General features: G+C 34.1%; 1 protein-coding gene and 4 pseudogenes across 3 annotated transcripts; 2 read left to right on the top strand and 3 right to left on the bottom strand.

The window, feature by feature from the left end:
• Positions 1-6,173: 6,173 nt before the first annotated feature.
• On the bottom strand, positions 6,174-8,113 carry LOC146908224 (soyasapogenol B glucuronide galactosyltransferase pseudogene; annotated as a pseudogene). The gene has a single exon (XR_015019702.1). The product of XR_015019702.1 is annotated as a soyasapogenol B glucuronide galactosyltransferase pseudogene (transcript).
• Positions 8,114-12,267: 4,154 nt separating this feature from the next.
• On the top strand, positions 12,268-39,593 carry LOC146908223 (uncharacterized; annotated as a pseudogene).
• Positions 39,594-40,901: 1,308 nt separating this feature from the next.
• On the top strand, positions 40,902-42,227 carry LOC146908222 (uncharacterized; annotated as a pseudogene).
• A 14,364-nt stretch (positions 42,228-56,591) lies between these two features.
• LOC146908221 (soyasapogenol B glucuronide galactosyltransferase pseudogene) lies at positions 56,592-58,541 on the bottom strand (annotated as a pseudogene). The gene has a single exon (XR_015019701.1). The product of XR_015019701.1 is annotated as a soyasapogenol B glucuronide galactosyltransferase pseudogene (transcript).
• A 1,313-nt stretch (positions 58,542-59,854) lies between these two features.
• On the bottom strand, positions 59,855-62,554 carry LOC146908220 (F-box/kelch-repeat protein At3g23880-like). The gene is made up of 3 exons (XM_085727526.1): positions 61,464-62,554; positions 60,742-61,111; positions 59,855-60,218 (listed from the first exon to the last, which is right to left on the bottom strand). The coding sequence occupies exons 1-2, from the start codon at positions 62,332-62,334 to the stop codon at positions 60,744-60,746; spliced, it is 1,239 nt and encodes a 412-aa protein (XP_085583652.1). The 5' UTR covers positions 62,335-62,554; the 3' UTR covers positions 59,855-60,218; positions 60,742-60,743.
• Between the last annotated feature and the right edge of the window lie 1,833 nt (positions 62,555-64,387).

The raw sequence follows: 64,387 nt of genomic DNA, 5'->3' as shown, positions 1-64,387 counted from the left end.
TCTCAGCCTTGCCGGAAATCATGGGGTGGTAGGTGTTATGTATTTTTTTTGTTATGAAACTTTAATAAATAAGATTGAAATCTAAGGGTGATTATTCTGCCATATCATTCTTGAATCTATAAAGAAAATCCATTCTTGATATCTAGCATTTTCCTTTCCTTTTTCCCAAGTGATTATCAAGTATTGTAAGAAGTACTACTTTTTTTTTGTCAAATGAAAGAATTATACAATTAGTTACATCCCATTTAATACCATTTGTAAGGTTGCCTTTTATAATTAGTGTCACATAAAATGGTGAAATAATTCTCAATTGCCAAGTGGCAAATTGTTCATGTGGAAAGCCATGAGAAGAGAAACATTTAATTTTGGTCATTGTAAAACATTCTCAATTGTATAGATATATAGATATAGATATAGATATAGATAGATATAGATATATATATATATATATATATATATATATATAGATATAGATATAGATAGATATAGATATAGATATAGATATAGATATAGATATAGATATATATATATATATATATATATATATATATATATATATAGATATAGATATAGATAGATATAGATATAGATATAGATAGATAGATTTATTATTCTTTTTTCAACCATTCCCCTTGTTAATATTATCATATGTCTTTGAATATGAAAAATTAACATTGAATACATTTACATACAGAGTTTGTCTAACATGTGCAATATTGCACATGTTAGAGCAACCGAATGATAATTTAGTACTAGTAATAGTTATTCATTTTTCAGATAAATTGATTACTCCAACAACTTTTCTTAATACCTTTGATTTTTGTAAAATACTCTTATATTAAGGGATGAGGGGTGTAATATTTAAAAAATAATACTCTCTCCGTCTTTAATTATAAGACTATTCACAAATGTTCGTCTCTAAATACAAAATATCTATAAATTTTTAGATGCATTCATTATTCTTTTTCCTGCTACACTCTATATTAACATTGGGGAAATGCTAACCGGTGCCCCGGGGCACTGATTAAGGATACTAAAAAAAAGAAATTATATAGTTGTTATTGCATTGAAAATTGTGTAATTAATCCATAAAAAGACAAACAATGTTCCTTTTTTAGTAATAATTTCGTTTTTTGGTATCCTTAACCAGTACTCAGGGGGCACCGGTTAGCATAACCCTTAACATTGTCAATTGTCTTGAAATATTAAAAATCAACCTTGAATGCATTTGTACATAAATGACAATTTAGTAACAGTCACATACTTTTTAGACCAATTTATTACTTTAATAATTTTTCTTAATATACAAATGATTTTCGTAAAATATGTTCTATACTAATGGACGGAGGGAATATTATTTTATTCTATGAGTCTATCTCCCTTAAAATAGAAGTGTCAATTAAATGCAGAGGATGTCAAATTGATTTTTGTGTTCGTATGTTTTTTTTTTTGCTACTAAATACAAATAAAAATGTGAAACAAAATTGATGTATCTAGTAAAAATTTGAACACAATATTTATTTTTTACTGCAAACAAGATATATCTACTTTTTTTTATTTATATTTGAGATGGAAGGAGTAACCTATATATATCAATATTATAAACAACTAATATGGATACTCGTGTCAAATACGGGTTAGAATTTGGTGATACTTAAAATATTAAGTAAAGATGTAATATCATTTTTATTTGTTTGGTTGCTCTCTGTTCAATGGGTTGATCCATATATATTAGTGTTGGCTTGCTCATAGGTCCAACGATGGTATCATGGTCTGGTTCGACTTTATGGGCAAGCATGATTGATTCATGGTGGTAGATCTCAGATGCGGATAATCTCATACTTGAGAGAAAAATGTTAATGTGTCAAATGTAAGTTAATGTTCCACGTTGGATGCAGGAGTAGATGTAAAACAACATATAAGTGATATAACACTTATTCCTCATTCCTTAAAGTTTATAGTGAAGATGTGATGTCCAATTTACTTATATGGATTCTCTTTATTTAATGTGATGATTAAAATCAGTGTAAAATCTCTCGAAAGTCACAAATGAATTGTTTATTTAGTTTTTTGAATGTTACTTGTTTGCATTTTTTGTCTTAAAAATTAGTTTTAAAATGTCATTTTCATTCATATAAACTTTTTCACTCACCCCCTTTTTATTGGTACAAATCATTCAACCCTTATTATTTCAAATTAATTATCTTTTGAACTTTGGTGGCAAGTGACAATAGAAATTCATAAATGTGTTATGTTGAGTAGACAAAATACATGTTTATTAGGCATTTAAAATTATGTGACGTTTTTTTAAGGGTTAATTATGTTTTAGGTCCCTATAAATAGGCGCGTTACCAACATTAGTCCCTACTTAAATTTTATTAAATTTTTGGTCCCCAACGTTTTTTTCCGTTAGCAAAATAGGTCCTCGCCGTTAATTGTTGCTGATTGAGCAAACGGTGAAGCACACGTGGATGCTACATCTGACTTTTTTTTGTTAGGTTAAATATGTTTTTAGTCCCTATAAAATCGAGGCATTTTAAGTTCAGTCCTTACTTAATTTTAATAGTTGTTTTAGTCCTTACAAAAATACTATGCACTTAGTATTAGTCGCTGCTCAATTCAAATTTGTTTAATTTATGCTTAAACTCTTAAGTTTTTTAACTATTTTTTGCAGACGTGTTAAGAACATTACTAAAAGTTCCTCCGCAAAAAATTATCGCAAAATTTGATTTATATGTCCAGATTTTATTACTTTTATCTTAACTTTTATCGTTTTCAAAAATTCATAATTAATTCGTTTCATGTTAAAAAATTCTAAATTTTAGTAATTGAACCTTTCATAGTGTTCTAAACTTGTCTCAAAAAATTCGTTCAAAAATTTAAGAGTTTAAGGATAATTAAACAAACTTTGTTTTAGCAGGGACTAAAATTAGAAGTAATTTTTTTTGTAGGACTAAAAAACCTTTTAAAATTAAGTAAGGACTAAACTATAACTTGAAAAGGTATTTATAAGTAGGAGGCATCCTTCACTAATCTGGTTTTGTAGAATTGAATTAAGCATTACTCTTTGGTTGATCTGTAGGCATCTTGTATACTGCCACTAGTTTTTCATGAAATGGGAGCATATGGGTTGGTTTGAATTAATATGGAATTATTTTCCCATGCTCATTTAATATTTTGCCCATGGTTAATGATATTAGGTTCTATTCAAATAATCTATACCGCTTCAACATCTTTTGGTCAACGTATTTTAAAAAAGGAATAGCTTATTCTTGGGTATCTCATATGAGTTTCATAATTCTAGGAATTGGTTCTATAAGTGATACTGGGCTCAACGGGGCCGTTTTACAAATAATGTCTCATGGATTTATTGGCACTGCCCTTTTTTTCTTGGCAGGAACTAGTTATGATAGACAAAGTCTTCTTTATCTTGACGAAATGGGCGGGATGACTATCCCAATGCCAAAAATATTCACGATTTTCACTATCTTATCGATGACTTCTCTTGCATTGTTGGGCATGAGTGGTTTTGTTGCCGAATTGATATTTTTTTATGGAATAATTACTAGTCAAAAATATCTTTTCATGATGAAAATACTATCATAACTAGTTTTAGTAGGTTTTTTAGTCCCTACAAAAAAAAATTACTTCTAATTTTTGAACGATTTTTTTGAGACAAGTTTAGAACACTATGAAAGGTTCAATTACTAAAATTTAGAATTTTTTAACATGAAACGAATTAAATATGAGTTTTTGAAAACGATAAAAGTTAAAGATAAAAGTAATAAAATATGGACATATAAATCAAATATTGCGATAATTTTTTGCGGATGAAATTTTAGTAATGTTCTTAACACGTCTACAAAAAATTGTTAAAAAACTTGAGAGTTTAAGCATAAATTAAACAAGTTTGAATTGAGCAGGGACTAATATTGAGTGCATAGTATTTTTGTAAGGACTAAAACAACTATTAAAATTAAGTAAGGACTAAACTTAAAATGGCTCGATTTTATAGGGACTAAAAACATATTTAACCCAACAAAAAAAGTCAGATGTGGCATCCACGTGTGCTTCACCGTTTGCTCAATCAGCAACAATTAACAGCGAGGACCTATTTTGCTAACGGAAAAAAAAGTTGGGGACCAAAAATTTAATAAAATTTAAGTGGTGACTAATGTTGGAAACACGCCTATTTATAGGGACCTAAAACATAATTAACCCTTTTTTTAATTGAATCAAATATTTTGGAAAAATAATTACCCAAAAATTTCAAACTCTTTCACAAACCCATAAAATTATCAGCAACTCACAATATTCTCTATTCTATCACGGACATAATACACAATAATTATTGTATTCCTTATCTTCCCACACCACCGGACTGCCATCATGGAAAACTGCGAAGAACTTTGAATTGCCATCATCAACCATCGTGAGTTTCCGAAGCGCGGTCGTGGCCAATGTCGGTGACCACCGATCAATATGGAGAACAACAATTAAACAGAATACCAATAAGAAGCCGAGCAATCAAACACAAGAACTAATTGGGAGATGATCAATGAAACAGAAGAATCAATAGAGAAGTAATCAAACAAACAGATGAATCAATAAAGAGAGAATCAATTAAACAGAAGAAGAATCAACCAAAGAGAGAAATCACACCAAACCAAACAATCAAGGGTTAATATATGTTTACCCCCCCTGTAATATTAGCAATTTCCGGTATACCCCCTGTAAAAAAATTATTTGGATTCCAACTCTGTAATTTGACGATTTTTGGTTTTGGACCTTCATGAATTTTGACTGTACAAAATCGATGATATGGCAGGGGGTAAACTGAAATATCTATGATAGTAAGGGGGTAAGCCGAAATTCTCTCATATTACAAGGGACGAAAGTATCTTAAATTTTGTAACTTGAAGCCATGAAGGTCGAAAATCAAAGAATCTTCAAATTACAAGTTTGAATGCAAACAAATTTTTTTTACAAGGGGGTAAGCCGAAAATCACTAATATTACATGAGGTAAACATATATTAACCCAACAATCAAACCAACAAACATATAAACCAATAGAGTAGAACAATGAAAAATAAAGTAACAACCAAAGAGAAGACGATCAAAAAGATGAACCAACATACCAACAAAGAGAGCTCAAAGAATAAAAATTCAAAGAGAAAAATCATCATATGCCAATAGAGAGAAAGTGAGAAGCCAAAAAAAAAAAAAAAAATTCAAATCCTCCTTCTTAACTCACAACATTGTGAGCATTTTCCAAATATAATGTGAACTTTTCAAAAATATTACTACGAACTTTTCAAATACATCAATTGAAATATACCTTTTATCTTCTTAAATTTAATTCATGAATGCGAACATTTCGAAAACTCATTGTGAACATTTTCTTAATTCATCAAATTATCCAAAAGAAACACCATATTAGAACACCAATTCAGCATAGAGAGGGGGACTAACTTTTCCAAATAATCAACCAAATTAGTCGGACAAATACAGCAACAAAGATTATACCAAATCAGCTGATGAGAGCAACACATCAACCGAAGAGCGGCAATGCAAAACACCATACAGAACAAATTGCTGCCATGAACATTTCTAATGATAAAAACTTGAGTCTTCAAATTTATGCAAGACAACTTTCCATTATGTTTTTGCACAATTTCAACATACTGGATTTGTATCATTACTCACACGATCCTCCAAAAGAAAAAGGTCCTGATAATCTGAAGTTCGGTCGGAAAGTAATCCGAAGTTCGGCCAGAAAGTAAATAAAGTCCGGCATAAAATTATATCACGATCGATCTAGGTTCTAACATGTTAGGTCGGCGCTAACCATGCTCTCGATGCTATGTTAACAATATAGAGTTTCAAAGAAGAGAAAACAAAATAACAAAAGCAGGTAAAGTTTCATTAATGACATAACTTATCAAAATAAGGATTACAAGAGAACGTATAAAAAAATTTATAAGGACTATACTAACTTAGAAAAATAAACGAACAAATAGCATAAACCCTTTGTCTAACATATACATCTTGAGATAAAAAGAGATAAAAAAGAGTGATGTGATATATATTACACAAAGAGAGAGAGAGATAGAGATAACATGAAGCGTTTAATGAATGTAGAGGAACACAAGGTGTAAAATTTTCACAATCGTCACCTCTGATAATATGACTTTCAACTCAATTTAAGATTGATCTCAATATCTATTCTTTTCTTAGACAGTAAATTGCTTCCAACTTTAACTATTTGTTTTCAAAAGAAAATGCTTTCTGAAAAGGTAAACAACAACATTTTCTACATTCAAAATCAAAATAAATTAACTCTTACAGTCTTATATGTTATACACTAGAATGATGAAAATTCATTTCAAATAGAAAATACTTGGATAATGTTCCTTCTTATTTGTAAAATCAATAAGTTCCACAACCTAAAAATCCACAATTCATTATTCCTCCATTTCATTCATTTAGTTTTGTTTACTCAACCTCTCTTGATATCTTCAATGATTTAAGCTCATCTATTAATTGCATCAAATTGTTGCAAGAGGTTCCACCCTCCTCTATACTCTTCTTAGCTGTATCACAAAGTTTTCTTGCTCTCCTCCTCATTTCTCCACTCTCTTCTCCTATTCCCATCAACACTGCCACAGCTTTTGCAATCTCTTCCCTTCTCACCAAAGCATCGTCATCGACACTAGCCCAAAACTTGTTCACTTTTGATCCAACTGAAACTCCTATCTTCAAAACATCAACAAGCAACTTCTCATTGTAAAATTGCTCAGCAAACATTGGCCATGCAATCATTGGCAAACCCGAGTTCAAGCTTTCGAGAATTGAGTTCCAACCACAATGAGTCACAATCCCTCCTGTTGCAGGGTGATCCAATATAAGGAGCTGGGGTGCCCAATTCCATATGATATAGCCCTTTTTGCTTTCTTTCAACCTTTGCTCAAAATCATGAAGAAAACTGTCTTTGACTTCGCCTCCGTCTTTTTTCCTAAGAATCCAGATGAAATTATGACCTGAATTTTCAAGTCCATGAGCTATTTCAACAACCTGAGCATAAGAAAGCCTAGTCAAGCTTCCAAAACTTACATACAACACAGAATCATTAGGCTTAGAGTTAAGCCAATTTAACAATTCTGGCTCTATTGCAATGTTTCCGTCATCCTTTTTAATCCATGCTGAAACTGGTCCCACACTCCATGCTTTAATCCTCATGGTGCTCTTGTAAAGTTGCTCATAATCACTTTCAAGCTCATGAAAGCTATTATACAGTGTTCCATAGCTTTTGCTTTCTGATTCGTATATTACATCCAAAAAATCTGAGAATTGACTTCTAGTCCTACACCATTCTTCTAGCTGCAAAGAAGTAATCTCAATGTTATGTGGAAGTTCCGGAATTGAAAAAAGTTGGCCATCGGAAACTAAATTCTCATGAGGCTTATACTTTCTGATAAAATGAGCACAACAGCTAGAAAAATAGCTTGAGCTGTAATAGTAGATCCTTGGAACGCCGAGTTTTGCAGCTGATTCGACTGTCCAAGGATAAAACATATCGGAGACTATGCAATCTGGTTGAAGATCTTGAAAAAGAATTTCAGTTTCATCACGAAGCATTGCAATTCCATGACTGATTTTAGCAAGCATTTCGATGGAAGTTCCATCTTTGATGTTTTCAACACCTTCTGGAAGACCAACTTGTGCTGAAGGGAATTGAAGCACACAAGTTCTGATGGAATAACCACAACACCTGTCGTTGTCGATGGCTTTCTTGAATAACAAAGCATTTGCTTGTGTAGTGATAATGGTAACATCAACACCATGTTTTGCAAATAATCTTGCTGTGTCAATCATAGGGTTCATATGGCCAGGAGTTACATGTGGTAGAAAAATAACATTGAGTTTTTGAGATTGAGATTCCATCTTTATGACAAGTTTTGATAAGATACTCTAGTGGCAAGTGCGTATTAATAATTTTAGAGGATGGTCATACGAATACAAAAGCTGTCGGTTTCACAGTACCTTTGTTTCAATCTTTCTCACGCACGCGCATCACATGCATCCTACCATGCTCGCATATCACGAGGTTATAAGTAACCAACTGTCGGTAGTAAATATGATGTCGTACGTTAATTGTCTCATTTGGTATAAAATAGGCTAAAACCCACTTTTTGCCCCCTAAGTTTGCAAAAGTTGCGATTTTGGCCCCCTATTAAAAAAAATGGCAATTGTGACCCCCTATGTCTGCCCCCTTTTGCAAAACGTCAATTTTGACTTGGTCAAGCCTATGTGTCACGCCACATCACTTAAAAAATCGCCAGCTGTCTATTTTTTGAATTTAAAATAAAGGTAAATGCCACAAATGTATTTGTAGAATTAAAATAATAAAAAATAATAATAAAAAAAAGGAAAGAATTATGGAAATAAAAAAAAATCAAAAAGGAAAGGAAAAAAATAGAGGGCACGTGATTCATTCCAAAACACCACCATGTTCATTATCCACCCAGCAAGTTCTTCTTTTCACCATCAATATTCATCATTTACCAAAAACACAAATCACCAAACACAAACTCATAAATTATCTTCTTAAAATCTTCTTAATCATAACCCAAAAAATCTAGAAAGTACAACAACAAAAATAAATAACATCCATCAAATTTCACAAGAGGGTTTGAAGAAACAAAAGCACGCAGCAGCTAGGCATAGTGCAGGAAAAAATACAGCAACAGGGAAGTGGCCAAAACAGAGCCAAAACACCAAAAAACAAGATATACAAGACCAACCCAAGTTACCGTACCAACTAAGCACAACCTGCACAGACAGCCTAAAACCAAACAGAGCAAACCCCCAAAGCCAATCCAATAAAGACAGCGTCACCGTCAACTTCATCAACTTTTCCTTCTTCTCCGCAGCCGTCACCTTCTTCTCTGCAAAACCAGAATTTCGATTTTTCCTTCTTCTCAATTTCTCATTCATTCATGCATGGCATCTGAAAATTAATGAAGGAAATAAAACATGTTCCAAACTTTTCCTTCTCAAGCATGACACGAAGGCTACTGATATGAACTTATAAAAAATGAAAGATGAAAGTGAAGAGGAACAACCAGAATTTATGTGCTTCGTGAATTGAATTTGGGTTGGATTTTAAGATTTGTTGGTATGAATTTTGTTTGGGTTGTGGTTGAAGATGATTTTTTGGGATTTTTCATGAAGATTGGTGTTGTTGTTGTAGTAGTGGAAATGGAAAAGGGTGTTGTTGTTGTTGGTATGAATTCACGTGCTCTTTCTTTTTTTTTTTTTTTTTTGCTTTTTGATTTTTTTAATTTCATTTATATATACATGGCATTTTTATTTAATTTTTAATTGAAAAAAACACATGTGGCGTGACACATAGGCTTGACCAAGTCAAAATTGACGTTTTGCAAAAGGGGGTAGACATAGGGGGTCACAATTGCCATTTTTTTTAATAGGGGGCCAAAATCGCAACTTTTGCAAACTTAGGGGGCAAAAAGTGGGTTTTAGCCTATAAAATATGATGTCCTTAATTGTCTCTTTTGGTATTAAATATGATGTACTTCGTCCGACTCACAATATTAGTCATTTAATGTTTTTGCACGATTATTAAGGAAACAAAACCAAAAAACAAACCAGTACAATCATTAATTAATCTAACTTTTTGGATATTTTTACTAATATACCTTCATAAAAAATTGTGAAACATTAAAAAACACCCGTTATCATTAAAAAGAGAACCATTAAACGAAGGATAAAAAAGTGTTTTAAGCAATAACTACACCTTAAAGTCGTGACATTTTCTTATAAATAGGACCAAATTTTTTTTTTTTTAAAATTTTCTTATACTCCCTCCATTTCAAAATGAGTGTTGCTTTAGCCAAAAAAATTTGTTTCAAAATGAATGTCACTTTCAGTTTCCAATGCAATAATAACTTTTTCTTTTCAATTGTACCCTCCAATTAATACTCTGCACACTAATTCCAAAGTATTACTTTTAAAACTAACCAATAGTTAATAAGGATAATTTGGTAAAATAACCATTCTTTTTCTTTTAATCATTGCATTTCTTAATATGTGTGTAAACACCTAAAACGACACTCATTTTGAAACGGAGGGAGTAATAAGGATCGGAGGGAGTACTACTAAAATACCTTCATTAATTGTAGTTAGTTAAGTTGAATGAAATTCAATAAATAAGGGTAATAATAGTGGAAAAAAATAATAAATGCTGCATTGGTATTGTAAAGTGACACTTATTTTGAGAAAAAGAAAAAAAATACTCCCTCCTGTCCTATTTACAGGAGAAAGTTAGGTCAACAAAAGTTAATGTATCTGGATTGAATTTTTAACCAGTTACTTTAACTTTTGTTGACCAAAATTTCTCTTGTAAATAGGACCGGAAGGAGTACTAAAAAGACAATAATTGTGAGACGTAGAAAGTATTTAATTGTCTCTTTTAATGGAATATTCCAGAATATTCCATTTGGAGAAACTCATCATGTAAAAAGTGTTTACAAAAAGGGTATGTTCTTAAATAAGAGATCACATACAAATATTTAGATGTACTAGTTTGAAACCCGTGCCTTTGCACGGGAAATTTTTTGTTGATTTTTTATTTATATATTTTAATCTATGTTGATAATATTTAAAATACATGTCGAAATGTCTCTCTCTCTCTCTCTCTCTCTCTCTCTCTATATATATATATATATATATACATCGCCTTTACTATTTTGCCGATTCAGGTACCCTCTTTTCTTTTCTCTAATTGTAATGGCAATTAGAGGCTAAACTCTTGTTATGGTTTAGTTAAATACTTAGTTAAAACTAAGTATCTGAAACATTCTCATGATCATATTACCTTTTAACTCAAACAAAAAGAATTTTGGGACGAATCTGGTGTTCTTGTTCTTGACCACAAACTCTTTTTTTCCGGGGAGGAAGTATTAGAGATAAGTCTTTTTGAACTTGAATTTGTGTCAGATTAAGTTCGAAGTCTAGTTGAGGGCCTTGCCCTTCTATCCCTTCGGGTTGATAGGTTTTAAGGACTTTTAGAAAGTTTTTGAAGTTTTATTTACCTGGTGATAAGATCATGAGAAAGTCTCACATACTCTATTTTTACTTTGTCATTTAACTAGCCATAACACTGTTTGCCTATCTTTTCTATGGAAGATAATAATCCTGATCAGAATCAGAATAGTCTGATTAAAAATTAAGAATTAGTCGAATATCCAAGAAATCTAGAAAAATTAAATAAATGGGTTATCCCATCTGTTCCTTCAAAACAAATTTACAAACAGGGAATGTTCGACATAATGTCTAGATTTGCTGTCAAAACTATTGAACAGACTATTCAAGTTTCTGATAATACTCAGACTATATATTTATTAAAGAAAAAGGATTTTGAATCCTTTAAAAGTTATAATTTTATTCATGTTGGGTTAATACAAATTGCTATTAAACCTTTAACTTTACTTGGATTAAATATCAGTCTTATGGCATATGTCAGAGATGGTAGATGTAATAATTTTCAACAATCTCTTGCTGCTGTAATTGAAACCAGCCTTTGTCATGGTCCGGTTTATTTTGAAATTGCTCCTAATTTGAGTCTATCTTTAACTGATAAGCATTTATTTAATGCTTTACAAATGAATATTCATACGAATGGTTATGATTTTAAAACTGGCAGTGAAATTATGGCGGTTTGTTACAGGGTCTATTATAAAGTTTTAAATACTTTAAACCCTAAAGCGAAACAAATAAGTTTTTCTGGTACTACTACGTTAGTTCAGACAAATTTGTTGACTTCTAATATTGCAACAAATATGTTAATAAGATGGAATGAAATAAACTTTCCTGAGACGTGGTCTTTGCCACAAGAAGTTGAACCTGAACCTATTATTAATAGAGAAATAGGTCAGATAAATCAAACTACTGAAGGAGATGTTGAGATTAGATTTAATCCTGAAAGAAGTTTTAAAATACCTAGAAGTATATCTTCTAGATATTCTTTAAATAATTTTTATTCTACTTCTAGTAATTTGCATAGATCTTCAATTTCTGAACCAATATCTAAAATCAGAGATGATTTAGAATCAGTTGAGCATATAATAATAAGTGAGAATAAAATTCCTCTTGGTATATATCAGACTAATGCCAGTCAGAATGAAAATAGGAAATCTCCTGCAAAATCAGAGATGAGTTTTCATCTCCATGAACAATAAGTTTTTATGGATCTATCCCCAGGAAGTGGTTGGAGACAACTCATCAGCGATGAGTTTATGACTAATAAGTATTCTGAATTTAGAAAATGGTATTTTAATAGGTTTGCTGAATGGGAGTTAACCCAATTCAAAGAAGATTACTATAATAATCTTGCTATTACTCAGAACTATATTCCTTTTGTTAAATGGTTTATAGAATATTTTCTAAATAAAACTAAAACCGAAATTATGGTTTTAAAGTCTAAACCTTGGAATGTTCCAGGAGAAAATATTATTAATGCTCCTTTTCCTCCCGAACAAATTGTTAGTCTAGGGAAAAATGTTGAAGCAGTTGCTTATACTAATACTTATTTAGGACAAAAGGCTGGAAATACCCAAATAACTCTTCAAGAGTTACATAATATTATTAAATCGCAAAATTTTACTAATGCATTTCTAACTTGTATAGGAGATCAATTTATATCTCTTGAAAAAGATTTAGCAGATCTAAAAATTTTGGTTGAAAAGCAGATTGCTAATCAAAACCTAATTTTAGAAAAAATTGAGAAAAATAATTCTCAAACTTGTGAAAATATTTCTACTTCTATTATTAGCGAAGCTCCTATTATTCAACCTCCCGCTAATATAGAAGGATTCAAAATTGATAATGAATCAACTGAATTTATTTCCATTCTAGAAGAAAAACTTAAGAAAATGAATCTTAATGTTCTTTCACATAAAGATGATTCTGATAGTTCTAATAATTCAGATAGCTCTAATAGCGATGATGAATCTAATGAGATTGATCAATTAGCGGCTATGTTTGCTAATCAAGACATTAATAAAGATAATGTTGAAATAAATCCAATTTATACTAAAAGGTCTGTAGATAAATATTATTATGAAAGACCTTCACCTCAAGATTTATTATATGAAGAAAATGACTTTTATCAAAACTCCTATTCTGGAAGATCTATTTATGAATGGAACATAGACGGCTTAAATGAAAAACAAATTGTTGATGTTACTCAGAAAATGCTTATGTATTCTACTATTTGTAAACAACAAGGCAATTCTGATAGCGCCATAGCTGTCTTTATAACGACAGGATTTGTCGGTCAACTTAGAGGATGGTGGGATTTCTATCTCACCGATGCTCAAAAGAAAGAAATTCTTTCTCATAAGAAACTTGTTAAAATTGAAACTACTAATACTAGTAGTTCTGTTGTTAGTACAGGAGAAGAAGACGCAGTTTATACACTGTGTCTTGCCATTTTACAAAACTTTGTTGGAACTAGTATTCCAGTGGGAGAAAGAATTGCTACTTTACTCCAAAACCTTAGATGTCCTTCATTGACACATTTTAGACGGTACAAAGATACCTTTTTATCTAGGATGTTTATGTTACAAAACTCCAATAATAACCATTGGAAAGCCAAATTTGTAGATGGTTTACCCCATCTCTTTGCCGAAAGAATGAGGCAAACTCTGAGAAATAAAAATGATGGTTTTAATATTAATTATGACAATTTAACCTATGGTCAGATAACAAATACCTGTTGTCATACCCTAATTTTGGACCTAAAAATACTTGCTCAAAATGATTTTCCTCTTCTCTGAGATGGGTCTTTGACTCTTGAGAGATTGTAATTGACTGTTGTTTTACTCTGATATTTTACTCTACTTTGTCTGAAATTTACCGCTGTTACTTGAAAATGTTTAATTGTGATTTTGTCTGTGGTTTTCTTGCATTTCAAGCCATCCAAAAGGTCTTTCTTGCATTTAAAGTCATTTGGAAATATCTTTGATTAACTGCACTTTATTTCAATGTTATCTGCAAAAATTCATGAAAAAGGGTATTTTAGTCATTTCCAGCATTCAAACTCCTTTTAATCCCTGAAAATTGTCTCTGAGTCTTTTCATTTAGTTTGTATAAATCCTTGTTTTAATCCTATGATAAAATTCATTTCAAAAATTGCATTTGAGTCATTTCGAGTCAATTTAGTCCTTAGGGGCATTTTGGTCATTTCACATAAAATTTTGACAGAGAGGTTACTTTAAAGTACCTCATTTGGTAATTGGTTCATTTTAGTCCTTTTTGTTGTTTTTAATTGTTTCAATTTACCAATTTTAAACCAAATTTTATTATTATTTTTATTTTAGTCCCTATTTTCTGTTATTTTCATTTTAGTCCTCCAAGTTGTTAAAATTGCATTTTTTAGTCCTTTTTCAATTTACAGTTTGGTCCTTGTATTTTCAAAAATTGCAGGAAAGTCCCAAGTCCAGAATTAGTCCAAGGCCGAGCCATTTCAGTCCAATCCAGGTGTCAACATCTCACTGGCTTACAAGTACACATGTCACCTATATAAAGGCCACATCACTGATTGCACAGTAACGAATTCCATTCACAACACGCCAACTCAACAAACACATAGCAACATTCTCTCTCTTTTCTGTTAGATCAAAATTCCATAAAACTCAAGAACAATGAAGAACATTTCCAAACCCTAGAATTTCCAGAAACCAAAATTAAACCAAATCGAGTTGAATTCTTCACGAGTCTCAGAGATTCAAACTCGAATCTTCATCATCGAACCGAAATCACTACAATTCCAGCACTAATTCATCACCAAAGCGACGAATTCATACGATCACAGATGAGAGAGTGAGAAGAGGAAAGATCGAAGCAAGGTTTTGAACCGGTGAAGAAGAAAAAGAAGAACACCGATTTATTTTCGGTTCAACAACTTACCAGAAAGCTCTCGTGGATCTTTTGTTCGAATCTCCAAAGTTCAAAGAGGTAAATCTTCAAACTCACCGTTCATTTTTCAGTTTTCAATCGCATGAGTAATATTCTTCACTAATCGGTGTAGATTGAACAAACAAGTGAGATTTCATTTCGAAAACTGTTGAAAACCTTGAAAGATTTTGAAACCGAAAGGTTCAAATGTAGATCTACACCGATCTAGTGCGTTCTAAGAAAAACGAGTTAGGTTTTCAAACTCAGAAGGAAAGAACGAACACACCGGTGTAAAAAGTTTTCAAAAACAATCAAGAATGGGATTCCGGCGCGGTGGTTCCGTCACCGGAAACCTAACCGTCGCCGGAATCTTCATCGGTGTTCTTGTTTTTTCCAGAAAATCATGAGGTTGAAGATGAAGGTTGTAGAGAGAGGCGAGAGCTTCTCTCACTAAACAACAACGTAGAGAGAGAAAGAAGAGAAGGAAATGGAACAGACCGGTGTTCTTGTGCTTTTATAAGCACTTGAACCGGTCCATTTCATGACCGGCTCAGCTTTCCTTCATCCCCGACTGTTGATTCTGATTCCTGTGTACGTGTACAGCTTAGATGCTATTTTCCTGTATGCCTGAATGTGTTATCATGCGCTTGTTGCTTCTGGACCCTTGGATCTAGGTTTAGATGGAGCTGGATCAATCCAACGCTCCTGATGCGTTTGGATAGTCCAAATCCATCAAGGATCTTGGGCTTGGGCCTTATTTTTCTGCAAACTTCGTTTTTCCTCTTGTTTTTACTATTTTCTACACTGTCTTTTGATAATTGCACCCCTGCGTATTTAAAAACTTTGATAAAAAATTCCTAAAAATTCCTTATGTGTTTTTGATGTGTTTCTTGATATTTTGGTGAATATTTTACATGTTAAAAAAATTGATAAAAATGTATGTGATGTCTCTTGTGATTTGTTTGCTTCCTTTGTTAAATTCTTGTGAATTCTTTCTAGGTTTTGCTATGATATTTGGTCAACTTGATATTGGTACTTGATATGCAATTTTGTGATGTGTTTTATCCCTGATTGGAGGCTATTTTTAATGTTTGTGATTGCATTTTTGTTAGTGTCTTGTGTTACAAGTTAGGTGAATATTGTTTGTGAAAATAGGTGCAAAATATGCTTAAAAATGCACCATAATTTCTTGGCTTGATACTTTCTTCTAATTCCCATGTTAAGACTGTAATAAAACTTTTGAAAAATCGGCTTGATGTGAGGATCAGAAGTCATGTAGTTTGCTTTGTTTTTGTGATGAATTTTTAGATGTATTTTACCACTTTTTTGTTATGGTTTGATACTTCTTTGTGTTGTTCTTTTTACCATTTGTTATGCCATTTTTACTTACCTATACTCCGTTTCTTTTATGCCTTATGCTACTAACCCTCTACTTCATGTTTCATACATCTCATAAGCATCTCATCCTTCATTTCCATTTCATTTCTTGCCATTTAAATTCATGCAAAAGTTAGGATGTAAAACCTAGGGTGGTGTATTTTACTTTATGCAATTTAATTTCTTGCAAGAAGTAGCATGTAAACTAGGGCCTATGTAACGGACAATGGACTATAATGATGTACACCGACACAAGCACCGACACGCACACACGTTGTATGATGATTTACCGTTTTAGATGTATGCTTAGGAATCGCGATACTTAGAATAAAATTTCATTTTCCAAAAAATATTAGCAATTCCATAACTTGAAAATTTTTCAAAACAAACTTTGGAGTCAAAACTCCATTGATTTTTTCCTTTATTTTCTTAAACAAAAATCAAATGAAAATTAATTCCAACTTTGACTAATATTTTCCAATAATTGAACCAACATCACATTTTTCCAATCTCATGTCTTGAGGCCTCTTTCTTTTCTTCAACTTCCATTTTCAAAACTTAAAATCAATTGAAACTCACAAAAACATTTTTTGGAAGAGAACTACATGGAGTTTGATCCCTTAAAAGGGTATGTAGGCAAGAAGTCAAAACTTCTCCAAGTCCAATAAAACAAAAATTCAAACACATTCTTCTCCCTCCAATTCTTAACCTAGCAAACCCTTAGGTGTAAATAACATTTCCAAATAGCATTTAAAAATAAAGCGCGTGTGTAGAAAGTAAAGACGGTTCCTATATGATACTATAGTCGTTATGGGTGCCTAACACCTTCCCACGACGAAAACAACTCCCGGACCTCGATTCTCAAGGGTTTTTCTTATTTTTCCCTTCCCAAGAAAAAATGAGATATCAAAGGTTAAAAAGGTTCAAACTTAATCAATGTTTGACACCCGAAAAACCAAGATAAAACAGCTGGCGACTTCACTAGGGAGATTTGAGAGTTACGCCTAGTCTTTATTTTCACGCTTACGCTTTTGTTTTTACTTGCTTCTTTTATTTGCTTTCTTATGTGAATAAATGTTTAAATTCTTGCAAACGTGTGGGGGTGAGAATATTAAAGTCCTACACCCGGGCTGAGTGAACTTAGGATTTAGGGGGGATATAATCGACAATTCAATCCGAGGGTTGCCTCATGTATTGGGTTATGCGATCAATCCCACATAGCTGAGGCTTTTTGGGGGTGATGTTGTCGGCGCGTGTTGTCGCGTTTAGGCACTTTGCTTCCAATTGTTCTATGACGCTATGGACCGTAGATAACCAAACCCATCCATGGCCATTTTCTAGGATGTAGTGCGGAGGCTAAACCGAGTGTTGTCTCGAGTTTTAGTCGTCACGCGATACTACACTCAAGTTAGACCTTCTTACGGATAATCATGGAGCGAGTGTTTGTCTCGTGACACCATGATATACGTGAGAGAGGTTGCGACTTGGGAACTTTTTAGAACCCGGTTACTATTACCCAAAACCCTAGTATCACCAGACACCGTGTCCACCCATGACTCCTTGACTTTAAATCTTAACCCACCATGTTCTCTCCGTACTTGAATGTGATCATGCATACATGCATACATGCATAAAATTTTTTCCATGCATTTATCGAAGGGCTTAGACAAATTGAATTTGTAAACATTGTAGGAATGGGGAAGACTAAGTCCTGCAAGTTCATGAAGGTTGATTTGGCTAGTTTGAGAGACTTGGCACTCAAGATTGAGGATCCGACCGGTTTCCGACATCATTACGGGGACTTACTTACTCTTCTCCGGACTAATGTGGAGGAGAAGCTTGTGCATACTCTAGTGCAATTCTATGATCGGGAATATCGGTGCTTCACTTTTCCTGACTTTCAGTTGGTACCTACTCTTGAGGCTTATTCTTCCTTGACAGGTTTACCCATAGCCAAAGGAACACCTTTCACGGGTCTTGAACATCCTCCTATTCCTTTGGTTATTGCCCGTGATCTCCATCTCAAGACCTCTGATGTCTCCAAGAATCTTGTCACTAAGGCTCACATCCGAGGGTTCACTTCGAAGTATCTACTTGAGAAAGCCAATCTCAAAACTACTTGTCAGGACACTCTCGAGGCTATCCTTGCACTACTCATCTATGGGCTTATCCTTTTTCCAAATCTTGATGACTTCGTGGATATGAATGCTATTGTGATCTTCCGCTCCAAGAATCTGGTTCCTACTTTGCTGGCTGACACATACCATGCTATTCACGATCGATCTGGCAAGGGTCGTGGATACATTCTTTTCTGTGTACCTCTCCTATACAGGTAGTTTATTTCGCACCTTCCGAAGTCTTTCCATGATAATTCAGAGAATTGGACTATTTCACAGCGGATTATGGCTCTCACCCCTAACGAAGTGGTTTGGCTCACTCCCGCTGCTAGGGTCAAAGAGATTATCTTCGTGGTGGAAAGTTTCTTAATGTACCTCTTCTTGGTACCCGAGGTGGAATCAACTATAACCCGGAGCTCGCCTTGCGACAATTTGGTTTCCCAATGAAAGAAAAGCCCATTTATCTTGCTACATCTCCTTATTTCTTCCATTACTCTAATGCTCCTACAGGGATAAGGGAAGATTTGATAGAGGCTTGGTCCAAGATTCGGAAGAAAGATGTGAAGCATATGGGTGTGAGATCCGGTATTGCTCATGAGGCCTATACTCAATGGGTAATAAACCAGGCTGAGAAGATTGGCATGCCTTACCCCGCTATGAGATATGTGTCCGCATCTATTTCAACCATGCCTTTACCTCTACCTCTGCCTACTCGGGAGATGTATCAAGAGCATCTAGCTATGGAGAGCCGAGAGAAGCATCAGTGGAAAACTAGATACTATGAGGCTGAGAATCTGATCATGACTTTGGATGGAAAAGATGAGCAGAAGACTCGTGAGGTTTTGACGTTGAAGAAGGAGTTGGCTAAGGCTAGAAGAGAAATTGAAGAAAAGGATAAGTTGCTTATGTGGGATTCCAAGAGGGCTAGGGGTGCCCGTGACTTCTATGCCCGATATTGCAGCTACGAGTCTGAGTCTGAGCCTGAGGATGATCCTTCTACTTCCTATGCTTGAGGATTCCTGTTTTCTTGTCGGTGTTTCCAGTTGTTTACATTTTAAAGTCTATCTCTTGCTTGGCATTTCAAAGGGGATCGTCCTGTAAAACTATATGTTGGTTGTTGGTTTCCCATTTATGTTAATTGTTGTGTAGTAATGTTTACAAAAGTCCTAATTTGTCTAAAAACCCTTCGATAACAACAAAAGAGTCTTTTTGCATATGCATTTACACATCTCATGCATCATATGCATTCATTGGTCACCAAAAAACAAGACTTCCCTTGTGCTCATTACCTCCTGGTTCTTCTGCCGCAGTCTGAAAGGTGGCTCGTGCTCGTAAGGTTTACCAACCGACCATAGTTCATCAAACCAGATTATATAGAAGGAGACACATGGCTAATTTCGAAGAAGAGAATGCTCAGCTCCGTGCCGAATTGGCTGCTATGAAAGAAGACTTGGCCAAGGCTCATGACGCTATGTCTACTCTGATGGCTGCACAAGAACAACCAGCCACGTCTGTCCCAGCTACTACTGAAATGATTCCATCCATCCCATCATCCACAGTGGCTTCTGATGCTCGGTTTGTTATGCCCAATGGACGCCCCTATGGACTCTCAGCTTTCTATGCTCCTAATAATGCTGCCGGTATTTCTGGTATTGCCTATCAAGGACATATTCCCGCAACAACCTTTGCTCCTACAAATACCTCTATGCCTCAAGTGACTACTGTTGTTACCGATCCTGTTGTACACACTGTGCAACAGGTAATTGATGTTGACACTCCGCGTGGACAGGACCCTGTAGTGGAGGCTATGAGAGAACAGTTGAGAGAGCTAGCTGGAGAGCTCCGTGAGGTCAAAGCTAGCCGTGGGAACGGTGTTTCTGCTAAGGCTCGTGATCTATGCCTGGTATCCCGATTTGAGGTTCCTCAGAAGTTCAAAGCGCCAGATTTTGACAAATACAATGGATCTTCTTGTCCACATTGCCATGTCATTCGGTACGTCTGGAAGATGGCCAACTACGCAGATAATGATGCGCTGATGATCCACTGCTTCCAGGATAGCCTGACGGAAGATGCGGCAGACTGGTACACTGGCTTGAGTAAAGACAATATCCACACTTTTGAGGAACTCGCTGCTGCTTTTAAAAATCATTATGAGTTTAACACCCGCTTGAAGCCGAATAGGAATTCTCTTAAGTCTTTGTCTCAGAAGACAGACGAAACTTTCCGTGAATATGCTCAGAGATGGAGTGGGGCAGCTGCCCGTATTTCTCCTCGGCTTGATGAGGAAGAACTGACACAGACATTCCTGAAAACTTTGAAGAAGGAATATGTCGAAAGAATGATAGTCTCTGCACCAAATAACTTCTCCGACATGGTTACTATGGGAACTCGTCTAGAGGATGCTGTCAGGGAAGGCATCATTATTCTTGAAAAAGGTGAGTCCTCAGCTAGTGCGCCAAAGAAGTACAGTAATGGCCACCATAAGAAGAAGGAATCCAAAGTAGGGATGGTATCCGGTAATCAGTCTAATCCTGTTGTCGCTCCTATTAATGCTGCTCAGTTACCTCTACCCTACCAATATATGCAGTACTCTCAACATCCTTTCTTCCCACCGTTCTACCAGCAATATCCGCTGCCACCGGGTCAACCACCAGTGCCCGTTAATGCCATTGCTCAGCAGGTACAACAGCAGCCTCCTGCTCCACAGCAACAACTGCCACAACAGGGCCCTCGGCCCAGGCCTTATTTTCCACCAATACCAATGCGGTATGCTGATCTGCTCCCAACTCTACTTGCTAAAGGACATTGCGTCACCAGACCAGGCAAGCCTCCGCCTACGCCATTGCATCCCAGGTTCCGACAGGATCTCCAATGTGAATTCCATCAGGGCGCTCAAGGCCACGATGTTGAAGGGTGCTATGCTTTGAAGTACGTTGTAAAGGATCTAATAGACAGATGACGATTGACTTTCGAAAATAGTGTCCCACACGTTCTTGACAATTCACTTCCAAACCATGAGGCTGTTAATATGATCGAGGCTTTCGAAGGAGTTTGTACTCTTGATAAGATTGAAACATCTCGGGTTCTTCGAGAAGTCCCCGCTTTAGATGTCCGTAATGTTGCTACTCCTTTGGTGCCGCTACATGTCAAGCTTTGCCAAGCTTCCTTGTTTAATCACGATCATGCTTCCTGTTCAGAGTGTCTTCAGAATCCCATGGGCTGTTATACCGTGCAGGGTGATATACAGAGTCTAATGGACAACAAGCACTTGGTCGCTAGTGACGTTTGTATGATTGTGCCAGTGTTTCATGATTTCCCTACCAAAAGTGTACCTCAGACAAGGAAAGTCGAACCCTTGGTGATCAGGCTACCTGGCCTGGTATCGTATGCCTCTACTAAAGCAATCCCTTACAAGTATGATGCGACTATGATTGAGAATGGGGTAGAAGTGCCTCTGGTTTCCTCAGTCGCGGTAGGTAACATTGCTGAAGAAGCTACAACTCTGAGAAGTGGAAGGGTCCGTCCACCCTTGTTCCAGAAGAAGGTTGTCACACTTGCTGTCGCAGTAACTCCACCGGTTGCTTCCACTGTCGACAAGAATGCCAGCCCATCGGGCCAGTCTATTGAAGAGTCTAACCTGGACGAGATTTTGGGACTCATTAAAAAGAGCGATTATAAGATTTTAGATCAGCTGCTGCAAACTCCGTCAAAAATATCCATCTTGTCTTTGCTCCTGAGCTCAGAAGCTCACAGGAAAATGTTGATGAAAGTGCTGGAACAGGCCTATGTTGATCTTGAAGTCTCCGTGGATCAGTTCGACGGAATAGTGGGTAACATTACTGCTTGTAATAACTTGTGGTTTGGTGACGATGAACTCCCCGAAGCAGGGAAATACCACAACTTAGCTTTGCACATCTCAGTGTGCTGTAAGTCTGACATGATATCCAATGTGTTGGTGGACACTGGATCGTCCTTAAATGTAATGCCTGAGTCTACACTGAGACAGTTGAGTCATCGTGGAATTTCTCTAAGGGGGAGCAGTTATTTGGTTAAGGCTTTTGACGGATCTCGTAAGGATGTTCTTGGAGAGGTAGATTTGCCAATTACCATTGGTCTGGAGACGTTCCAGGTCACTTTCCAGATCATGGACATCAACGCCTCTTACAGTTGCCTCCTCGGAAGACCGTGGATTCACGATGCTGGGGCAGTAACTTCCACTCTGCATCAAAAGCTCACGTTTGTGAGGAATGGTAAGCTTGTCACTGTACATGGCGAAGAAGCGTATCTGGTTAGCCAAGTGTCATCTTTCTCTTGTGTTGAAGCAGGGTCCACTGAAGGGACGTCATTTAAGGGCTTGACTGTTGAAGGAGCGGAGCCTCGGAGAGCTAGTGCTACTATGGCCTCATTAAAAGACGCCCAGAAAGCTGTTCAAGAAGGGCAAGCTGCCAGCTGGGGCAAAGTGATACAGATTCTGGAGAATAAGCGCAAAGAGGGCCTTGGGTTCTCCCCGACCTCAGGCGTTTCAACAGGAACTTTCTACAGTGCTGGGTTTATCAACGCTATTGCCGAAGAGGCTGCTGAGAGTAGTTATGTGCCTGTGTTTGTTGTACCAGGAGGCACCGTGAGAAATTGGGAGGCCATTGATATTCCTTTAGTCATGCATACCTCCATGTAATGTGTCTTGTTGCTCATGCTTTTCTTTGTTTTCAAAATAAAAATCCTTTCGCTCTGCCCAAGGCGAAAGTGATGTCTTTGTAAGGGCATGTTTGTTTCGGCATTGCCGTTATCAATAAAAGTTGTCGTCTTTTCCGCGACTCTTTTCTTTTTTACCTTTTAGTGCCTTTTTCTTGGAAATAATGGTAATGCCAGAAAAAACCAAAACGTCTTTATTTTCTTATTAATTTCAAAAATCTGCATGGAAAAAACCTTTTTCTAAAATCATCCCAATCATATTATGTAGATTGAACCATAATAAACCCGTTGAGCACAGTGACCCTACGTTTCCTTCAAATTTTGAATTCCCGGTATATGAAGCCAAAGATGAGGAAGGTGACGAAGAGATACCATATGAGACCACTCGACTGCTTGAGCAAGAAAGAAGAACCATTCAGCCTCACCAGGAAGAAATCGAGCTCGTCAATCTGGGTGTAACACCCCGTTTTCCCAACATAAAAATTTCATTTAAAATCAGAGTATTTTGATCACAACGGAATGTCACATACTTCATTTAAATCATAAAATGGATAATAATAATAATCCTTCAAATTCAACATCATGAAAAATCTTAAACTATTGCAGCGGAAATTAGTTCAACGTTTAAAAGTCTTGGCACGCAGGCCTTATTGAAAAATCTCATAAATTAGTTCATGAAAGAGACACGTAAGGAATAGAAGTAAATGCAAGCCCCCATCCCGTTACGTATCAGAGCACCTAGACACCAACTGAGAGTCCACTCATGAACGCCTCTAATCTTTATTACCTGCACATTACCCACGGTCGAGGCAACATATACGCAGAAGGGGTGAGATTTCATAATCAATACATTAAGCATATAATCCAATAAATTGCATTTAACAACTTAAACATTAATAACATGTCAACAATTAACAATCAGTATATTTTTCATGTCATAACAAATACAATCATCAAATATCATTACTAATTTTCATCACAAATCATAATCAACTTAACACTCAACTTGACGACACAACTCATCTTTGACCATGCAACTCTATCAACTCAACAACAACTTGACAACACAACTCATCTAGACCATGCAACTTTATCAACTTGACAACAACTTGACAACTTAAACATCATTAGACTTCTTGATATGCAAATGCATGTGGTACCAATCAACAACAAATGAGCATAATAGGCTCTTCAACGTGTGAGCGCAAAGGCTGCCGGGCCTAAAGCCCCCAACTTTAATGAGCACAAAGGCTGCCGGGCCTAAAGCCCCCAACTTTAATGAGCACAAAGGCTGCCGGGCCTAAAGCCCCCAACTTTAATGAGCACAAAGGCTGCCGGGCCTAAAGCCCCCAACTTTAATGAGCACAAAGGCTGCCGGGCCTAAAGCCCCCAACTTTTATGAGTATGCAATGAACTCAACTCCCAACAACTTAGACAACGACGTGTACAACTCATATGACTCATAATCTTGGACAACTTCTTAAATTCCAACAACATAGACCGACTCATGCAACCTCAAGACACTAACAGTCGATAACAGAAAACAGCAACAACATACAACAATTAACAACGCTTGAATGTGTTAACATTCACGTAAAGAATTATTTACATCAATATAAATATCATAAAACATCATTATAGCATTCATGCAGCAACACTTCTAATTTCAGTCACCATAACAGACTTCCGGAGCTTATGAAAGCATCCTAAACAGCTCTCTAACTTACTTCTAAGGTCATCTCAAGACTACACGTGCGAAAGGATCGCATCGGGACAATTTTGGGCAACTAACAGCCTAACTCGCAGTGGCGAGTAACTTCACTCGCAATGGCGAGCAAAGTGTGCATTCTGGGTGCCTACGTATTTACTCGCAGTGGCGAACGAGCTCACAGGTCACTCGCAGTTGCGAGTTGTGTTGCTCGCAGTTGCGAGTTCTGGGTTCTAGCTCGCAGAGGCGAGTGTTCTTGCTCGCAGGTGCGAGCGATGAATGTCAGTACGGCCAGAAACCTAAAAATTCCAACTTTTCACTTAATCTCCTAATTCTAACCTCAATTTAACATCTAATTATCATCTTATGGTATAACTAAGTTTTGTACACTAATTTAGCATCAACCTAACATCTTTTCATGATTCAATCATCAAATTCGGTCTTAAACCTAATTCCCAATTCTCACCAAAACTTAACCTAATCATGCTAAATTCATCCTATAGAATCATACCCTTAATAGTAATGAAAATTAGTCTCACCCTTACCTTGTAATTGCAGAATCGATAGCCTCTCCCTCTGGTTCTCCTATTCTGACTTTTCTCCCTTTTCTCCAAAAGCGTTTCACGTAAAAACGTTTCCCACTTATGTCTGTATTATTTATTTACTCTTATTACTCATCTCACCTATAAACTTACTCTTTCCACCTCACAGCCTAACTTCTAATATTTTTATTTTATTTCTAATATCTTATTTTATTTAATAATAAAATAAGTCACACCAACATAACAACTTCACAACATCCTATACTCCACATAATTTCTTCATAAATCGTATAACTTACTCAAATCATAAATCACATAAATTACTCAAATTATAAATCATATAAGCATATATTTATAAATATATTCTAAACTTCATTGAATTAATTAAATAGTTAAGACGGGCGTTACACTGGGCACCAATGAAAACAAGCGGGAGATCAAAATTGGTGCTGCACTTGAGCCAGAAGTAAAAAAGAAGATTGTTCAGCTTCTCCGGGATTATCCAGATGTCTTTGCATGGTCCTATGAAGATATGCCGGGTCTAGGTCCCAAGATTGTGGAGCATCGGATACCAACAAGACCTGAATGCCCTCCCGTCAAGCAGAAATTGAGAAGGTCTCATCCAGACATGGCTCTTAAGATCAAAGCTGAGGTGCAAAAGCAAATTGACGCAGGTTTCCTCATGACAGCTGAATATCCTGAGTGGATCGCCAACATTGTACCAGTGCCAAAGAAAGATGGGAAAGTTCGGATGTGTGTTGATTACAGAGATTTGAATAAAGCCAGTCCAAAAGATAACTTCCCATTGCCTCATATTGATGTACTCGTTGACAGTACTGCTCAATCCAAAATGTTCTCCTTTATGGATGGTTTCTCTGGCTATAACCAGATACGGATGTCGCCTGAAGATAGAGAAAATACGTCCTTCATCACTCCATGGGGAACGTTCTGTTATAAGGTAATGCCTTTCGGCTTGATAAATGTTGGTGCTACCTATCAAAGGGGTATGACTACTTTGTTTCATGATATGATTCACAAAGAGATTGAAGTATATGTAAATGATATGATTGTGAAATCAAGTGACGAAGAGCAGCATGTTGTATACTTAAAAAAGATGTTTGAAAGATTGAGAAAGTACAAACTGCGGTTGAATCCTAACAAATGTACATTCGGTGTAAGATCTGGAAAGCTGCTAGGCTTCATTGTCAGCCATTGAGGCATCGAAGTGGATCCTGACAAAGTCCGGGCCATCAGAGAGATGTCGGCTCCTCAAACTGAAAAGCAGGTCAGAGGTTTCCTTGGGCGCCTGAATTATATATCTAGATTCATATCTCACATGACTGCTACCTGTGGACCAATTTTCAAATTGCTTAGAAAGAATCAGCCTGTTGTATGGAATGATGAATGCTAGGAAGCTTTTGATAGCATTAAAGAATACTTGTTAAAACCTCCCATCCTTGTCCCGCCAGTGGAAGGAAGGCCCTTGATTATGTACTTGTCAGTATTAGATGAATCCATGGGATGTGTTCTCGGTCAACAAGACGAGACTGGAAAGAAAGAACATGCTATCTATTATTTGAGCAAGAAATTCACCAACTGTGAGACTCGATATACAATGCTCGAAAAGACATGTTGCGCTCTAGTTTGGGCTGCCAAACGCCTGCGTCATTATATGGTGAATCATACAACTTGGTTGATATCCCGAATGGATCCAATTAAGTACATCTTTGAAAAGCCTGCTGTTACGGGAAAGATTGCGCGTTGGCAAATGTTGTTGTCTGAATATGATATTGTGTATAAAGCTCAAAAAGCCATCAAAGGAAGTATCCTTGCTGAGCATCTTGCTTGTCAACCTCTGGATGATTACCAGTCAATTAAGTTTGAATTCCCTGATGAAGAGATTATGTATCTGAAAGCTAAAGACTGTGAAGATCCACTGATTGATGAAGGGCCGGATCCCAATAGCAAATGGGGATTGGTATTTGATGGTGCTGTCAATGCTTATGGTAAAGGGATTGGGGCAGTTATTGTAGCTCCGCAGGGGCACCACATTCCTTTCACCGCTCGAATAAAGTTTGAATGTACAAACAACGTGGCTGAATATGAAGCATGCATCTTGGGTATTGAAGAAGCAATTGACATGAGAATTAAGCACCTTGACATTTATGGTGATTCTGCACTTGTTATTAACCAGATAAAAGGTGAATGGGAGACTCATCATGAGAAGTTGATTCCCTACCGTGACTATGCAAAACGTCTGTTGACATACTTTACGAAGGTTGAGCTACACCACATCCCTCAGGATGAAATTCATATGGCTGATGCCCTTGCTACTTTGTCTTCCATGTTTCGGGTGAACCACTGGAATGATGTGCCCATAATCAAAGTGCAACGTCTCGATAGACCCGCTAATGTGTTTACCATTGAAAAAGTACCTGGTCAGACTGATGAAGATGTGAATGATGGAAAGCCTTGGTATTATGACATCAAACAGTTCTTGCAGAATCATGAATATCCACCTGGTGCTTCCAACAAAGATAAAAAGACCCTGAGGAGATTGGCTAGTAGATTCCTTCTGGACGGAGAAACCCTATACAAGGGGAATTATGACATGGTCCTGTTGAGATGCGTTGATAAACAAGAAGCTGAGAAATTAATGCATGATGTACATGACGGTACCTTCGGAACCCATGCTACAGGTCACACTATGTCAAGAAAACTGTTAAGAGCCGGCTATTACTGGATGACAATGGAGCACGACTGCTACAAATATGCCAAGAGATGCCACAAGTGTCAAATCTATGCCGACAAGATTCATGTGCCTCCACATGCTCTTAATGTTATCTCTTCCCCATGGCCTTTCTCTATGTGGGGCATCGATATGATCGGAAGAATTGAACCAAAAGCTTCCAATGGACATCGTTTCATTCTAGTGGCAATTGACTATTTCACCAAATGGGTTGAAGCTGCTTCCTATGCGAATGTGACCAAGCAAGTGGTAGTGAAGTTTATCAAGAACAACATCATCTGCCGATACGGTGTTCCCAGCAAGATTATCACTGACAATGGTTCCAATCTGAACAATAACATGATGCAAGCTTTATGTGAAGAATTCAAGATTGAACATCACAACTCTTCTCCTTATAGACCTCAGATGAATGGTACAGTTTAGGCCGCTAATAAGAACATCAAGAAGATTGTTCAAAAAATGGTCACTACCTACAAAGACTGGCATGAGATGCTGCCATTTGCCCTGCATGGTTACCGTACCACGGTGCGCAGTTTAACCGGGGCAACTCATTTCTCTCTGGTGTATGGTATGGAAGCAGTTCTCCCTCTAGAGGTGGAGATTCCATCTCTTCGTGTGATCATGGAGGCAAAATTAACTGAGGCTGAATGGTGTCAAAGTCGGTATGATCAGTTGAATTTGGTTGAAGAAAAACGCATGGATGCTATGGCGCATGGACAGTTGTATCAAGTACGAATGAAGAGTGCTTTTGACAAGAAGGTCCAACCTCGGGAATTCACGGGAGGCGAACTTGTATTGAAAAGGAGGATAAGCCAGCAACCCGACCCAAGGGGCAAGTGGACACCTAACTATGAAGGTCCTTATGTTGTCAAGAAGGTTTTCTCTGGTGGTGCTTTGATCCTTACACACATGGATGGTGTTGAGCTTCCAAACCCTGTAAATGCCGATATAGTCAAGAAATACTTTGTCTAAAAATGAAAAGAACAGCGTGGTAGGTCGAAAACCCGAAAGGGCGGCCTAGGCAAAAATGCGCTTCCCGGTGGGTCGAAAACCCGAAAGGGCGATCCAGGCAAAAGTTAGAGACAAAAAATGAATATGAAAAAGCTCGTTGAGATTGTACGCAACTCAGGCAAAAATGAGCGTCTCGATGAGCCAAAAACCCGAAAGGGGGGTTCATGCAAAAATGAGATTGATAATGAAAGACAAGTAACTATATCTGGCAAATCACCATCACCCCTTGGGGCATCTGCAGCTGTCAATGATCGTCTTCATCAGAAGCTTCTGTACTTGTGAATTCAAAATTTTTATGAAATGTAGTGGTCATCGTGTTCAATGTACCGCCAACCAATAAAATTACCATTTTCCAAGCTTTGTAAATCCGTGAAGTTATGCATTTTGCTGACTTTCACTCTTCTACATCAATTTGAGCCTGTGTTTTTGTTTGAAATTCTATTTTCTTTCTATTTTCAATGCTATATACAAAATATTTTCTTTCTATTTGATGATGTCAATGTCTGAAACAAACATCTTTGAAAATTGAAAAACCTTTTTCTGTCTATTTTGAAAGCAAACCTGAGCAATAGGGTACATTCCAGTGAAACATCCATGAATAAATGTGTGTCAATGTCTATTTCAATACATGTTACGAGTAGGTTGTTCCCCAGGATGATCTGTGGTCAATGGCAAGAATGAAAAAACAGAATGAAAAATGAAAAATGAAAAATGGAAAAATGCAAATGAAAAGCTCGCTAAATCGAAAACCCGAAAGGGCGGCTTATGCAAAAATGAGCACCCCGCTGATTGACAACCTATGAAGGCAATTCAGGGAAAAATGGGGCAATGAAAAGAATGTATTCCCGGTGGATCGAAAACCCGAAAGGGCGGTTCAGGCAAAAATGGGATTGAAAAATGAAAGAATGAAAAATGAAAGAATGAAAAATGATATGAAAAGCATTGACCACAGATGCGAACATCCAATGTTTACCCAGCACTGACACGCCTAGCAACGGCGATCTGTATCAAAGAATCTTCCAAGGTTCCCTCTTCTGCAAGTTTTGTATATGTGATGTGATATATTGCCCCCAGCCATGGTTTCGATACGTTTCAACGACGTCTCTCCAAAGAGGATTTCCAGGTGTATATGTTGTAGCACGAGCCACTGCGTGCCCAATGTTTTGTCTGTCTCTGTGAAATTTTCTTGCCAAATTGAAAACCAATCATGCATTTTAAGCATTCATACATGCATAATCATGCATTCTATATGCTCATACATTTGATAATGTTGTTATACCATACATACATGTTGCATTCCCAATCTCAACTTCCAATTCAATTCAATTTTAACTCTCAATTCAATGTCTATGTCTAGGTCTATGTCTATGTCTATGCCTATGTCTATGTCTCTGTTAAACTCTCAATTCAATTCCATGTCTATGTCTATGTTTGTGTCTCTGATTATTTTCAACTTTCAATATCTCTTTCAATGTCAACTTTCAATTCAATTCAACGTCTCCGTCAATGTTAATCCACTCTCAATTTGCTTTTGGGCCAATGATAATGATCATGTCTCTTCAAATCAAGCCAATGTCGATTTACCCTCAATTTGTATCTTGTTGAATCAAACCCCCAATGTATCTTGCTATATGTTTTGTTATTGGACAAGTGGCTAGTTCGATCCAAAGAACAGCTTGTACCTGCTTATATGCCTGTGTTTCCGATCAAACGACAAGTTCGATCCAAAGAACAGTTTGTACCCGGCTTAGGTTTTGTTATCAGTCAAACAACAAGTTCGATCCAAAGAACAGTTTGCACCTGCTTATCTGCCTATGTTTCCGGTCAAGCAGCAAGTTCGATCCAAAGAACAGCTTGTACCGGCCTATCTGTGTGTGTTTTCAATCAAGTAGCAAGTTCGATCCAAAGAACAGCTTGTACCTGTCTTGTACTTCTATTCCCAGTCAAGTGACGAGTTCGATCCAAAGAACAACTTGTATCTGCCTATGTATCTGTGTTTCCGGTCAAGTGGCTAGTTCGCTCCAAAGAACAGCTTGTACCTACCTTTTGTCCCCTGACTTATCTACCCTGTTGATGTCTACCTAGATCCCCAGTGATATGACATATCTTGTGGACTCCAGTTTTGTTTATCTTGCATTCATAATCAAAATGTTGCATGGCATTCATGTTTTTTTGAAAATGTGAGAGCGTATTTTTACGTCCAAAAACAGTGCAATGTTAATATTTAAGTATCTTCGTCCCGTCAAATCAAAGACTTCGTCTCTTGACCCTCCGGACAAAGAAACTCAAATAGGGGCAGCTGTCATACCCTAATTTTGGACCTAAAAGTACTTGCTCAAAATGATTTTCCTCTTCTCTGAGATGGGTCTTTGACTCTTGAGAGATTGTAATTGACTGTTATTTTACTCTGATATTTTACTCTACTTTGTCTGAAATTTACCGCTGTTACTTGAAAATGTTTAATTGTGATTTTGTCTGTGGTTTTCTTGCATTTCAAGCCATCCAAAAGGTCTTTCTTGCATTCCAAGTCATTTGGAAATATCTTTGATTAACTGCACTTTATTTCAATGTTATCTGCAAAAATTCATGAAAAAGGGTATTTTAGTCATTTTCAGCATTCAAACTCCTTTTAATCCCTGAAAATTGTCTCTGAGTCTTTTCATTTAGTTTGTATAAATCCTTGCTTTAATCCTATGATAAAATTCATTTCAAAAATTGCATTTGAGTCATTTCGAGTCAATTTAGTCCCTAGGGGCATTTTGGTCATTTCACATAAAATTTTGACAGAGAGGTTACTTTAAAGTACCTCATTTGGTAATTGGTTCATTTTAGTCCTTTTTGTTGTTTTTAATTGTTTCAATTTACGTTAGTTTCAATTTACCAATTTTAAACCAAATTTTATTATTATTTTCATTTTAGTCCCTATTTTCTGTTATTTTCATTTTAGTCCTCCAAGTTGTTAAAATTGCATTTTTTTAGTCCTTTTTCAATTTGCAGTTTGGTCCTTGTATTTTCAAAAATTGCAGGAAAGTCCCAAGTCCAGAATTAGTCCAAGGCCGAGCCATTTTAGTCCAATCCAGGTGTCAACATCTCACTGGCTTACAAGTACACATGTCACCTATATAAAGGCCACATCACTGATTGCACAGTAACGAATTCCATTCACAACACGCCAACTCAACAAACACATAGCAACATTCTCTCTCTTTTCTGTTAGATCAAAATTCCAGAAAACTCAAGAACAATGAAGAACATTTCCAAACCCTAGAATTTCCAGAAACCAAAATTAAACCAAATCGAGTTGAATTCTTCACGATTCTCAGAGATTCAAACTCGAATCTTCATCATCGAACCGAAATCACTGCAATTCCAGCACAAATTCGTCACCAAAGCGACGAATTCGTACGATCACAGTTGAGAGAGTGAGAAGAGGAAAGATCGAAGCAAGGTTTTGAACCGGTGAAGAAGAAAAAGAAGAACACCGATTTATTTTCGGTTCAACAACTTACCAGAAAGCTCACGTGGATCTTTTGTTCGAATCTCCAAAGTTCAAAGAGGTAAATCTTCAAACTCACCGTTCATTTTTCAGTTTTCAATCGCATGAGTAATATTCTTCACTAATATGTGTAGATTGAACAAACACGTGAGATTTCATTTCGAAAACTGTTGAAAACCTTGAAAGATTTTGAAACCGAATGGTTCAAATGTAGATCTACACCGATCTAGTGAGTTCTAAGAAAAACGAGTTAGGTTTTCAAATTCAGAAGGAAAGAACGAACACACCGGTGTAAAAAGTTTTCAAAAACAATCAAGAATGGGATTCCGGCGCGGTGGTTCCGTCACCGGAAACCTAACCGTCGCCGGAATCTTCATCGGTGTTCTTGTTTTTTTCCAGAAAATCATGAGGTTGAAGATGAAGGTTGTAGAGAGAGGCGAGAGCTTCTCTCACTAAACAACAACGTAGAGAGAGAAAGAAGAGAAGGAAATGGAACAAACCGGTGTTCTTGTGCTTTTATAAGCACTTGAACTGGTCCGGTTCATGACCGGCTTAGCTTTCCTTCATCCCCGACCGTTGATTCTGATTCATGTGTACGTGTACGGCTTAGATGCTATTTTCCTGTATGCCTGAATGTGTTATCATGCGCCTGTTGCTACTGGACCCTTGGATCTAGGTTTAGATGGAGCTGGATCAATCCAACGCTCCTGATGCGTTTGGATAGTCCAGATCCATCAAGGATCTTGGGCTTGGGCCTTATTTTCCTGCAAACTTCATTTTTCCTCTTGTTTTTACTATTTTCTACACTGTCTTTTGATAATTGCACCCCTGCGTATTTAAAAACTTTGATAAAAAATTCCTAAAAATTCCTTATGTGTTTTTGATGTGTTTCTTGATATTTTGGTGAATATTTTACATGTTAAAAAAAATTGATAAAAATGTATGTGATGTCTCTTGTGATTTGTTTGCTTCCTTTGTTAAATTCTTGTGAATTCTTTCTAGGTTTTGCTATGATATTTTGTCAACTTGATATTGGTACTTGATATGCAATTTTGTGATGTGTTTTATCCCTGATTGGAGGCTATTTTTAGTGTTTGTGATTGCATTTTTTGTCAGTGTCTTGTGTTACAAGTTAGGTGAATATTGTTTGTGAAAATAGGTGCAAAATATGCTTAAAAATGCACCATAATTTCTTGGCTTGATACTTTCTTCTAATTCCCATGTTAAGACTGAAATAAAACTTTTGAAAAATCGGCTTGATGTGAGGATCAGAAGTCATGTAGTTTGCTTTGTTTTTGTGATGAATTTTTAGATGTATTTTGCCACTTTTTTGTTATGTTTTGATACTTCTTTGTGTTGTTCTTTTTACCATTTGTTATGCCATTTTTACTTACCTATACTCCATTTCTTTTATGCCTTATGCTACTAACCCTCTACTTCATGTTTCATACATCTCATAAGCATCTCATCCTTCATTTCCATTTTATTTCTTGCCATTTAAATTCATGCAAAAGTTAGGATGTAAAACCTAGGGTGGTGCATTTTACTTTATGCAATTTAATTTCTTGCAAGAAGTAGCATGTAAACTAGGGCCTATGTAACAGACAATGGACTATAATGATGTACACCGACACAAGCACCGACACGCACACACGTTGTATGATGATTTACCGTTTTAGATGTATGCTTAGGAATCGCGATACTTAGAATAAAATTTCATTTTCCAAAAAACTAGTTACAAACCCGTGCTTCGCACGGGGTTCAGTAACGTATTTGACTATATTGGAAGGATAGATTGCGAAATGACAGATAATTATAAACCATAATATAATATTTAGAGTACTCTTGCATTACGGATTACAAAATTAAATCTTCAAAATGGCTTGATCACGAGTAACAAATGAAAACATATTTAGTCAGCGGTAGAAACACTTTTCCAGTAATAATTGATATCTATCTATAAACCAATGAAAACCCTATTACCAAAGCTAACTGATTATATCATTTTGACTTTCAGCTTCAACATATATAAATCCTTTCACATGATCTACAACAAAGGCAGATATTAACTGCAATTTAGTATTCAGTTCTTTCAGGTGAACAAACTTCTGCATCAGACAGATAGCTGAAAACCTCTCTACCTACTTTATATCATTTTGTGTTTTAGCTTCAACGTATATAAATCTTTTTACATGATCTACAACAAATGTCAATTGATACCCATGGGTACGGATAATATGATACCTGTCCCCGCCCCGTTGGATAAATATGATAGTCGTGCCCGCCCTGTATCCTCGTGGATACCCACTATACGGGTACCCGTGGGTATTGAGGTATCCATGGGTATCCATGGGTACCCATGGAGTTTTTAATTTATTTATTTTTTGGTACAAATAATAACTTTTTTTAATTACCAAAAAACTTCAACTTTTAAACATCCATACATAATCCACTCAAAATTTCATCAATATTCATACATAATTCATAGAAAATTCATGATTCTTATATAATCTATATGTTTTATGATGTGAATGAAGTGGAAACGGTGAACTTAATAAGATGAATTAAAAAAATTTAAAATAAAAATAGGTTATTATTGAGGATTTTTAGGTGGGTGGTAAAATTTTCTTCAATAAGGTACCAACTTTAAGTAATTAGATATGATATATAAAGATATATTAGTAATTTACTTAATTTATTATCGGGTATGGGTACCCGTGGGTATGGATACAATCCAATCCGTGTCTGTGTCCATATAATAATGGGTAGTCAAATACCCATTTATTATACCCGTGGATACCTGTTTAGCTACCCGCTCCATACCCGTGAAGGATTTTACCCACGGGTACCTATGGGCATGGGTATTTTTGCCACCCCTAGCAATGGCAGATATTAACTGCAATTTAGTACCACGTATATAAATCCTTTCACATGATCTACAACAAAGGTAGATATTAACTGCAATTTAGTATTCAGTCCTTTCAGGTGAACAAACTTCTGAATCAGACAGATAGTTGAATGTCTCTCTACTTGATTTATATCCTTTTGCCTTTCAGTTTCAACGTATATAAATCATTTCACATGATCTACAACAAAGGCAGATATTAACTGCAATTTAGTATCGAGTCCTTTCATGTGAATTATAGGCACTTTTAAAAAACTTATTTTAAAGGAGAGATGTTCAAATTACAGAATATTACCATTCTTCATAAATTTGAGAATGAAGGTCGCATAATCCAAATATTTGTGATGCATGGTCTAAGGCATGGGGTTCAGTAACGTATTTTGTAAAAAAATTGTTCCGAAGGAAAAATGAATAAATTAATGAATATTGCACAAAAATTATAAATCTTCATCAAAATATTTATTAAAGCTTTATCAAGAGCAGGAAAACATCATAAATTACATATTAGTTAAAATTATAAAAGTGAGCGCTACTGTCATAGAGTTACTAAAAAGGGATTAACACCAATATTTACATGACACAAAATGAACGAAAGAAACACATTAAACTCTTTAGCGTCTTGTGTAGGAACTTGGTTATTAATAATTTGACCGTTAAAAAATAAAAAATCTCTTTGACGTCAAAAAAGTAATATCAGCTGAGCAATATTCAGTCTCTTCACATATGCTTAGTAATATTCAGTCTGTAAGATTACATTGAAAGGATAGATGGTAAAATGACGGATAATTGTGAATCATTGTAATATGTCAAAATATAAACCTTAAAAACAACGAACCATCAACTTAGTTTTAAATAGTTAAAAATAAAAAATTGTAAAATAGTAAAAAAAATTAAAAATATAAAAATTGGAAAATAGTTAAAAAAAATTGGTGAGGTAGCACTCAACCAAGCAACACTAAAAAAATTATATGCATTAGCGTAACAAAAAAAACAGACAGACGGACATAAAATATTACTCTAAACGTTAATGTGTGTATATATTCGCGAGGTTGAAGAAAGGAGATAAAAATATTTGGGACCATTAAATGACAGCGTGAATAAAAATATTTGTGAGATTGTGATGATTAAACGATATTTTTTTTTGAGAGAATGATGATTAAACGATATTGAAATTAAATATATAAGTGATAAAAAGATAATAAAATTCCTTTGAAAAAAAGGTAATAAAATTAAATGGAACCTCCTTAAAAAATTAATGGAACGGTTAAAAAAAATAAAGTTAAATGGAAGAAAAAAACATATTGAAATATAATATTAAAAAATAAAGAAAAGGTTCCCAGCGTGAGTTGAAAAGAGGTGCTTGTGAAATAAATTGTCGAGAAGTAGTTTTTTAAAGTAACATTCAATAGCTTCTGGTCAAAGCTCATTCCATTCAATTTTATACGTTCAAAAAAAGTACTTTTTTTAGTAAGTACTTAATTGATATTGTATTCGGCCTAACTTCTCCTTAAAAATGTAGAGAAGTTTGAAAAAAGTCGGGTCAAACGATACCTTAATTTTCCACAACGGCAATGTAGAAGCAACTGAATTTGGGAGGAAAAATTGAAAAATAGTTAAAAATATAAAAATTGGAAAATAATTAAAAGTTATTAAAAATATAAAAATCAGAAAATAATTAAAAAAATTGGTTAGGGGCAAAAATGGGAATTCAAATGCCAACCCTAAAAAAAAACTTCCAATAATTAATTTACCAAAATGCCCCTCCTAGGGGTAAAATGGTAAATTCAATGGACATTTATTTTCATATTAGTTATAGATATTAGCAATTCCATAACTTGAAAATTTTTCAAAACAAACTTTGGAGTCACAACTCCATTGATTTTTTCCTTTATTTTCTTAAACAAAAATCAAATGAAAATTAATTCCAACTTTGACTAATATTTTCCAATAATTGAACCAACATCACATTTTTCCAATCTCATGCCTTGAGGCCTCTTTCTTTTCTTCAACTTCCATTTTCAAAACTTAAAATCAATTGAAACTCACAAAAACATTTTTTTGGAAGAGAACTACATAGAGTTTGATCCCTTAAAAGGGTATGTAGGCAAGAAGTCAAAACTTCTCCAAGTCCAATAAAACAAAAATTCGAACACATTCTTCTCCCTCCAATTCTTAACCTAGCAAACCCTTAGGTGTAAATAACATTTCCAAATAGCATTTAAAAATAAAGCGCGTGTGTAGAAAGTAAAGACGGTTCCTATAGGATACTATAGTCGTTATGGGTGCCTAACACCTTCCCACGACGAAAACAACTCCCGGACCTCGATTCTTAAGGGTTTTTCTTATTTTTCCCTTCCCAAGAAAAAATGAAATATCAAAGGTTAAAAAGGTTCAAACTTAATCAATGTTTGACACCCGAAAAACCAAGATAAAACACCTATATTCAGGAAGGATTAGCCTTATGTAATGACATAAAGCTTACAAACCAATTGAAAAAGCAGAAATTAACTGAAAAACACCAACTTGGTGAGTTTTGTGAGCAATTTGCTTTTGATATGGGAAAACCTCCTGTTGATAGAACTAAAAAGAAAAGAAACCTTTCTAAAGAACAGATTTATAAAAGTCAGAGAAATTCTAATAAGGCTTCTAATAAGAAGAAGCATAGAAAAGATTATTCTAAGAATAAATCCAGAGAAAAAATTCCTAATTCTTATAGAAAAAGAAAAGCGAATAAGTTTTCTAAGGATATTACTTGCCACAAATGTGGGAAAGCTGGGCATTATGCTAACCAATGCTGAACCAAAAAGGCTCTGAATGAAATCGAAGATGAAAATCTTCGTACTCAATTACAAAAAGTTCTTTTAATCAATTCCGACTCTGAATCAGATATATCTGATAATGAAATAGATTTCATTAATGAATCCTCTTTAGAGGAAGATAAATCCTCTTCTGACAATAATAATTGTCAATGTAGTAATGAAATTGATTACTGGAAATCAATTGTTGAAATGAATGGTCTAAATGTTCTTACTGAAGAACATGATAGAACTTTAAAAATTTTAGAATCTATTCCAAATAATAATCTGAAAAGAAAAATAATTGAGTTTCTCATAAAAGAAAATTCTAAAAAAGAAGCTCCTCAAATTATAGAAGCTCCCTATCAAATTAGTGAAGTTCTATCTAGATTCCAAGAGTCTAATATTAGAGAAACTCCTGTTTCTACTAATGACATAAAAAGAGAAATAAATCTCTTAAAATCTGAAATATCTCAGATTAAAAAAGATAATAATATATTGTCTACTAGACTTAGCATTTTGGAAAAATCCAAATTAAAAGAAGCTGATACTTCTAAAGAAGATACTCCTTCTAGTTCTGAAACTTATTTAAATGCTCTTCAAAGAGTCACCTCTCAGAAGTGGTTTATAAAAATCACCTTAGTCGTTAATAAAAAATTTATTTTAAAAGATGAAATTGCTTTGGTTGATAGCGGTGCTGATCTTAACTGCATTCAAGAAGGGATTATCCCTACTAAATATTTTTCAAAAACTACTTAATCTCTTACGCAAGCCAGAGGAGATAAACTCCAAGTAAAATATGAATTACGTAACACTTATATTTGTAACCAAGATATTTGTTTACCTACTCACTTTATTTTAGTTAAAAATTTAACTCATAGAATCATTCTGGGCACTCCTTTTTTACAAAACATTATGCCCATCACTAATATTGATCAAAGAGGAATTACTACCTTTATTAATAATCAAAAAATTATTTTTGAATTTATTTCTGATCCTCACACAAGAATGTTAAATGAGGTCAAAGTCCTTCTTCTTAAAAAGGAAAAACAATTATGTTTTCTTAAAGAAAAAGTTGATATTTTAAATATTAATAATCAACTTATTAAAGAAGAAATTAAAGGACAAATTAAGTCTTTAGAACTACAATTGCGTAGTGAAATTTGCAATGATTTACCCAATGTTTTTTGGGATAGAAAGAAGCATGTTATTACCTTATGAGGATGATATTAATGAAAATCAAATCCCTACTAAAGTCAGACCGGCTCAAATGAATCAAGAATATCTTGATTTATGTAAAAAAAAAAAATTCAAAGTCTCTTAGAAAGGGTCTTATTAGAAAATCCAAGTCTCCTTGGAGTTGCACTGCTTTCTATGTCAATAATGCTGCTGAAAAAGAACGTGGTATCCCTAGACTTGTTATAAATTATAAAACCCTTAATAAGGAGTTAAAATGGATTAGATATCCAATTCCTAATAAAAAGGATTTCTAGATAGATTATCTACTTCTTTAATATTTTCAAAATTTGATATGAAATCTGGATGTTGGCAAATTCAGATTAAAGAATCTGATAGGTATAAAACTGCTTTTACTGTCCCTTTTGGGCAGTATGAATGGATTGTTTTGCCATATGGGATTAAGAATGCCCCTTATGAATTTCAAAATATTATGAATGAAATATTTAATTCATATTCTGACTTTATAATTGTTTACATTGATGATGTTTTAGTTTTTTCCAAAACTATTGATCAACATTTTAAACATTTAAAATTTTTTAAAGAAATTATTAAACGTAATGGTTTGGTGGTTTCAGCCCCAAAAATGAAATTATTTCAGACCATAATTAGATTTCTAGGTCATGAAATTGATAAAGGAACTATTGTTCCTATTAATAGAAGTATTGAATTTGCTTCTAAATTTCCTGATGTTATTATAGACAAAAGAAAATTACAAAGATTTCTGGGAAGTTTAAATTATATTTCAGATTACTATGAATACTTATCTAAGGACACAACTATTTTATATAATAGACTGAAAACTAGTCCTAAACCTTGGACAGATGAATATACTCATGTTGTTCAAAGAATTAAGAACAAAGTAAAATGTTGTTTATCGTTAGCTAATCCTAAATATTTTAAAATTGTTGAAACAAATGCTTCTAATTTAGGATATGGGGGAATCTTGAAACAAGTAATTCCTGGTAATAATAAAGAAGTTTTAGTTCGCTTTACTTCTGGAAAGTGGAATCTCACTCAATCCAAATACTCTACAATTAAGAAAGAAACGATTTCTATAATAAAATGTATTTCTAAATTTCAAAGTGATTTGTTGAATCAAAAATTCTTGCTAAGAATTGATTGTAGTTCTGCAAAATCAATTATTGAAAAAGATGTTAAAAATCTGGTTGCAAAACAAATTTTTGCAGGATGGCAAGCTCAATTGTCAGCCTTTGAATTTGAAATTCAGTATATTAAAGGTGAAAATAATTCACTTGCTGATTATTTAACACGTGAATTTTTGCAGGGAGAATGACAACCCCTTATAGGGGTATAGGAGGTCGCGGTCAATACGGCCGTGGTCGAGGATTTGGGAGTAGTAATATACTACCTCAACCAGAAACCAACATTCCTCTAATAGGGGATTGGACAACGGTTCACTACAATAAAGGAAGGCAAAAGCCTTTACCTTCAAAGAAAGATGAAGCATCCTCTTCATCCTCCACAAGTAAGATGATATCTTACAAACAAATTGCAGTTGAGGAATCTCCTCAAGAAAAAATTCCTGAATTTTTTGAGAATCCTGTTACAGAAGATGTCATGTATATTGATGACGAAGATCTAGCTTTGACCCAAAATGATAGCTGGTCAATTAAAGAAAGATATCTTGAATCTAGAGGATATCCTGGTCTTTTTGGTAAATCTAGACCAAATCTAGAAATTTTATTATCAGTTACTGGATCAGTAACCATCACTCATAATTACCACAACAACAATCCAGAAAGCTTTATAAGCTTCCCAAAATGTCATATTAATAAGATTTTATTACCAAAAGATTGGGGTCTTAATCCAAATGGAGAAAAGGCTATTAAAATTGCTGAAGGTAAATATATTTACTTCAATTATTGGGATTATATTCAGGCCTTTACTCAGGCATTTTATTATCAAAACCCGAAAAATAAGCATTCATGATTCTTCTCTATTAATCCTGAGATAGTAGAAAAACCTATACCAAATTGGTTTTATGATTGGTGGTTAAAATTTGGACCATCTTTAGAAATTCTACTAGAAGAATTACAAAATTTGTATACTTCTTGGTGTGATAAAAGCCCCTTAATTACTAAAGTGGCATCAAGTAAGATGATTTTTGGACAATGTCCATGCCTATATTTTAGTAGATTCCAAATACCTTGGATCTGGAGATGGACAATCATCATCTCAAAAAATAAGTATAATATTCCTATTTTACAAAGAAACTTTTTCTTTAAATGGTGGACAAAAATGAGTCCTGAAGATATTAAAGCAATATCTATGAATATTGCCCACACCATCAAGATTGATGAAACAAACACCAATAAAGAACAAAGTTCTCAGAGCTTTCCGATAGAGGAAATTAAAAATTATTATCAGAAAAAATATCCTCAAGAAAAAGAAGATCAAATCAGGATCCGTGTCCTTGAGTACATGAAAAAACAATTTTATAGCTCTTTTCCAACAAAAGGAGCATCCAATGAAGATAGAATGTCTACTTCCTCCTTAGGATCAAAGGATTTTGATGAAGATTTAGCAGGAGAATCCCAACCGGAAGATGAACCAATATTAGAAGAATTCTGGGATTCCTTGAGTTCACGAAAGTAAATAATTGAGCAATACAGTATATCTCATTATTTGCCAAGAAAGAATCTTTCTTTAGACAAAATGTCGTTATCTATGTCATTTTCAGCTTTAGCTTTAGTCGTTATCAACTTTAGCTTTAGCTTTTTCTTTTTGAAAATTTTGTATAAGTTTTGTTGTTTTGTTATCATTGTGAAAGTGATGATGGGGCCCACAGCGCACCCGGATAATTTTGTTGACCGGCTACCGGAATAAACAGTAGCCTTTTACCGGTTCAAATAGTGAACCTTATTTCCCTATATAAGGGAAGTTAGTTTTTCATTCTAGGTACGCTTTTTCTTAGAATATATATATATATATATATATATATATATATATATATATATATATATATATATATATATATATATATATATATATAGGGTATACACATATCTTTGAGGTGTTTTTTATTCAACTGTTTAAGTTCATTTAAATTATTTTATCATTTTGGGTTTTAGAGAGAAAGAGGTAATCACGCTGGAAATGGAAATTGAACACACGATTTTGCGGTCTTTACCAAATGTGTCAACCTTTATCGACTATTTATATAACATTATTTAAACTATTTTATTATTGTAATGACATCTTTTGATCTTTTTTTCCAATTTTTTTTTATTTTTTTTGTATATTTGAGTGCAATAGAAAATCTATAGTTTAATTAATATAAATTGAAGTGGGCTGTATTTAAACATGAGTTTTTTTAAAAAAATAAAAAATAATCTATATAAACATGCTTATTCATAGTTAGAAATGAAAGGTCTTTAATCCAAAAACTAATGTGATATACATGCAAACTAATCTATTAAAAATACATCTTTGCTTTAATAACTTAAATCAATTTAAACGGAAACACAACATGTGTTAAAAAGAAATTAAAAACTTATGTTACACCGCAAAACTAACTTAATACCAAATTAGAAAATAAACTTAATCTTGAAAGATATCATCCCGTGAAGTGAAATAATACAAATTTTATGGGAAATTTAGTATGATATACTTTATCTATCTTGAAATTGTGCCTAATAGTGCATTAATTTCAAAGTTAAGTTTGTAATTTATCTTTTGAATTGCATACTTGGTGGATAAATATCTAGCTTTGTGATCCTTGTGTTCAACTTTTTCCTTGCTATTCCCGGCACATCTTTTAAAAAAAATCCAATTTTTTATGTTTGACATTTTTTTTAATAAATCCTTGTTGTTTCTTTTTATTTAATGCAAAACTATATCGTATTCATTATTCGACAACTAATAACTGGGAAAATAAATACTCATTCTGTTTCAAAATATATCTCAGAGTTTTAAAATGTGCATTATTTATCTAACCTACTTTGATCATTATTTTTAACAAATATATCAGTACAAATATTAGCATGTAAAATATCATTCAATTTATCTCAATGAATATTTTCAAAAAATCAAATTTTGATTATTTTCTATTATAGATAACTAATTATATTAATAATCAAAGTTAATTATTGACATGTGTAAAGTAGTTGACGACGACGCGTATTTAGAAGCGGAGGGAGTACAATGTTAAAGCTCCATCAAAGAAGAGGAAAACAAATATGAAAAAAAAGTGATGAAAAAGTCAATAATGCTAGTTGGATTGGAATCAACGGACATGGAAAAATGTGTACCTACAATTAATGTAATCTTGTTATATAAGGAAACTTTTTTAATGGAATATATGAAAATTTCATTATATCATCAAACTACTTCATCTGTTCTAAATTACTCCCTCCAGTCTCAAATGTAAGAAACAAAAAAATAAAATTGGTGGTCTCAAATATAAGAAAAAGTATAGTAAAATGAACCTATTAAATGCCACAATTCCAAGTTTACCATCATTAAACCCACTGCATCATTAATGTCTTTACTACTCCAAGACAAGGGTAAAATTGAAAAAATATCACTTTTTATAATGACTTAATATGTGTGCATTATTTTTTTGTTTCTTACATTTGAGACCGGAGGGAGTATATGTGTTATTATATCTATTTCACATATATTAAGAAATGCAATCAACGTTGTATGGAAAAGAGTAAGTATGAGTCATTTTACAAAAATATGCTTCATTAATGGTATAAAAAACGTAAATAAAAATAAATGGAAAAAGTTAAAGTAATGAATAGTGAATGACATATTGGAAAAATAAGTACTCCATCCGGTCACATATATAAGCAAAAAGTAACTTTTTAGGTTCGTTGAATGACTAATGTACATGGTCTATAAATGTGACCAGATACAATAATTATTCCATGACCCTAAAAAATTGATTTTTGCTTAAAAAAGTGAGCAGGGGGGAGGGGGTATTAATGTTTCATTGATATTGTAAAATGATGTAGAATTTGGAACAAACACATTTTTCTAGAATGACATATAGTTTGAACCGGAGGGAGTACATTATGAACTAATCATTTTGGATCGTTTCTCTCATATGAGACAGTGGAAGTACATAATAAGAGATGTGAAATATCAAGCTAACGGAAATTTTCTCCGCTAAAATTAAAAGTCAATCCTGATTCACGTGACACCAAAAATAATTCTCGCAACTAAAATTTTATCTCGTGTTTTTTTTCTTTTTAATATCACTTGCACCAATGACTTTTTTCTTCCTAAATTGGTGGCATAGAGTATAGTTTCATTAAGTAGACCAACAATCAATGTTCCTCATCAACATTAAGAATTTTATTTAAAAATAGATCACAACATTTAAGCTTTACAATTTAAATAGAATGATAATAATTGTTATTGACCCAAAAGAAAAGGCAAGTTGAATTAAAAATCACAATTTTAAAACTTCATCTTTTTATATTAAATGCAAATTGAATGTCCTCGTGAGCTTAACTCAGTTGGTAAGGACAATGCATAATGTTGGTAAGGACAATGCATAATATATTCAAGGTCCGGGGTTCAAACCCCGGCCACAAAAAAAAATGCAAATATTTATATAGAGATCGCAACATTTATTCCTTAAAATATTAAGTCTTTTTTAATTACATTTAAATCATTTTATTTCAACGAATACATCAAACCCACATTATTGGCATATGATGGTCACTTTGTTGAGCATATACTATATTTAGTAAAAAAAATATAAGATTTTTTCTACTTACACCCTGAAACTATCCGGTTGCACCCAAAATATATTAAAATTTATTATAATACCAAAACTACCCTTGCTCATAAAGAAGCAACGTATATGCAGAATCGTTTAACACCCATAAATTCAATTCACGTGCACCTACGTGAATTCGATTCACCTAAATGAGTTTATTTATATAATCCTATTCATGATCTTCCTTAAAAAAAAATCATATACGTGATCTTTGTTGCAAATAAGTGATATGCACTTGAATTGCATTTGAATTCCCATATTAATTTTATGTGGTTTTAGTTTCAACCATACACTGTCGGAGAAAAGAGTTCTAGTCAGAACTAAACAAATTTAATTCTGGTCGTGAAAAAAATACGTGAATGTGTAACTTAAGAATCAATACAACATTGTATTTAGGATGATTTGAATGATTCAAAAATTCGCCGCAATATAAAATATGAGAACCATCTCCACCATATACTAACAAATACATGTGTTTCATTTGTTGAAACTGACATTAAATATATGGTAGTTTGTGCACAAAGATTAGTTTTCGAATAGCTGTTCGAAACGAATATCTTAATCATTTTGGATACTCTCCGCTACATAGGGAAACATAGAATTATGATTTGAATAATAACTAACTTGAGATCAGTTATGAATTGACTGGGTAGATGTCGAAAAATTTCCTTTCCAGGAGAAAAAAGGCAAAGCTTATTTGAATGCATTTTGTGCCTTGTAACTGCAATCTTGGTTTAACAGTCACCGCAATTTAAGATATTAGATGCACTGATGGATAAGATAACATGGTTTCTTAGATTATCTTGCAGTGAATAATTGCATCAGTTCTTGCTTCTTGAAAAATTAGAATATTAGCTATACGTTTCAGATATGAAGTTATGATTGATGGTAATAATGTCATAAGCAATGAGATTATAATAAGGTACGTTGTTCATAGAAGATTGCTCGGAATGATAACATAATAGAGATCAGTCAGCAATTTACTATACTAAGATGTCAAATAGCATCCTGTTCAACATTAAGTGACAAAGTTTAGAAGAAAATATTATGTGTACTGTAACTACTATGGTTTAACAGTCACCAAACTTTAAAACATAAGCTGAACTGATCGCATGCATTTTGTAGATACAATGAGTTGCAGTGTAAGGTTTTAATCTGATGCTTTTTTCCAATCGTATAATAGAGTATGTTGCAGAGAAAATATATTGTTAGTTATCACTTCACAAAGATTTAGGAAATTAGTTATACTTAACGGATACGAAGTGGTGATACCAGTGTAACTAAATGTGGACCTTTCAATACTCGTGCTCTTTTTCTCTTCAGATTCAAGTAACTATAACTGTGTGCACCTTCATTAGAACCTACAAATTTTAAAAAAAAAGTTTAGAACATCAAATGGTAAGAATTAAAAAAAAAAAAGTTCAGAACAATCAAAAGGTTTATGTCATTAGATAACAAAATTATAAATGTTCAATTCAGTAGTGTTAGAAGTAATAAAAAAATAAACAAACTAACCTAACAGGATAAACTCCATTCTTTCTACTGGACATGCCAACAGACATGGGTAAATGGAATATATGAATTAAGTAACAGTAGTTTTAGCACGTTCTACTATAATCACAATGAAACAACTTTTTTATAAGCACAATGAAACAATTGTTCCCCATCTGCAAAATGTGTAGATAAAATTTTATCAAATAAACAATAAAAGATTAACAATCACAACATTCTCATGTCTAGTCCATCTCAAGGAAGTTTGAAAATTGAAAAAATCAAAGAAGACACAATCAAAATAGATAGTTAACTGAATCAGATGCTACAGGAAATTTATTTGCAAAAAAATGAACACTGGATATCACACAACCATGATTAGAGAAACAGATTAGAGAGAACATACATACCTTCTATTAGTTTCTTTCCTACGGACAACATAATTCGAAGTTATTTAATTCCTGAATGATTCAGTTACTCTCAATTTCACAGCAAATCATCTAATACCATAAAAGATAAAGAATCACAGACAAAACAATAGTTGTAACAAATAAAAGCTAAATTAAAAAAAAAACTTAAATATAGATGATAGCAGCAGAAGAGGCATTGGTCTGTTTTCATAACCGCAACCACCACCTGAATTCTTCAATCTGCAATGGGAAGGGTGAATTTCGTGTTTGTGATTGTGATTTCTGGTGATGCAATTTCACAATGATGGGGTCGGAAATTAGGGTTTTCCAACACTTACTTACATTCCTGAATCGAAGAAAAGATCTTATAGGAAGAAACGAAAGTACATCAAGGATGAGATCGCTAGAGAGGATCGATGGGACTGCCGGCGACGGAGTCATTGTTATGGCGGTGATGGTAATGACGTGATGAAAGTTGACCGCGACAATGGTTTGTTAGCGGTAACGACGGTGACGGTTAGTTAGTGATGATTGTTTGGTTACTGCACTAATGGTGTGGATAAAGAATGGTGATAGTGAACAGAGAAGTGAGAGAGAGGGAGATGGAACAATGAAAAAAAATGGTGTATTGAAGTTGAAAAAAAAGAGATTACACACATAAAGTAAAAGAGATGGTTTATTTCGATTTTCATATATAAGCATCAGATTGACTATATCATTAGTTGTCGACATGTTTAAACAATGAACAAATTTTTGGAAAAAAGTTACTGTATGAAGGGAAAAAATGGATGAAAATCACAAACTTTTGGGTTTAGATTGCGAAGGAGAAAAAAAGGTTCAAAACCGTTTGGAAAGAAAGGAAAAAGAATTAATTGGTTTTTAGAAAAGGGAGTTTAAAGTTGGATATCATGTAGTGGAAGCCAAATGATATCACAAAAACAGTAAGTGGCTTGGTAGTCAAAATGCTTTGAAGTAACCAATATATGTCATGGGTTCGAATCTGTTCGAATCTTTAGAGAGAATTTTTTTCATAAATATTTTTCAAAACCCTCAAAAAAGGCAGGAGGACACAAAGGTAATTGTGAGATATAAATTAGGTTTAGGGTTTTCATATTAGGCATGCATTGTGAACCTTCGTATTATATATTAAGATTATTCTTTTTTCAACCATTCCCCTTGTTAATATTATCAACTGTCTTTGAATATGAAAAATCAACATTGAATACATTTATACATAAAGATTTTGTCTAACATGTGCAATATTGCACATGTTAGAGCAACCGAATGATAATTTAGTAATAGTTATTCATTTTTTAGATAAATTGATTACTCCAACAACGTAACTTTTCTTAATGCCTGTGATTTTTGTAAAATACTCTTATATTAAGGGATGAAGGGTGTAATATTTAAAAAATAATACTCTCTCCATCTTTAATTATAAGACTATTCACAAATGTTTGTCTCTAAATACAAAATATCTATAAATTTTTAGATGCATTCATTATTCTTTTTCCAGCTATACTCTATATTAACATTGGGGAAATGTTAACCGGTGCCCCGGGGCACTGATTAATGATACTAAAAAAGGAAATTATATAGTTGTTATTGCATTGAAAATTGTGTAATTAATCCATAAAAAGACAAACAAGGTTCCTTTTTTAGTAATAATTTCCTTTTTTGGTATCCTTAACCAGTACTCAGGGGGCACCGGTTAACATTATTCTTTTTCCAGCTATACTCTATATTAACATTGGGGAAATGTTAACCGGTGCCCCGTGTAACAGCCCGATTTTCGCTAGTTTTATTTTATTATTTATTTATGTGTGATATATGTGCTCTTATGTGATTATTTGCCTTTGTGTGTATTTTTGGTTGGGAATTGTAGAATTCGGTGTAGAAGGGTATTTTAGTCATTTTGGACTTGGGTTAGAGAATTGAGGCTTGGGTTAGAAGGCAAAGAGGGGATTCAACATCTAGGAGCAAAATTGAGGCTTGGGTTAGAGAATCTTGGTGTTAGAGGTAAGAGGGTTAGATTTCAACCATAATTCACATCTTTTTCTCTTTACCCATTTTTGTGAAATTGTTGAATTGAACCTAATTGCTTTCAAATTCGTGTTCATGTTTTGATGCAATGTTTGAGTATGTAATTTGAATGTTAATTGAGTTGTTAGTGATGAAATTACATGCTTAAGTGGTGGTTATATGTATACTTTGCATTTTTGTTCAAAAATGGTGATATGAGATGTTGTTGTGATGAATTGTTGGTGAATTCATGATGTTTAGCTGCTGTTGTTGTCGATAGATGTTGTTGTTGATGATTAAAACATTGGGTAATCATAATTGGAGAGTTTGATATGACTTTGTGTTGTTTTTGAATATTTGATGAAAAATGGGTCAAATGATGATTTTTGTTAAGAGAATGTTTTGGGGCAAATTTTATATGGAATTGAGTGTCTTTTCATGTTTAGAAATGTTTAGACAAACTTTGGGATCAAATTTGGGCATTGGGAAGTCAAAATTGGGGTTTTGGGGTAAAAATGGTTCTTTTTCCCGAGACTGAACTGTCATAACTCGCAGCTGCGAGTTGTCACAGAACAGTGTTCCCTGTTTTTGCGTTTTCGTGTCTTTTCACTCGTTTTTGTTTTGAAATGGTTTTTGGTGCAAACATGAAAATTGTAGAGAATATTTTTATCTTTCTAAGGGCGTTGGTTTGACTTGAATACGATTTTTGGTTTGCAAGTTATGGGGAAATTACTCTTGAAACGTTTTATTAAAAAATCCCGCATAACTAGTTCCAAGTCGACCCAATCCTTGTGGAATGTTTTTAATCCTTGAAAACTTGATTTTAAGAATGCAACAGAGGTGGTTAAGCTGTGATGTAGTGAATCTACTTGTTTTTACTTAGAAATTGGGAAATTCTTTGAAAAATGATAATGGAGACGAACCTTGTGATTTTTATGAATTCATCGTATTTGGCCGATGAAATGCTTATGTAACCTCTACTGCACACACATGTGGACTGTAAGCATACAAGGCATTGGCTATTGACCTTGTTTACTTGGTTTTGAATTAATTGTTCAATTAATTTTAAGTTATGACTTAGAGAGACGAACTTGACTAAGGATGACTTTTGAGAACCAATTGATTGTGAATCCTTTATGGAGAATTTTTATATGATATGTGAAGATGATTGGTGGTGTAATTATGTGACAACTTTATGTTGTGTGATTTTTGAATGATGTCGGTGATTGTATATATGATATATTGGTGGTGAATTATTGATGATTGCATATACACATGTATTGGTGATGGTGAGGTGATTATTGTTTGTGTGAACATATGCATTTGTAGTTGAGTCATATGTTCATACATTCATGACTGATGGTGGTGGATTTTATATCCAAGACTGATGGTGGCGGATTTTATATCCAATTGAGGTGAGTACGATGTTTTTGTTGCATCGAAGGTGACGACCTTGAGGTGATTTGGTACCACATGCATCTAGATGAGTTTAGAATCATTGCATCAACTGTTGGTGGATTGAATTGCATTTGCAAGGTGTTTGATGATAGTTTTGATAATGTACTTGTGAATTGGATTATTGATTGTTAATTGTTGATTGACAAGGTGAAATGGTATATGTGTACGATACACTTGTGGAGATGAATTTGGAATGATAATATGCATGAGTTGAGATTACTTGTGAATAATATGTATGAATTGCTATTCTTGATTATATCCTTTCATTTCCAATGTTCATAATAAATGTTTTTCGTGGATTATGATGATGTAATGCTAACCCTCAGTGGTTTACCACCTACCTTACTGTATGGACGGGTAGATGAAGTGCAGGATGCTTAGTTGTTGCTTGTTGATGCCGAGGAGTGGAGTTCCTCTTTTTCATGCAAGTGTCTAGATTAGGGCTCTGATCTAGGATAGTCTTTGCATGTTGTTTATTTGACTTTGTATTTTGGAGTTGTTGAGGTATTCTGTTATTTGAGATTTGGAGGATACATTTGTATTTAGTTTGGAGATCCAGAGATTTTTATGAATTTATCTGTTTGTTCCGCTGCTATGTTGTGTAACATGATCTTTATGCATGTATGATTTGTGGTTTATTCGGAGACGTAACATCTATTTCTAGAATATTTCTGATATATTCGCGCGTTTTACCGCTTAATAGAAATAGGGTGTTATACCCCGGGGCACTGATTAATGATACTAAAAAAGGAAATTATATAGTTGTTATTGCATTGAAAATTGTGTAATTAATCCATAAAAAGACAAACAAGGTTCCTTTTTTAGTAATAATTTTCTTTTTTGGTATCCTTAACCAGTACTTAGGGGGCACCGGTTAGCATAACCCTTAACATTGTCAATTGTCTTGAAATATTAAAAATCAACCTTGAATGCATTTGTACATAAATGACAATTTAGTAACAGTCACATACTTTTTAGACCAATTTATTACTTTAATAACTTTTCTTAATACAAATGATTTTCGTAAAATATGTTCTATACTAATGGACGGAGGGAATATTATTTTATTCTATGAGTTTATCTCTCTTAAAATAGAAGTGTCAATTAAATCACTACCAAAAAAAGAAGTGTCAATTAAATGCAGAGGATGTCAAATTGATTTTTGTGTTCCTATGTTTTTTTTTTTTTGCTACTAAATACAAATAAAAATGTGAAACAAAATTGATGTATCTAGTAAAAATTTGAACACAATATTTAATTTTTAATGCAAACAAGATATATCTACTTTTTTATTTATATTTGAGATGGAAGGAGTAACCTATATATATATATCAATATTATAAACAACTAATATGGATACTCGGGTCAAATATGGGTTAAAATTTTGTGATACTTAAAATATTGAGTAAAGATGTAATATCATTTTTATTTGTTTGGTTGCTCTCTGTTCAATGGGTTGATCCATATTAGTGTTGGCTCGCTCATAGGTCCAACGATGGTATCATGTTCTGGTTCGACTTTATGGGTAAGCATGATTGATTCATGGTGGTAGATCTCAGATGCGGATAGTCTCATACTTGAGAGAAAAATGTTAATGTGTCAAATGTAAGTTAATGTTCCACGTTGGATGCAGGAGTAGATGTAAAGCAACATATAAGTGATATAACACATATTCCTCATTCCTTAAAGTTTATGGTGAAGATGTGATGTCAAACTCACTTGTATGGATTCTCTTTATTTAATATGATGATTAAAATCAGTGTAAAATCTCTCGAAAGTCACAAATGAATTGTTTATTTAGTTTTTTGGATGTCACTTGTTTACATTTTTTGTCTTAAAATTTAGTTTTAAAATGTCATTTTCTTTCATATAAACTTTTTCACTCACCCCCTTTTTATTGGTACAAATCATTCAACCCTTATTATTTCAAATTAATTATCTTTTGAACTTTGGTGGCAAGTGACAATGGAAATTCATAAATGTGTTATGTTGAGTAGACAAAATACATGTTTATTAGGCATTTAAAATTATGTGACGCTTTTTTTTTAATTGAATCAAATATTTTGAAAAAATAATTACCCAAAAATCTCAAACTCTTTAACAAACCCATAAAATTATCGGCAACTCACACTATTCTCTATTCTATCACGGACATAATACACAATAATTATTGTATTCCTTATCTTCCCACACCACCGGACTGCCATCGTGGAAAACCGCGAAGAACTTTGAATTACCGTCATCAACCATCGTGGGTTTCCGAAGCGCGGTCGTGGCCAATGTCGGTGACCACCGATCAATATGGACAACAACAATCAAACAGAATACCAATAAGAAGCCGAGCAATCAAACACAAGAACTAATTGGGAGATGATCAATGAAACAAACAGAAGAATCAATAAAGAGAGAATCAATTAAACAGAAGAAGAATCAACCAAAGAGAGAAATCACACCAAACAAAACTTTTCAAAAACATCAATTGAAATATACCTTTTATCTTCTTAAATTTAATTCATGAATGCGAACATTTCAAAAACTCATTGTGAACATTTTCTTAATTCATCAAATTATCCAAAAGAAACACCATATTAGAACACCAATTCAGCATAGAGAGGGGGACTAACTTTTCCAAATAATCAACCAAATTAGTCGGACAAATACAGCTGAGAGCAACACATCAACCGAAGCCGCGACAATGCAAAACGAAATCATATCCTCAAACTGTGGAAGAACCAAAACACTAAAACAAAATGATGATGTGGGCAAACACCATACAGAATAAATTGCTGCCATGAACATTTCTAATGATAAAAACTTGAGAGTCTTCAAATTTACGCAAGACAACTTTCCATTATGTATTTGCACAATTTGCAACATACTGGATTTGTATCATTACTCATACGATCCTCCAAAAGAAAAAGGTCCTGATAATCGGATGTTCGGTCGGAAGGTAATCCGAAGTTCGGCCAGAAAGTAAATAAAGTCCGGCATAAAATTATTCCATGATCGATCTAGGTTCTAATAAGCATTGCGTTGATTTTTTTATTTATTTTTAAAGACTTTAGTCTAAAATTTGCTTTAGGCCTCTTAACATGTTAGCTCGGCGCTAACCATGCTCTCGATGTTGTGTTAACAATATAGAGTTTCAAAGAAGAGAAAACAACAAAAGCGGGTAAAGTTTCATTAATGACATAACTTATCAAAATAAGGATTACAAAAGAATGTATAATAAAATTTAGAGATTCAGTTTTCCCACCCTATGCCTTTCCTAGCGCGCCCTATTTTATTCCATTTTTACCCTGGTCTGGATTTCGTTTTCCGGAATCGATTGTTAGAAATTTGCAGATGTATCTAGATTTTAAAATCTGGAGTTGTTTTCTTCCAAAACTTTTACAATTTCAAGCTTTAAAATTGGTAAAATAAAATGCAAATAAAGTAAAAAACATAAATAAAAAGACACAAACATTTTTTTTGACAGATAAAAAAAAAGACACAAACATAAACACAACTCATTTTATTAATATATGAACAATACATTACAATAATTTTCAAGCTTTTTAAGCTTATTACATAAGATCCTAAATCTATTTCTAATCTCCTAAGAGCCTAATTCTAATCTCCTAAGAGCCTAACCACTGCTATGTGATAGGACATAGAAGTAGTTTCCCTATTGGAGGGCAACCGGAGGAGGAGGGAAGAGGAGGGCGGGAAGAAGAAACCAATGCCCCTGAGGGAGGTAAGGGGTTCTCAAACTTACGCCCAGACATGCCAAGCTAAGAACCACACTGACCCACATGACCTCCAGATGAACCGCGCTTCTTTGCAGCGTGGTTCCATCCTCATTGACCGTTCATACAAACCCTGAAAGTTTTCAACGAGACCCTTATCTATGAAAGACCAACGATGGAAAACCATGGTTGTAGAAGGAAGAAGAGGAGGAGAGGGTGGGAGAGGATGGTGTGAGAAATGGTGGGGTTTGGAAGGCTATATATAGGGAGGGGGGGTCAAAAACGGTTGAGAGGTCATAAATGTACGTTTTTTGACTTGACCACTGACAAAAACATGTGGTGCAGACCACTGGCCATGACACTGATGCAGTCCGGAAAATACAATCCGGAATGCACCTTCGGTTTACGGAATATATTTTCCGGATTAACACGATAATGGTGAACGAGGGAAAAGTTGGCACTTCTTGTAGGGTTAAGGAAGTTTCGAATTGTATAATCCAGAAAGCTTCAACATTGGATTCTTTTGAAAGAGAGTCATTAATGTAGGTTTGGACGGTTACAACCACTAACACGTTTTCATTGACTGTAATAATGACCTAGGACTTGTTTTGGGCTATAAATAGGCTTCCATCTTCAACAAATACCTTCATTATTCACTTCACCTCTTTTCTTCCATTTTCTTCAAATGTTTTTAGTTTTTTAGGTGGTGTCGGTGTGTGGGGTTCATATAACGGTCAACAGAGACCCTTGACATCAAAGAAAGACACAAAAAAGCACATAACATCGGTTCCGGAATTCGTTTTCCGGATATCACTAACAATCTGGTCCGAATTATATAATCCGGACCAGGGGCATTTTTGGAAATTTTGCAAGGCGCGCGAGAAGGCAGCAGGGTGGGAAAAGTAAATCTCTAAAATTTATAAGGACTATAAATTACACTCACCTCCCTTAAGGTTTTCTTAAAATGCTTTGACACCCCCTCTAGTTTTAAACTAAACACTAACCTCCCTTAAATTTTATCAAAGTGAAAAACACACCCCTTTAGACCAACAAGAGTTACATCACCGTTAATTACCCTTCCACTTTCATTCACCTTTACACTCATTCACTATCTCTCACTCCCTCTCTTCCATCATGTGTTTCCTTCTTCATTCTCTTCCTCTGTTAGCAGTTTGTGAAATACTTCAATTTTGTTCTCACTCCCTTGTCCCTTATCAAATTATGGGGCATATTTTATTATCAACAACTTCAAAGTTTGAACCTTTATCATCAATCATCTCCATCTTTCAAATCCAACAGGTTCTGAAGCCCTTCAAAGTTGGGTGAAGTGATTGAGGATCATGGTGATCATCCAGAAAAGGTGAAAGAGGTTCAATGTGAGAACTCAATTGTGGATCCCAATATAATGTAGTACAAAATTGTGATTGAAACAGAGTGTAAGCGAAAACGAAAGTTAAGGAATGATCATGAGGAACAAAGTTCATCTCTTGCATCACCTCCACAGTAGCATAAGGCACACAATTCATTGTTTCTTATTATTGTTATTAATTTGTTAAACTAATTAAATTAATTAAGATTCTCTGTTAGCAATTTTGGATTATTTTTTTAATTAATACTTCTAATTAATAGATTCATCACACAATAGCAACGCCCCACAACTCATGATGAAACTGGAAGAATCATAGTGACAACGGTGGAAGTGAATGAAAGAGATGGTACGAGAGACACACAGTGAATGAAAGAGATGGTGGAAGAAATTGGAAGGATAGCTGACGGTTATTTAACTCTGTTAATCCAAATGGGTGTGTTTGTCACTTTCAATAAAATTTAAGGGAGGTTAGTGTTATTTAAGAAAACCTTAGGGGATGTGAGTGTAATTTCCCCTAGAAACATAAACGAACAAATAGCATAAACCCAATAACTTGTTGTCTAACATATACATCTTGAGAGAAGAAAAGATAAAAAAGATTGATGTGATATATATTACGTAAAGAAAGAGATAGAGATAACATGAAGTGTTGAATGAATGTAGAGGAACACAAGGTGTAAAATTTTCATAATCCTCACCTTTTATGATATGACTTTCAACTCAATTTAAGATTGATCTCAATATCTATTCTTTTCTTAGACAGTAAATTGCTTCCAACTTTAACTATTTGTTTTCAAAAGAAAAATGCTTTCAGAAAAGGTAAATAACAACATTTTCTACATTCAAAATCAAAATAAACTCATACAGTCTTATGTCATACGCTAGAATGATGAAAATTCATTTCAAAGAGAAAATACTTGGATAATGTTCCTTCTTATTTGTAAAATCAACAAGTTCCACAACCTAAAAAGCCATAATTCATTATTCCTCCATTTCATTCATTTAGTTTTGTTTCCTCAACCCCTCTTGATATCTTCAATGATTTAAGCTCATCTATTAATTGGATCAAATTGTTGTAAGAGGTTCCACCCTCCTCTATACTCTTCTTAGCTGTATCACAAAGTTTTCTTGCTCTCCTCCTCATTTCTCCACTCTCTTCTCCTATTCCCATCAACACTGCCACAGCTTTTGCAATCTCTTCCCTTCTCACCAAAGCATCGTCATCGACACTAGCCCAAAACTTGTTCACTTTTGATCCAACTGAAACTCCAATCTTCAAAACATCAACAAGCAACTTCTCATTGTAAAATTGCTCAGCAAACATTGGCCATGCAATCATTGGCAAACCCGAGTTCAAGCTTTCAAGAATTGAGTTCCATCCACAGTGAGTCACAATCCCTCCTGTTGCAGGGTGATCCAATATAAGGAGCTGTGGTGCCCAATTCCATATGATATAGCCCTTTTTGCTTTCTTTCAACCTTTGCTCAAAATCATGAAGAAAACTGTCTTTGACTTTGCCTCCGTCTTTTTTCCTAACAACCCAGATGAAATCATGACCTGAATTTTCAAGTCCATGAGCTATTTCAACAACCTGAGCATAAGAAAGCCTAGTCAAGCTTCCAAAACTTACATACAACACAGAATCATTAGGCTTAGAGTTAAGCCAATTTAACAATTCTGGCTCTATTGCAATGTTTCCGTCATCCTTGTTAATCCATGTTGAAACTGGTCCCACACTCCATGCTTTAATCTTCATGGTGCTCTTGTAAAGTTGCTCATAATCACTTTCAAGATCATGAAAGCTATTATACAGTGTTCCATGGCTTTTGCTTTCTGATTCATATATCACATCCAAATAATCTGAGAATTGACTTCTAGTCCTACACCATTCTTCTAGCTGCAATGAAGTAATCTCAATGTTATGTGGAAGTTCCGGAATTGAAAAAAGGTGGCCATCAGAAACTAAATTCTCATGAGGCTTATACTTTCTGATAAAATGAGCACAACAGCTAGAAAAGTAGCTTGAGCTGTAATAGTAGATCCTTGGAACGCCGAGTTTTGCAGCTGATTCAACTGTCCAGGGATAGAACATATCGGAGACTATGCAATCTGGTTGAAGATCTTGAAACAGAATTTCAATTTGATCTTGAAGCATTGAAATTCCTTGGCCAATTTTACCAAGCATTTCTAAGGAAGTTCCATCTTTGATGTTTTCAACACCTTCTGGAAGACCAACTTGTGCTGAAGGGAATTGAATGACACAAGTTCTGATGGAATAACCACAACAGGTGTCGTTGTCGATGGCTTTCTTGAATAACAAGGCATTTGCTTGTGTAGTGATGATAGTAACATTAACACCATGCTTTGCAAATAGTCTTGCTGTGTCAATCATAGGGTTCATATGGCCAGGAGTTAGATATGGTAGAAAAATAACATTGAGTTTTTGAGATTGAGATTCCATCTTTATGACAAGTTTAGATGAGAAACTCTACTCGCTCTTTTGTTTCCAAACACAGTTTGTGATTCTACTACTTTTGTTTCAATCTTTCTTATGCAAGTTTCTAGAGGTAAGTGATATTAATTATAGAGGATTGTTATATGAACACAAAATCAGATTCCCTACATGCGACTCACGAAGTGTGAAAATTGTAAATAAAACCATTTGTCATTATAAAATATGTTGTAGTGGTTGGTTTTTTTAGGTCAAGATTCTCTTTATGGACACTTCTATTTAGAGTGAGATAGACTCATGGAATTAAAAAATAATATTTCAAAAAAATAATTTTATTATTTGTGTCTATCTCTCTTCAAAAAGTAATGTTTCAAATGAAGAAGATCTCAATCTGGTTTTTGTGTTCCTATATTATTTTTCTTATTGCTTCGGACCGAAATATAAGCAAAAAATATCAAACAAAATTGATGTATTCTGTAAAATATTAAATCAAATATATATTAAAGATCTTATATGATTTGTCAGTAGTGTTGAATTTTTTTTTGTATTAATTATTTAATGATTAAGCCGGATCTAGCCGTTTGTTGTTTGAGTTATGACATAATTGGATGTTTATTATATTTTCCTCATACAATCATTGGCATTAGTTTATAGGCAATTTTTGTCTTCTAGCCATCCTTGAAATTGTCTTCTCTTTTTGTTCTTTACTTATTGTCTTTGTTGGTATAAGGAGTTTAACAAAGTTCAAAACTTGATAGCATAGTTTTAGTTGAAAGAGTCAAACTTAAAAAAAAAATGGCCATCTCTATTTGTGTTTTTCACTGCATGAAATTTGGTTAAATTGATTATCCACATTAAAATAGAAGGATCAAATGATGGTTTGTAATTTCTTGTTCATCCGTTCATCTAATCTAGTTTATTTGTTTTTTAATAAAGTTTTTAGAATTTGAGTCTCACTCAACCTTACAAAACCAACTTGTAAGGTGAAAGATCCTTGGGCTTTTTTAAGCTATCACTAAGAAAACTATGGAAACTAAAATTTAGAAGGGACAACGGAATAGGAACTGTCTAGAAAATTAAAATATTCTTCATTTCATTTTGGATGCACTAATCATAAGACTATACAATGCTTATATAACTTGATGTATACTCATGATAAGATAACTGCATCAAACAATTACAATGCTACCAAACAAACTAAGAGAATATGCTTCAAAGATTTCACTTCTAGAATAAACTAGAAGAATCACTATTCCCTTAGCCTAAACAAAAGAAACCAAATTTTCATATTAGAGGACGGCAACAAATACCATTTCGTTTTGCTTATGTTTATTGAATCTCATTCATAATTCTTATGCTGCTTTTGTTGATTATTATTTCTTTCCCTGTGTCCTTGTATTGAATTAACCAACAAAAGAACAGGAATACCATTCACAATGATTAAGCACTCAAATGTTTAGGAAAAATTCCAAGCAAAAAAGTACAAACAACACATAAAATGCATGGAAAAATATCATTTAGGCAAAACATTAGCATTACTAAGCTTCGCATACACGGTCCATCCAATTCCAGATTGCTTCATCCCAAATATTTGCATAAACCGATGTATAAGTCGATATATTAAGATCATAGTAATTCAAATCCCAGTCACTATAAACTAAAATGATAGAAATAGTGGTTTCTTGCCCAAAACACAATAACAAAATAACATCTAAGAAAATGGCAAAATATAAATTACTATTTCCTACTTCCTATATTTAGAACCTATTAAGCAAATCTAACTGATTGTCTCATCCATCGTCCGCAAGACAATGTCGCGTAAGTGTATCCTCGTCCTACGTTATCAAATTCTTCTCATCTTCTTTTGTACCTCCATTTCCAATTTCACTTTCAACCACCATTTTGATAGAGTTGGGGTTGCTGATCTAATATTCAAATAAATACCCAATAGACTAGTAGTTCAAAACCAGAACACAAAAATAAAATGTAAACACGAAGTAAATAATGAATTCATAATGCTCATAAGTGAACCCAATGAGAGTTCAATCTAAGCTGTAAGTAACTAAGTTTGAAGTAAATGAAGTCAATCATATTAGAGAGAACAGAAAGGATAGATGGCTTTAAAAAGTAATACTAAGAGAGAAAATATTGAAAATTTAACAATGCAGTGAAAACATTGATGTGTAGAGAGATTATATGCTAATTAAAATTGTTGTGGTCTTTAGTACAATGAAGAAACTTAATGCAGATGAAGATGAAGATATTTTCTAAGTAGTACAAACAACGAAGGAAACCATTACCGGTGATTATATATAATCAATTAAGAATACAATAAACCCAAACCATCATTAAGAAATTTCACAAAATCTATAAGTACAAAATGACAAGGAAATTAAAACAATGAATCAACGAAAATTCAAATAAGTTAACCGCCAGTGTGAAACTTACTTTCAACAAACCGCAACCAAGCTTTCTACATAAACATTTGCAAGAGAGAACAAACTGTCGTTAACTCTAATTCGGTCTATTTCTCCATTTCTCAAATTATAGATCATTGCATTGCGGTGGTGGCCAAATGCATTTACTAATATCACCATATCACCATTTTTATAAAGGCATGCCATTCCACAAACACCATTAGAGTAATTCTCTTGGAGATTATGGTAACTAATCTTAAATAATTGAGTCCAAGACTCTTGAACTCCATACTCCTTCATCTGCCATAAAACAAAATCATATTCCCTGGTATCATGAGAAAAACAAAGGCATTCCATCAAAACCTTAAGAACTGGCTGAATAAATGGCACCTCATCAAAACCTTGAGCAACGGCGAAGCTAGCAAAATTTTCTTGAGGTGGCCACATATATAGCGAAATAAATATTTTTTAAAATTAATAGTAAATTTTACCAATAAGCAAAAAATTAAATCACAGCAACTATTACTTATATAAAATGTACTTCATAAAATACACTTAAAGCAACAAGAATGGAATACAAAAGGTTATAATTTACTAATTACTTATTTTTTTTAGCTATAATAAAACTTGGGGTAGCTAACTATGTATTATTAGAGGTAGCTAAGTATACAAATATACCTGCTTATTCAATGATTTTTTTCTCTTTGGGGTAGCTATAGCCACCCCTTGAGTATGAAAGCATCCGCCCCTGACCTTGAGGCAGCAACAACTGCTTGTATGTCTCCGTTGAAAGATCAAGCGAAATAATCACAAAGTCCTCAACATGAGAATTATACTCGTATATATAATATGGATGGAAATACTTGTGAATAGCCAGCCAATTAATAGTGCCACACAAATGCACACCACTATTAATAGAAGTATTACCATAATCCAACCAATTAAGAGGAATCACTGGAAAACTTTGAATGTTTCTCCAACAATTACCACCTAAACTAAAAACTTTGACCTCACTTTTCGCTAAAGCTGGTTTGTTTTCTTCAACATGAAACGCTACAACCTTATAAGTTTTGCTTGAATCATCATAACCAAAAGCGAACTGAAAACTATTTGACACACATTGGACACTATCTAGAGGAAGGGTATGACTAAAGGACCCTAATTTTTTAGATTTTTTTCTTGTGGAAGGGTTCCAGAAATAGATGGAGTAGTCCTCTTGGTCAACAGTTCGTGTCCTAGAGTGAGATTTGTAAAACAAGCAGATCAATCCGTTGCAAGAACCGGCTATATAGCAACCGTTTTCCAGATAATTGATATTGCTGTCGTTGTAAATAGTGATGGCTGGATTTTTGATTAAATGACTCAAGGGGATGGGTGAGACATTATAACCACCCTCAATGTTGTTATACCATATTACTACGAGGTTTTGTTTTTGTGTCGACTTCTTAAGATGCTTGTCAACAAAAGTTGAATCAGAGATGAGAGTGTTCCAAGACTTGCTCACACATTTGAATCGCACGATGGTTTTCACACATAGCAATGATAGGATTTCGGCGATGAGTTCGTCCGGAACGAAGGTCGGTGGTGCCGTTGATTGAGGTTGCTTAATCGGACGAGAATCCATCAGAGTGCTTAAGTTGAAAACGAAACACACACCCTAACACAGCCGCCCAAAAGACAATAAGTTTTGTTCTGGGACGTGACGTGCAAATTTGTTGGCAATCCTTCTAGGGTTTACTTTGGACCTTTTAAAAGGTAAAATTAAATAATCTTAAAAAATAAAAGGTGAAATTTTTTTGTGGAAAAAAGGTGAAATTAAATAAGTACTAGTGTATTTTACTGATTTTTTTAGGGATACTAGTGTATTTTACTGGTTTTTTTTAGGGATACTAGTGTATTTTACTGTTGATTGGGTTACATATATAATATTATTGTTATGATTATCTATACTATATATAAAACTAGTATGGATACCCGTGCCAAGCACGGGCTATAATTTCTTTATATTTGAGGGAGATAATTTTGTGATGTATATTATAGTCTAACATTGAGTAGAAGATTGAAGGTTGAACAACGTATAAGTGAAAAAGTTCATACACTTAGTGCCTTAAAATATTGGGTGAAAATATCTCATTTGTGTGGTTCCTCTCTATCCGATTCAACTTCGTGGGGAAAGTGGGAGTGATTCAAGCTGCTAGATCGCTGATGCAAAGAGTCTCATACTTGAGGAAGAGATGTTAATGTGTCAAGTGTGAGTTAAAATTTTGCATGAACGAAAGAGTAAATTTTAAAGAACATTTAAATGATAAATAAACTCAACGTAGGATCTCCCGAAAGCCACAACATTATGATAAATTGTTTTTTTAATTAGTTTTTGGATGCTATTTGTTTAAGTTTTTTCTTAAATTTTATTTTTGGCTCTTTCATTTAAAAAATTTCCTTCATCCTCTATTATATCAAATTCCTTCATTTTTTATCTTTAGTGTCATGTGACAATTAACAGTTGCAGAAGAATTATGTTGAGTTGACGAAATACATGGTTATTACATATTTAAAATTATGTGATGTTTTTTTAATTGAATCTAAATTTTTGGTAAAATAATTAATCGAAAATATTAAATTTCTTCAACAAACTCATAAAATTACCGACAATTTGCATCGTTCTTATACACTCACGAACAAAACGCACAATATTTACTTTTTTCCTTATCTCCTCCTATGTTCAAATTCCTTTTCCATATTCGTTTTATTTTTCTTCTAAACTTTTTGTCTCCCTGCTCAAAAAAGAAAGGAACATAAGTCTCCCTCCATGAAACCACCACCAACCAACTCTTTTAACATGCGCTTACGTTTGATCTTTTTTTACTATGTCACATAATTACGAAAGCGGAGAGTCACACACTTTTATGTTATGCTAAGTTGACAACATACATGTTTATTATACGTTTTTAAATGATGTCTTGTGTTTTCAATTGAGTCTAATGTTTTGGTAAATTAATTATCGAGAAATTCTCAACCCTTTCAACAAACTCATAAAATTACCAACAACTTTTGGAAAATGTGTTTGATCGTGTAGTTCCAATAATCAAGAACAATTAAACCAATAAAAAATTTTCAGCAAAAAACCAAGATGAGAGATGGTTCATGTATAGTGAATATGCTATTTATCATGATTAATTAGAAATAAAAATGCATTTTCTAGTTCATTGTGATTTTCCGACTCTAAGGGTTTAATCTAGTAGTAAAAAAAATCTCAAACTTTGGATTTAGATTTTAGAGGTTCCAAAGTCTCTTCTCACGACAGAAAACACATTACATATCTTTTTCTTTTATCATTTCTCTCATATTCAATGTCCTTTTTCGTATTCATTTTGCTTCTAATTTCATTTATCCCTTGTCATGAAAGAAAAGAACACAAACCTACATCCATGAAATCACCACCAACCCACATTTTTGAATATGTTTGTGTTTCTATTTTACTTTTTGTGAATACGTCACATAATTATGAAAGTATAAAATCACACACTTGATTAAAATACGTTAATGTATGAAGTGTGAGTTAACGTTCTACATATTGGAAGAAAAATTAGAATTTGATCAACATATAAATGAGATGACCCAGATGTATAGGGCTTTAAGGTTGTGTGATTGCTATTGGCCTAACATGATTATCCAAT

This window comes from Medicago sativa, chromosome 7 (genome assembly GCF_051527215.1).
Source record: "Medicago sativa cultivar Bolivia chromosome 7, Bolivia_mono, whole genome shotgun sequence".
In the NCBI taxonomy this organism is placed as follows: domain Eukaryota; kingdom Viridiplantae; phylum Streptophyta; class Magnoliopsida; order Fabales; family Fabaceae; genus Medicago; species Medicago sativa.
This window is presented reverse-complemented; position numbering and strand designations above follow the sequence as displayed.

Bases quoted from the DNA above. Each gene is read 5' to 3' on its own strand.
- LOC146908220 (XM_085727526.1), bottom strand. From the start codon at position 62,334: ATGGATTCTCGTCCGATTAAGCAACCTCAATCAACGGCACCACCGACC. The intron at 61,112-61,463 runs GTCAGGGGCGGA...CCGTTGCTCAAG, and splicing joins GCAGTTGTTGCTGCCTCAAG to GTTTTGATGAGGTGCCATTT.